Raw genomic sequence first — 72,089 nt, forward strand, 5'->3', positions numbered from 1 at the left:
ATGTCCTAGAGCCCTGATTTTCCTTTCTGATGTAAACCAGCAGCAAGAAACTCCCCCACAGGACCAACCCAGCAGCATAAGTTCCCCCCATAGCAGATCCAGGGAAGAAACCCCAGAGCCCAACCATGTGAGCAGCCCGTGCAGCATCAATGGGGCCATAGTGCTTCCACCAGCCCCAGACTCAACCCACAGCTTCAACCATTCATCCCCTACTCCCCAAAGAGCTTTTTCCAGCCCTGAGAAACATTTTTACCTTTGCTTACACCTTACCCCGTCATGACGGCTGCAGAGTCTCTTCCCAAGTCCCACAGACTGAAAGTAACAGGGACACCAGTGTGGTCAGTGCTGAAGCTGCAGCAGATGGTGGTGTTGTGGCTGGTGGGTGCTGCCTCGGCAGTGCTGTGCAGGATCCAGCAGCTTTTGAAGAGACCCCCATAAAAGGGGCAAGCTTCTACCCAGCTCCAGCTCTGTCACCTGGTTGACCAGCAGGAAGAGCTCTCTGCATCACACAGGAGCACCTGACGCTTGAGCAGCATATTTTGAGCATGTACAGTGTTGCCCCCGTGTGCCGCTACACGCTCAGGATGGAAGGAGATTTAAGAGATAAACTCCAAAAGACAGGAAAGAAAGTACATGGGTGGCTCTTCACTGAGGTCCCCAGTCCTTCTCCTTTGGAGATAACTGCTTAGTGTGGCATTCAAGCAAAGTGTTTCCTTCTATTTACTTAATTCCCTATTAAAAGCGATGTACCCAGCCCGTCCCTGGGTGGGAGCTGGCCCCAGCCCAGTGAGCAGGAGCAGCCCCTTGCGAGCCCTCTCATACACACCCAGCCTGTCCGGGGCTCTCCCAGTGAGGTGTATAATCAGTTTAGCGTGTCTTAGCTAATCTTGGCATGGAGGATTTCACTGATTTCAGTACTAAATAGCAGGTGTGCATCACAGCTCAGACAACACAAGCAAAGCCAATAAAAGCAATGCAAAATGCCTACTGTCCTCCATATAATCTAAGATGTAAAACAGTGCAGCCTGTTTCAGGCAATTATTTCATAACACGTAAAATCTCATATTACTGAAGGAAGAGGTGAGGGGCAGGTGGATTACTTGGAAAAGCACTTGCACTTTGCCTGTGGGACTCCAGACCAAGCAGAGCCTTCAGTTTTCAGTGACAAGAAGCCTCCAAGCATAAGGAGAATAATTCATGTTACGGGAATGCATTCACGAGGTGTGAGATTATCTAATCAGGAAAGGGCAGAGCTAAAACATGCGGGAGATCAGAAGAGTTTTAAATCCCTGCCATAAATGCAACACAAAGGCAATTATCTGAGGGTGGTGCGGAAAGTCCTGCTCCAGCCAGAACCCACCCAACAGCATCACCTCCATGTGCAACCGGCACAAACATCAAGCCTGACTGGAGAAGAGAGCCCCAGACTGGCTGGGGAGAGAGCTGGGAGGCAGCTGCCCAGCCTTCTCAGGGGCCTGTAGGAGCAGAGGTCCAAGCAACACCTCTACTTGAAGAGGAAAGGGAGTGTAAAGCTCTCTGCCATGCTGCAAAGGACCTCCAGGTTGTATGTGCATGCAGTTGTATACAAAGGACCTGCCATCACTCAACCAGACCCTTCCGAAAATTTAAGACACAAAGCGATGTATTATTTGGCAGTGCTGGGTTAATGGTGGGACTTTATGATCTTAAAGGTCTTTTCCAACCTAAATGATTCTATGATTCTTTGTGAGCCCAGATGCATGCTTTAAAATGCATTTCTACGATTTCAGCAAGCTGATTAACTTGCTAAGGGGTCTCATTGGCAGTGTCCGTCTTCCACCACTGTTGCCCAGACTGCCAGAGATGGCACTGAGAAGGGTAAGCACTAACAAGGACCGACTTCCACCAAGGCAAAGACCTACAGGTCTCTTTAGCCTGGTGAGGGCACAGCAGAGGACAAGGGTGACAGATGTGGCAGAGCGGAGGACATGCAGTCTCTGGTGCAGAGAAGAGGAATAGGAAACAGGGGTTCATTGTGTCCAAAAATACAAGAACTCTGGAGCACGATTATGAACTTTTGGGTAATGGTTTCAAAACAAATAAAAGGAAACAGTTCAAAAGGAATGGATAGGCAAACTGTGGAAATTACTGGCACAGGATAATGCTGATCTGAAAAGCATTATAAGGTTTACAATGTAATTCTACAAATTTCTGGAAGTAAAATTCATGCTGGCCTGTTAAATACAATGACCCTAATTTTGGCTCCAGAAGCTCTGACCTGTACATGGCTGGAGGCTGATGGGTGCTGCAGAAAAACACTGTTAACAGGCTTGCTGTGTTCCTGCCCTCTCCTGCAGTGCTAGATGGTCCTTTGCAGAGAATTAGCACAGACTTTTTTTTTTTTTTTTTAATGTAAATGTAGACTAACTTCAATATTTTCCATTCATAGACTGCTAGAACTGGGAGCTAACTTCTCCTCTGGGAACTTTGTGGTCTCCCTGGATCTGAATATCTGCAATCTCCAGGAAAAAGGGGAATTGGACCAAGAGTGGAAAGGAAAATCTGCATTTATAAACGTATCACATGCTACACCTGATTGAAGAGACGACTGGAAGAAATGTTGACGATATAAGTACAACCAGACAGCTACAGAGTACCAAAGGCAGGTAAGCATGTCGAGATGCAGCCACATCTGTAGCGTATGAACAGATCAAAGTGTAGGGCTGGGTTTGGATAAAGCTTTCTTGGCTCCCTGATGTTATGGAAGATGCAGGTCATCACAGGTCCTTTCTAGGGTGAAATCCTACTGGTAATGGCTTTTGGTTGTGCAAAAGGTCCAGGCAGCCCCTGTGGTGCACCGTGCAAGCACACTGCTGGGGGGCTGGGGAAGATGCTTCTTGTGGACACAGATGCCAGGGGAGACTCCCCTTAACTCTGCTGCCATTGCTCAAAGTAGCTCTTTGCAAAGCCAAGACAGAGTCCTGGGAGGACACAAGGGGTTGATGGGCCATGCCCATCCAATATAATAAAAAAATAAATATAAAAATAATAAATATTTTTTAAAAAATAGCCCAAAGCTATTCTCATGTAAAATGCGGCATCAAGGCACAGGCAGGAAGCAGTGCATGAAAAATGCTGACAGTGTGAAAAACAGCACAGGGCTCCAAGTCGGGGCAGATTTTGGACAGACTCTGCAGAACCAAAGTCCCAGCACATGTTCATCTGCTGGGTGAAGTAAGTGACTCACAGCTGATCCAACAACCCAGCAGAGCCAGAGTTCCCCACTGCCTCATCCCTCCTTGGGCTTTGCTAAGGTGCAACCACTGGTTAATGAGTTTTTCCCTCTGCTGCTTGTGTCTAGGTGGATGGTCTATCAAATAAGGAAGCAAGTTTGAGGTGCTTGTTTAAGAAGCCAGGTGAAAATAACATATTAACAAAACCTACTTTACACTTCCAAACTTCAATGCAGGATCCATGAACAGAAGGAAATATCCATTGTCTGGGCCATTTCTGATACTCACTGTCACTATCATGCCTGCCTAGAGAACATGGACATTGTAGCCTCCTCTTTCATTGTATTATGCAAGAATTCACCACCGGTTCGACGGTTTGAGGTTAAGTGATGGATCTTCAGAAGGACAGACTTGAAATAAGAGAAGAGTTTTGTATCTAGAACACAGGACAGGGACTGAGGTGGTCAGACACCTCTTCTGGCTCTGCCCACTCTCCATAGCTGATTGTGTGTAAAGTGTCCAAGTCTCTTCATCTCTCTGTGCCCAAGATCATTATCTATAGGAAAGCAGTAATATATCCTCCTACCTGTGTAGGTCCTGTGATTTCAGACAGGGACTATGCTCAGTAGAGGACCTTCAGACCTGCTATCATGCTATGAAACCCCAGAATGAAGAGAACAGAACATCTGTCGACGCTAAGATTCAACAGTTTCAGCCATCAACATTAGGCTAGACTGCGCTAATTGTATTGTCATAGGGCGAGAAGCTTGCCAGAGGTGTCCAGGCACTGCACTCCAAACGACAAGGGCCTCCATCTTCCTTTGCTGGCTTCGTAGCAAAGCCTCTGTGTTTGTCCCAGAATAGCAATGTACAAACCTCGGTGCGTCTCTTCCAAACCAATCTGCATTTTTAGAAACTAATTTGCAAAGCCTCGGACCCTGTGGCTACAGGCAAAGCCTGGCTGTCTGAGCAGCCCTCCTCCCTCCTCAATTACGGCATCTCCAGGACAGCAGCTCTTCTCAAAACGATGCTGTAAGCTTTGACTTGGGGGTGAATTTTCACCTGGGAGAAGAAAGTCCTGCCAGAAGACTCTTGGGATCCTACAAGCCAAGAGAGGGGTTGGGGATAGGATCAGGGTAACCACAGGTCTCTGGGAGGAGCTCCTGACACACAGCAGAGCCTGGGACCCCCATTTTCCAGCACACCTTACCCCATGCCCTCACCAGTGCTCCAGCAATAATGTTACAGTGTAACAGCCAGTGGCCCACACCAGCAACCATGGTAAACATTTCAGTTGGAGCCACAAGAGGTTAGTAAACCCTGCTGAGATATTCTCCTTGTTTCCTATATCCATAAGTCACAACAGACTTCAGCATGACAATACTTTTTAAGGTATCAAAAGTCACAGCCTTCCTGCGGTAAGCACAAAGATGAAATCGCATCACAGTGAGCCTCAGAGCATCTACCATCCAACTCACGCTTCTCGGGGTGCTGGACCGTGGGCCACAGCTGCCAGGAGGGCACCTAGATGGTGGGGAGGTGGCTGCACACTCACCTTCAACCCGTTCTTTTTTTATTCACAGCTTGGACTGAATAAGAGAGGGATTAAACTGATATGCCTTATCTCAGACCTTTCAGGGATTTCTGTACCAGCCACCACAAATGAAGTGTTCGCTTGCTCTGAAATAAGCAACATTTGCAAATGATACGTTCCACAGTCAAAGGAATTACTGTACTTACAAAGCAGATATATTTGTCATACCTTTAAGCAAATCTTAGCACTGGCTACCTGAGCCTAAACCACCACTTCAGCTCTTTGCTGCATGAGCAAGGTAGTTTCTGGTACAGACAAGGCAGCAAGAAACAGAATCGGCACGTCCATGTCCACGGCAAGCAGTGCTCAGACAGACAGGACCGGTTATCACACTAATTCCAGGGCGCAGGATTAAACCGCATGACTGTTGCGACAAATGCACAAAACAATGGCCAGAAATGCTACATGGAATTCCTGGGTCTCTCCACACCAGCGTTTAACTCGCGGCTTCCCAGAAACAACCCCTCTCTCCCTTGCCAGGGCGGTGAAGAGAGCTCTGATAATCACCAGCAAAACCCAGAGCAAACTGAAGGGCTGGGAAAAAAACGCCACTGGTTATCAGCTGGAAACAAGAAAAGGGCCTGATTCTGGTTTCCCTGACGCTTTTTGTTGCATTTACCTATTTTTAAACAATTTATCAGATTGAGAACATTGCTAAATGCCTCTCTGATCTCAGGAGGCCATACAGCAGCCCGCCACCCACACAGGACAGAGGGATGTACGCACACGGGGAGGGAAACCCTTAGCCCCTGTACTCTGTTGTTAAATACAAAAGTTTAGATGTGCTGCACTGAGTAAATTGCTTAATGCATCCATGAATATTTTGTAATATAAATCACTTCTACTGTCAGCTGGTTTATATCCACAGTTTAGATTCTTAAAAAATTTACAAAATTGAAATACTCTTGTTTTTTTTGAAAAAAAGTTAGTTTTTTCCTACAGTTTCTGAGCAGAACACCCCATGTAGGACCTCACCAACCCACAGCCCAGCAGCAGGGCAGGAAAACCAAAGCAAAGGAAAATCTCCCAAAGGCCACGTACGCATCAGAACAACCTCTCCCCTCGCAGCACCCGTGGAAAAGCAAGTGCCTCTGCCTCCACGGGGCTGAAGCTTCGGTTTCGTCATTTAAACGCAATGCAAAAATAAGCACCAAAATAAACAGATCCATAAAGCAGCAGGAACGCAGCAAAGCGGCTGGAGACTTCTACAAACGAGAATGATCTAAATCCAAGAGGCGTTTGCGCACATGCTGCTTAGCTTTGCAACACCCTCACCGACAAACGGGGAAGCAAACTTGGGAGAAGCCCCTTTCTTTTAACTTTTTTTCTTTTAGAAAGGGAAAGAAAAAAAAAAAAAAAAAAAAAAAGCACCGTGATTTTTTTCCAGGCACCCTCTCCCACAGTGGCTACCCCATGGCCCCCGAGAGCCAGGGATGCCGTGGGGCCCGGAGACCTCCTTTCGCCACAGCCGGGGTTATCGGTGGCGGGGCAGATCGGCAGAGATGTGTGTAATTGCCCTGTCAGGCAGCTGAAAGGCGCTCGCCTTTAGCTGATGCCACTTCAAAATGAAATTCTTTCTTTGGCATGGCTATGTCTGATATGCAGGCATCAAAGGGGAGGCAGCAGGTCGCCGATGCCCCGGGCCACACATTTCCCTTCTAAAGGCAGGAATGAGAGTGTCAGCTCAGGGCCGAGGGGCCCCGGAGACACGGCAGCAATAACCCCAGCCCCCTACACGCACGCCGGGGCTCCCCAGCAATGGAGTGATCCCCCTCAAAAGTTTTCCACGACCCTGTTATAGGCCCTGTGCATCCCTGCGAGCACCCACAGAGAGCCTTGGGTCACTGGGTCCCCGTGGCAAGCACCCATCGCTGCCTTGTGGGGTGCCGGGAGGCTGCGGGGACCCCGCAGCACCCAGCCAGGCAGGCACAGAGCCACCCGATGGCTCTCCAGCAGCGGAGGGGACACCGTGGCCTGTTCCCATACACCCGTACCTGGTGGGATGGAGGGGTGGAAAAGCCTCGCTAGCACAACATAGGCTGAGGGCTGCTTTTTTTTTGTTTGTTTGTTTCAGGGAGAAACACAGGGCCATGCTTGCCTCCCCCCACAGCTCCCTTCTCTCTCCACCTGCACTCCTTAAGGAGCTAAGGCTTTTAGCGAGCTTTCCACTCCAGTTTTTACTGGTTTTAACTAAGCTACCCCTTTTGGAGGGTTGGAAAGCTTCAACCATTAAAGGAAAGAAAAAAAGGGGAAAAAAAAGCACCATGCAGCCTCGCCCTGCTCCCTTCCCTTCCCACTCCCGTGATCGCTGAGGGCAGGAGCCCCTCACACACACCCCACCGTGCTGCCCAGCCTAGGGCACAGCTCCCTATTTTCCAAGCCAAACACAGCCCATCCGATGTGTTTGAGCTGGGGGTTTCAGGTCCTAGACACCTCCAACTGTACCTGCTCAGCTCTGATCACCTTCCTGCTCGGAAGCAATTTGGAAAGGACACAGCACAGGTAGCTATTAGCTAACACATATTTAACTGCTCCAGATATCTTTTTTTTTTTTTTTTTTGGCATTGTAATGGGGCGATTTGATCTTCAAAGGACCCGTGCAAACCTTTGAAGCTTCCCAAAGAAGCCAATCTCCAGTGGGGAGGGGAGGATGGGGAGGGGGGGGGGAAATGTTAATAGTTTTAAAACCTGGGCAATCCTGAAGATGGAGGAAGGGTATGAAACCCAGTGGGTTTTAGCATAAAGCCCTCAGGTAAATCTTCACCTTCTTTTCAAATGCATGTTTGGTGGGTTGCTTTGCAAAGACTTGGGCCAGGTTAGCAAGGTCGGCTCTATTCCCAGCAGCCAGGAGCAGCAGCTCTTAATCTCCAGGGACCCTCATCTCCCATGTGGTGCAGCCCCAGCACAGGGGGATCCGCGGTACCTTGGCAAGAAATAGAAAGACTAAAATTTGCAAAGCCTTTAAGGGGTAAAAGAGGAGGGTGGGGGGAAGCGGGGGCAAGGGGAAGAAGATGAGAAGGAGAGAAGATACATTCCCTGCTGCACACCCAGCCAGCACAGCCTCAGCAGCACCCTGAGAGGCGAGACACAAAATGCGTTTACCTTTAAAATAATGACTCATTTTATTTTTTCTTTTAATATGTAGTTATAAATATATTTTGTCAAAATATATGATCATTATTGTCAAAAACATTTGCACATAAAGTCATAAATAAGGTCAAGGTGAACGTTTAGTTTAGAGAAGAGTCCAGCTATAGCAAGCAGTTCTGGGGTGGGACGGAAGGGAGAGAGAAGGGGAGGAGAGGGCGGCGGGGAAGGGGGTCAGCGGCACCCGCACCCCTCCACCACCATCTCCTGGTAGTTTTTCAGGACCACCTTGTCATACTCATCCAGGTAGAGCATGGAGATGGCGCTCAGCTCCGTGGGCACACAGCAGGCCTTGGGGATGCTGGAGTTCACGGAGTTCACCAGCGTCTGCACGATGGCATGGTTCGTGGAGTTGAGGTGGTCAGCCAGAGGGAAAGGGCAGTCCCCGTGGCAGTAAAACGCCTGATACCCCGGGGGTGCCACGATCCAGTCGTTCCAGCCCACATCGCTGAAATCCACATAGAGGGCATGGCGGCGGCAGTTTTTTTTGTTCTTGCGGGAACGCTGGTGCTTGGGGCTCCGGCGGGCTCTGCGGGTCAGCGCGTGGCCTCGCCCGTCATGCCCAAAAGTGACCAGGAGCGGCCTGAGCTGAGCCCAGTCCCCACGCCCTTGAGGTAAAGATCGGCTAATCCTGACGTGTTTGCCCTGATGAGTCTGTGCATGGTGGAGGTGGGTCACCTCGATCACCAGCCCATGGTTCGGTTGCTTGTCCTTGGTCCACCGGATCACAGCTGGGCTCACATCAAAGGTCTCCCAGCGTGTCACGTTGTGGTGCACCAGACGTGTGTCCAACAGGCGCGTAATGGCCTGAGCGCGCTCCGACAGCGGCTTCATCACTTCATAAATGTTTATCCGATGGAAGCCCCTCTCCCACGCCGCGCTCGGCTCCTCCACCTGCTCCCGGTACAGCCGCAGCTCCGCCGAGGAGATCACCTCGTTTTCCGGCACGCTGCTGAGGTTAAAGACGAAGCGGATCCGGGGCGCCTCGCTGGGACCCGGGACAGTCTCCAGGTGCTCTGGAGGGGAGCAGGGCGGGGGGGAAAGCAGTACAAAGAGCAAACAAGAACACATCAGCCTCAGGGCAGCCAGCCACAGCCCCCGGCGCAGCCACAGCACCCACGCTTCACCTGCCTGGCAGCCACCGGCACCTCTCCGCTCCCCTGCGCATCCTTCCCAGCTGGACCCGGAGTGGGTCCTGCCCCAGTGCAGCTCCCTCACCCTCCGCATGCCTGTGCCTGGACTGTCACCCCTTCCCTGCTCGCCTCCCCTTTTGGGGAGGCGTTTCCCCTCTCGCTCCCCCTGCCCCCCCCAGTCTCTCCAAAATCATCTCCCCAGTGAGATGCGGCGCCACGGAGCACAGAGGTGCCTTGTTATGGGGCGCAGGGGGCAGGGGGAGAAAGAGAAGCAAATGCCAACGCAGTAATGATGCGGCTGGATTAATAATTCAGATTTACTTTGGAAAAGAAACATCCGCTAGGAAACATTTGGATCAGATTACAAGGGCCTATTGAATAAACCTTATAAACACACAGCTGTAAGTATTAAATTCGAGTAGGGGCTTTTTCGGATATTTTTTTTTTTCCTTAAGAGCAAAACCAGGCAGCAATCGCTTTGATAGTTCAAAAGAAACCAGGGGCGAGATCCCGCCCTCACTTTACTCCCGCATCTGATCCAGAGCCATTAAATCCACACGAGCCCAGGGAGTGACCCCGAGCCAGAGGCACCGAAGGAAACTCGCTGTTGTCAACAGAAGGGAAAGCACCTCAAAATGTGGTCAAGCTCGGGTTAAGCACAGGATGCTGGAAAAAACAGAGAGCAGCGCCTGTCACCCACACGCAGTGGGCTTGGGGGGTGGGGGGGCGGGCAGTTTTCCTCCCATAAATTTTGGGCCGGGCACATCCTGCTTCTAAATGCATTTGTGAGCTTCCAAACGCAAGGAAATCCCGCTCGCTACCAGGGCTGGGAATTTACCTCCTCCCATCACTGACCTTCATGGTGGAAACTCCTCACGGTGTTTGCCCGGCTGGTCGATCGCTCAGGGTACTGCAGGCTAATCTCCTGGAGGCTTTCCTCCTCTTCTCCAGACTGGAGCCGATAGAGATCCAGCATGTAACTAGGAATGACGGCTGACTTGCTGGGCTGAGGCCGCCTTCGCAGCCCAAACATCTGCAGCAGAGTTGTTTCGAAACCCCGCAAGAGTTCATGGCTTTGGGCAGAGCGGCGTCCGGATCCGGCTTGTCCCTGCAGCTCCGCGACCTTCTTCCTGCCGGGCTCGGGTATCAGGCTAGCATGGTTAGTACCTCCTAGCAGGACTTGGCATAGTAGGATGACCATCAGCATTCGGTTACCAGGAATCATGGTGTCTCTGGAGTGTAAAAAACGCGACAACCAACAAGGAAAGTCAGGGTGAGAAGCAACCCCCCCTCCTCCGAGTAAACATAAAAATAAGAATAATAAGAATAATAATAAATGGCAGAGCGACATCAGAAGGAGCCCCGAGCGGCAGCGGGCGCGCCCCGGCGGGCAGGGACTAGCCCGGCAGCCCCCACGGGCCGGCGGCTCCCCGGCGCATCCCGGCCCCGCTCGCCCCGCCGGACCGGACCCGACCCAGCCGAGCCGGGCCGAAGCGGCGGCGGGGCCCCGGCGCCCGGCGGGGAAGGGGAAGGGGAGTCCGGCTCGGCGGGCGGAGGAGCCGCGGGTTCGCGTCCTGCCGCCGGACCCCGGGAGGGGAGGAACGGGGCCAGGAACAAAATAAAGTTGAAAAAACTAAAGCCGAGACCCGTACGGGAAACTAAAAGTAAAGAGCGAAGCCGAGGAAGAAGAGGGCTGTACTCACTGACAGCAAGCAAGGCATATCAGCACAGTCCATGATTCTGGAGAGCCAGCCCGGACCCAGCGCGCCGAAAGCCTCGGGGCAGCGGCTGCCGAGCGCCTCCCGCGATCGCCGCCCGGGCGCAGTGCGGCCGCCGCCGCCGCCGGCCCCGGTTTTCTCCCGGCCCCGCAGTCACGTGGAGCCGCGCACCCCGCCAGCCCGGCCCGGCCCGGCCCGCCGCCCCCGGCCCGCCCCTGCCCGGCCCGGCCCGGCCCCGCGGGGGACGGCCCGGCCCGCCCCGCCGCCCGCGCCAGCTCCGGCCCGCGGCGCCCGCCGCCCCGGGGAGCGGTGGGGGGCGGCCGGCGGAGGGGCTGCGCCCGGGGGCCGGCACCCCGCCGGTGTGGGGGCCGAGGCGCGGCGGGGCGGCGGGCGGGGGCGAGCGCGGTCCCTGGGGGGGGCCCGACCCCCCTCCCCGCTCAGGTGCATCCCCGGGGGCCGGCACAGCCCACGGTGCGGGTCCCCCCCGCCCCTCGCTCCCAACGCCGGCCGGGGACCCGCGGCGTGGGTGCCCCCGGGGCGGCCGTGCCCCAAGCCGAGCGGGCCGGGCCGGGCAGCAGCGCGGGGTCGGGGGACCCGGCCAGAGGCCGGCTGGGGAAGGGAGGCTCGGGAGGGGGAGCTGGGGGAGCGCCTCTCCCCCGACGAGAGGGGAGGGAGCGCAGGGAATGAGAAGCAGCTGCCCGGGGAGAGGGACGGCGGCGGAGACCCGGGTCCTCCCCTGCTCACACCCCCCGCCCGCCGGGCCCCGGGGGACGCGCAGCCGCGGACCCCTGGGCGCTCCCGGGGGCTGGGAGCCCGTCGGCAGGCCCGCGGTCACCCCTGCGCCCTCCCCCGAATTCCCACCCGCCCTCCGGACCCGCTCAGCGTCCTCCCAGCTTCCCTCCGCGGCTGCCAGAGCCCCGCTCCCCGCCGGCCCGGCTTCCCGGACCCCACCGCCAGGCGCCTTCCCCAGCCGGCACGGCCACAGCTGGCTGCCCCAGGGGGGAACAAGCTGGGGGCTCCTGGAGGAGGGCTGCTCCCTGCCCCACAGTCCAACCCCAGCTTGGCCCTGGCCCGGCTTTGGGGCTGGGACCAAGAGCCAGGCTTCCCGAGGCTTGAGGCTGCTCCCGGGGGGGCTTTGGGGTCAGACTGGTCTGTCGCTAGCTCACATCAACTAGACGCGCTGGGGGTGATGTGCGAACAAGGTGTGGAGAAGGCAGCTCCTGGGAAAGACCCCCTAACGAAGAGAAGAGCGATGGATGCCACAGGGTAGACTGAGCGACCCCAAAATAAATGAAGAGACTCGACCCGGGCATTAAAATATTGTCCCTTTGCCCTGCCAGGGTATCCCTTTGTGTTGGGCAAACTGGCATCCATGGAGAGAAAAGTTAATTTGGGAGACCAAAAGACGTGGTCATGGAGTGGCCGTGTGAGCTTCTGAAGATGCAGTCGTGGAGTGGCCGTGTGAGCTCCTAAGTTCATCAATTAACCACCAACAAAAGCCAGCACAGAAACGGTGACTGCAGACCGGCACATTCCCACAAACCACCAGGCCACCATGCCCCAGCGTCCAGCGAGCCTGCGGCACCACAGTGGCTTCCTTACAGCACTGCCCCCAAAGTCACACACAAGCAGATACCACCTCTTTTAATATTGCACTTTTTTTTTTTTTTTTTTTTCAGCTCAGACCTGACCCATGCATTAGAAAATCCCGGGGATGTCACTGAAAGGACACGCACAGATAAAAGGCAGTGCTGACACTGTAATATCTCTGAGTTATTCCTATACCACTCTGAGTTTAAAAGAAACATCTGTTAGCAAGGTATTTGGACTATGAATCCATCAAAATTTGTGAAATATTGCTATCGCCATTTCAAATGTATCACACTGTGTGTTATTCTTAACAAGGAAAAACAATTTTTAGAGTAGCTGCTGTGCAACTTTTTTAAGTTAAATAACATTTTCATTGAAAATACTCCAGTGTATAAACAAAGTTTACGCAAGGGCCTGTATAGCACTGCTCTTAAAACAGACCTCTGGATTTGGAAAAGCAACTCGCTCCCTCTTTGTGGGAGCAGCAGCAATACGTTTCACTCTTTGTCTAAAGGTCTCACTTGGATTTTGCTAGGATCGGCGAGAGGTCGTGTTTGAAATGTTTGTCACTGAGGAATTCGGTCCCACGGCATCCAGCGCCTGCTCTCGTGAGCCATTCCCGTTAAACCCAGATCCAAAAAGTTGCTTATGTAATGCTGGTTAACCATGCCTCTGTGCAAGGAGGTGGCCAGCTGGGGACAGAAAGCCAGCGGAGAGCACTGTGGTTTAGGCTCTTGTAGGAGGCCATAGTGTATTTGAGTAGCTTATTGGTTACTAAGAAGTGTTAGTCATGGGGAAAGCTGTAGTATTTATTCCGTAAAATGTAAATACATAAACCAAACCACCAAGGAATAACCATGGATGGAAATAGTGTAGCATTTACTGAGGGAGCTGAAATGCATTTCTACAGAAGCTGTGCTTCCTCAGGCCCATGGAGAGTAATTCACCTTGAACGTAGCTTCTGCTCAAGCCCATGGAGTTACACATAGGCTGAATTCGGTCCAGGCACACTAAACAACCGAGCGTGTTATATATTCCAACCAAAAAAGTGAATGCCAAAATGGAGCTAAAAATACAAATGTGGAAGGTTTGAAAAGCAAACACTGCTTAGTTCAGCACTAGATACAACATCGTGCATTTTAAAGATCCAGCACATGAAAAACAGAGAACATTATGTCTATGCTCGGCACAAGACCCACCTCCCCCTGCATCACATCTCGCATGGGTGAGGGGGGGATTGGTGCGGTCCTTGCCTGTGATCCATTCCCAGCTGTATTTGGGGCTCTGCTGCCAGCTTTTTTTCTGCCCTGACTTCTATGAAAAACCTCCTGGAAATCTCTGCACCTGGACAGCAAGATCGTTGACCTCCTCTGGAAGTAAGCACCAGGTCACTGGGGATGTCACCCTGCAAAGAATGGCCAGGCAGAGAGGAGATTCATGGATGTACAGACCTTGGCTGTGACAGAAGACTTGCTTTGTTGGTGGCAGCAAGAAGCCCAGGAGCTGGCAGGTCTCCTAGGGTCCGAGTACTCCGCTCTGCTTGCAGAGGTCGCTAGCAGAGAGGCAATTATTTGCTCTCTTTTATTTCAACCCAGTAATCGTGGATTTGCCCAGATGTGTTCCTGATAAAGTCCCAGCCACTAACATTTGACCCATCTCCAGGTTTCGTGTGCTCAGGCCCTACCAGCAAGCACTGCAGGTCAACGTTCAGCACCTCTAGAAATTAGGCCAGCTCTGTTTACAAGGCAAACTTTTCCCCTAATGGCAGCGTTGCAGGAGATGCCTCTGGACTTGGGCAGAGAGGGACCTTCCCAAACCAGTTCTTGCACCCTATGTTATTTTTAGAGCAGCTGCACCTTTTGGGCTCCAAAGTTTGCAAACAACCTGCCTTGGGAAAAAAACTCGTCTCACCAGATTTGTGCTTGAGCAGAAACAAGTCTAAAACCATAAATAAATAAATAAAGTCATATGTCAGAGTCGTTTTAATGACATGAATTACAGGAGGAGATGCCCATAAGTGTGCTAAGATCAATTCCCTCCTACCCCTTCCTTTCAACTGCCTAAGCTTGTCAATTAAAACAAAGGGAACTGAACAAACAACTCCAAGGGATTACATTTTTCCAAAGTAGCTCTTCACTAAAGAGCCGGACTGCAACCGGTCAAAACAAGTGCTGCTGCTTGAATGGTGAAAGGAGCGTTTTTAACAACTACCCGGAGATTTTCATGATTCCTCTGAACACTTCAGAGCTGGCCTGTTCTACCAGAATTTTCTACCTTCTCTTGAATAAAGAAATTCATACTCCTCCTGAAACATAGGATGGGGCCCAGCTTGGACTTCATTTCTGCTTTGCATTAAAGTGTCTCTGCTGAGGTGTCAGGGCCACGTCTAGAATCACTCCTGAGCTAAGAGGAGAATCAGGTTCAGGATTGCTGTCTTATTCCAAACAGGTTTTTTTTACAAATACATACAAAACCACTGTGTGCGCACATTAATAAATGCGGTTATAAAAAGGTAGTCTTTGGCCATCAGGTATGCAGCAGTTGAAACAATAGGATCATCTGCTTTTTTCTATTTTTTAGTTTTTAAGGATATTTTTTATTGTTTTGCAAGTGCTATTAAAAGGTTGACTGGCCCACACCAGGAGAATCTTTAGTTGCTTTTACTTGAGTCGTTCACTTTGTCACTTTTCAAAGATCCCCAAGACTTTTCAAAGATTTCTTTTCTTTCAAAGATCCCCCAGATCCCCTGAAAGATCCCCCAAGAGCAAGCCAGGAATGTCACCCCTTTCTTTCCATATGTACATTGTCCGTCTTCTGCTGTTCTCTGCTGCTGTGTTCTCTGTGCAAGTTCTCTGCTGCTAAATATTGTTCCTTAAGAGATGTCTACGCAGTGCATCAAAATTAGGAGGTCTGGGTCTTAGGGAAGTGCTTCAGCAACACAACTCATAAAATAAAGGTAGAACCCTTTTAATGGTCTGTTATTAAAATTCTCCTGAACTGTGTTAGAAACACCTCTCTAAGCCATCTGTTGTAAAATCATCTACACATCGATTGGTTTCCTTGATCAATGTTACAAGAAGAATACGCACTGATCTTATGCAGCTTCTGGAAAGATGTTGCCTTTAGCACGCATTTGCTTTTGCACCATATTACCCCCCACTCAATCAAATCCTCAGCCCTGAGAAGCAAGAAGGAGCTCCAGAAGATGAAGAATGCATTCCTCCTGCTCTGAAATTGTAGCTGGTACTAATAAAGACCATCATTTTTCCAACAAACACCATGCAGCCATATGGCTATCTAAGATAAGCACATTCAGTTTGGATCTGTTGAGTCATGGATACTTTTTGAGAATACCACAAGCACTGGCAGCTCCCTTACCGTACATACCACTTCAGTCTGTCTCCGGCACTGATATGCGGCTTTGTCTGAGTTCAGCTGTGATCCTGATATTTCAAATGCTTTGCTCTTCCTCTCTTGTCTAGCAACACTGCCAAAATCTACCATTCCACACAGCCATATAGCACCTCTGGGGTGCCAACGTTTGTCCTTTAACTGCATCTTGAGATCTGCTAGCATCACGAGCTTTAATGATTTCAAACACTAGCACAAGGTGTAAATAAGCAGGGCAGGAGAAGTGCTACAAAAATAGTTCACGTCAGCTCTATTTGATTTTTAGCAATAGCAAAAGAACTTTACTGGTAGGCATTATCACATGTGGTGGGAAATGTCAGCACATCGATGAATTTCGAGTTTCTTAATGTGAACATCCTCACCTGAAAGCAGAGATGAAGGGTCCTGCTAGGGATTCCCTGTCGGGAAGCACAGACATGCCCTGTGGCCTCCATCACCAGCAATAATAACCTCCATCACTGGTGGGGCTCATTTGTACCAGTTGCCCGGTGACAAAGTGAATGCTCACAAATAATCATCAGACCAAGGATCATTCTTAGAAAGTTCTCACTTGAATAACCTTGCACCACGAATGTGTTTGAACAGAGCACAGGCCTCCCACAGACACAGGACAAGAAAAAGATGGTTTCTGAGGGAAAGGCTCCTTCTCCACACATACACAGAGGAGGCTGCAGGTTGCATGGGCTTGCAGGTATTCCCTGTCAAGCTACTCTCCTACTTCTGACTCAGTGTCATATGTACTTTTATAAACATGTATGTGCATGTAGATGTGTGTACACAGAGACACACACGTATTCATTACATTCAGCTAAAACATACTAAGAGCAGCAAGGTGCTAACCAAGGCAGGACCTCGACGAAACAATCCATGTTAGCGCAGTGGCTTTGTCCAGACAACCCAGTTCACCGCAAAAACACCTACAGGTTTAATCCTTATGAAAGGGGTAATGCCATGTGCAGTAGAAGGAAGGAGCTAAAAGAGCCTGCAGTCCTTCCTGACAAACCTTTTGGCAGGACCTACTTCACCACAGTGCAGCCAGGCTCTCTGTTTTATTATTGATAAAGCAAGCTAACGGGTGAGGTGTTGGCTGAGTTTACTTTCAAGGTAGAGACCTTCTTACTTACTGTTACCTGCTCTGCTCCATTCTAGGGCAACAAAAATTGCTTGTAAGCAGAGTCAACGCCCACCTCCTCTCCCACACAGCTACTACCTAAAAGCACCTGAGCAGAGACACAGTTTGTGTCAACAGCAGTGAAATCTGATTTCATTTTTGGCTGTTTTATACATAAGCAATTACCTGTTTTCCCCCTTCACTGCTTCTATCATGCACAGACACTGACTCAGCGCCTAAAGAAAGCCTTTAGCTACCTGGGAAGTTCAAAGGCGATAGATTTGGTGGAGTACTACATGTACAGGGATGCCTAAAGGAAGGTTGGCCTAATGATGAAGGAGTTGATTTGGACTTCAGAAGGTCAGCTTTGTGCTTCTGTGACACTGGCTGAATCACCAGGAACCTACCTGATCTAAGTGGCTAAGTATATGCTTAACAGTGAGGAGTAATTAAAAAAAAATGGGGAAAGGAGGCAATTAGAATTAAAGGCATGTCAGAGCCTTCATTCTGGAAGAACAAGAGCATTTTGCACCCTTCTCAGAAATAAAGTAAAAATAAACATTAGTTCTAAACAGGTCCTCAAACTGCAACCCAGCAAACAAAAGGCTTTCAAACCATTTCGGTGGGGTTCCAGCCCCTGGGGACATATCGGAGGAGTAACACCACACAGAGACTCTGTAGGATCTCCAATTTGCAGCACAAGAAACGAAAGCTGGGCTGCCCCATGCATGGTGGAGAGACACCCAGTGATTCACGCCTCATCTACAGCAGAAAGACCTGCGCTGACTCTCCCTCCTGTCACACTCACTTCAGAAGAAGAGCAAAAGGGAATCCTTGCAGTGGCACACTGCAAAAACTACAGAAGCAAAATCTCCTCCATAAGGAAGAAGTGAAACTGAATATGCCTGGAAACTAGGAATTAAACACATTGTATTCAGAGGTGGGTTTCCAGCATTTTCCAGAAATAGTCGTCAGGGCTTTAGATTACTGGCTGGCAGCCACATGGCCCGTGAACTGAAGGGAGGCCAATTTCTTGACCTGCAGGCTTCAATGCAAAGACAGTCTGTACTCTCTGATACCTTATCCAAACGATGTGGGCAAACCAGCGTTGTACGTGTGTACCGTGCGTGTCTGATCCCACAGGCAAACTAGGCTTTCTATTAAAGGCCGTTTGCAGGATCTACTTATTTTATTTTTGAAAATATTAGTCACCAAACAGTTTACAGAGGAATAAAACTGAGGAACTGGCTCATAAAAGAGGAATATCTAAAAATCAGTTTGAAGAAGAAAAAAAAATGAAATGTCAAAAAGGGAGCTAGTCTGAAGTCATCTTCTGTCTCACTCTCTCTTAGGTATGAAGGGACCTTAGAAGTGAGGGACTTCTCACCCACACAGAGGTCCACCTGGGCAGAAGGGCTTACAGAGCCAGCCCCCAGAGGATAAGCAGGAAGATAGAACAGGAGAGAAAACTGATATGGGAAAGAATTGAAAACCAAGAAGGCAAATTCAGTCTGGGCAAAGGGCCAAGGCAAGGCCAAGTGCAATTCTAGAAAACGGGACCAAAGCCAAAGGCACCAAGGTGTCACGACAGGCTAGCACTGGTCTGCAAAGACAACCCAGAATGACGCAACTGGCAGGTGCACAGCATCACCCAGACATGACAAGAAATAGGCTTCAAACTAGATTTTTGAACAAAAGGCTCAGGATGAAGGGTGTGAACCAGCAGTTTCTACTTGTACAGGATCTGGGGTTAGTGTAACACTGGTGTCTCCCAGTACCAGCCTCCTTGGGCACACTGGTGTTCCACTTTGAGTCACGGAAAGCAGGACAAAGTTGCAGCAGTTTCCTGAGGACCTCTTTGTTCCCCTGGTTGCACCGTGAATTGCTGCTTGTTCCATCTCTGTCCTGCTGATTCTGCTGCCTTTTCCCACCCTCTGTACACATACCTGATAAGGCAACAAGACTCAGAATCAGGTATGCAAATGCTACCACACCCCAATTCCAAGAAATATTGCAAAGAGCAAATGTGCAATGTCATTTGTAAAAGCTGCATCAGCTTATAAACATTCCTCACAAAGACCCAGCACTGAGCTGCCAAAAACACGGTCATCTGTCCTGCCTCCAGAGGCCCTCAGCAAGTCACTGCATCTCCAGTCACTCTTTCCCCACATGACAGTTACGTGCAGAGGCAAAGTGGGGCAGCAGCTCCTTCACTTCAGACCAGGCTGAGCACAGCAAGGACAGAGGGGTTAGCGCTTAAGGGGATGAGTATGTAATGGATTAAGACAGGTTTGAAGAGGGGAGAACAAACTGAGAAGGCCAAAGAGGCCTTAGAGTCAATGAGTATTGACTTGAGTCAGGGATGGTAGAGACAAACTCCAGATTCAAAGCACAAAATAACAACCACCCAAGGTGAGCCTGACAGAATCTCTCTCAGTGTCTCTCAGAGACAGAATCTCTATCATGGTGCCATGAGGATAGCTTGGACTTGCAAAGCTGTCATGTGGTTCCTTTCGCTCTCTTGGGACCACTGGCAGCCACCAGCACAGTCACCATTCCCTTTTCAGAGGTTCCCCAGCTGGCAAGCCATCAAGAGCCTAAGATGAGACCACCACAGAGGAGATGCCTTGAAATGGATGGCACAACTGGATCACTGCCATCATGTTTTTGGCTAGGTAGAGGTACTTGAAGTAGGTGCCTGAATGTATTTACAGAGAATGGCTACGACTTGGGGGCTAAGCGATAGTCATCAGAGAGTTGGAGACCTAACTGGTGTACCTGTGTCTGCAGGGGGTGCACAGCTCTGCTTTCTCAGAGGTAGCACCCAATCCACTGTCAACCCTTTTCAGGATACAGAGAATTTATCTCAGCTAGCATCATCTGTTCCCTGCCCACACAGGATCACCCTTGCCCTCCTGGGCAAAAATTCCTTTCATTCAAACCAGCAAAACTCGAAGTCCAGTCTGGAAAAAAACCCAAACCAACCCAAACCCAAACCAAGCCAAAAAACACAGCAAGTGGACAAAAGGCACTTTTAAAATAAAGAATAAAAGGCTGTGCTCAGTTCTGTTGCTTGATGCATGGAAATGCTGTGTTCAGACTTTTCAAACTCTTCCCAGCAACAGAGCTCCCAAAGCACCTTGTCTCTACAGAGCAGGCAGCTCCATGTCGCCCATGGCAGAGGGCACACACAGTGATCTGACTCGCGTTACTAAGAAGGATCAGATGATAGGTGAAGATCCATGATGCTGAGCAGCAGGCGCAGCTGGTCAGCAGCTCACAGGTCAAAGTCTTTTCCTCTGTCTGAAAATCCTCCTGCACCTTTCTTTTCCAAAGTAAGCAGAGGCCCTTCATTCTCCAAAGACTTTTGCTGCTACCAAGCTTTATGTACTTACACATCTCTGAATGAGCAAGATGTTTTAGCACAAGGGAATTGGAACAGTATGTTTCAGCTCACATAATTTTTTTATATTCAATTATTTTGTAAAACTGTTCGTTTTACTGCCCATGATAGGTGAATAGTAAATCCTGCCAAAAAAACCCTGCCCTACATCTCTGGGTCTTAGGAAATGTAGATTTGTCACCCTTCACTCTCTTTGTATGTTGTTAGATTTTCTCCCTGTAATTTTATGCTGCTTGGATCTAAGTGGTCCCAGGAAAGGGGAATTGGCTTCCTCTGCAAAAAGCCTGGTGTTTATTTGCCATTTAGCTCACCTGACTTGTTTAAAGTGTTATCAGAATGCATCCACCTACTTTCTTTTCTTCATTTTCACTTGATATCCAAGATTTGCTTGAACTGAGAATGTCTAAAGCCTCAGGCATGATCCTGGGTGTTCTCAAGACTTAAATGCTACTGCTTAAAGAGTTAAAGATCTAGATGGCTGCACTAAGAGGATGATAAACTAATCACTCAGTCACTGCTTGTGAGCCTGGTGTCATTTACTGAAACATGGAATGCATTTAACAATGTAAAAGAAACTCCATGCAGTGCAAAAGCCAAAGATGATTGTTAGATTGTCAAGGTTTACTTTGGAGAAAGTCCTCAGTCTAATTACCTACATTTAAGCAACAGAAGTATTTTCCACTGTTTAAGAAGTCAACATTTTCCTTTCAAGCCAATGGGGTTTTTTTTTAACTGATTCAGGACTGCAGATTCTGTTCAGAGGACTACAAAAATTTAAGACAGGGAGCTGGTTGAAGAAATAAATCTTCTAGGGAACAAGTAAGAAATGTTTCCTATAATCAGAATACAAGAAAAGTTATAAATAATAATTACAGTACTAGTACTGCACATTTACCTATTGATTTGTGTCTTCCAGCTCTGTGAAATGGCTTGAAAGAAAAGGACAGCTCTTGGCACTCAACAGAAATACATATTTAAAAGCCAGGCTGTTTTGGTGTTCTAGGAAGGAAGTGCTTCAAATAATTTTCCCTGCAATCTCTGAACCACGAAGTAAAAGAATTTGGTGAATATTGGCATTTTTTCTCTAGCCTTAAAATGAGATCTCAATTAAACACCAAGATTCCAAAAATGAATAAAACATCAAAGGAATTTTGTGGGGCTCACCCAGTAAGCATCCAAGCTCTAAATAATACCACTTTATTATCTTTTACTCTATTAAACTTAGAACTGTACAACTCCATTGTGCTAAGCAGTTGGTACAGGACCCTTTCCCAGCGTACCCAAATCCCAGAGCTACCGTCAGTGGATACCACCAGAAGTTTTTTATTGATGGGGAAGTAAGGCACAGGGTGACAGAGCGCATTTCTCCAGAGCACAATGAAGGTGTGACCATAGCTCATCTTTGTAGATCAGTGTCACTTTGACCCAGCAAACACAGGCAATAACAGACAATGCAGCAACATGGGTTTAGCACATACAAACAGCTTAACAATTCTCCAGAGACTCTGGATGGGTACTCTGATGTGGCTGTAGCACATCCTTGCCAGGGCAGTGTCAATTTGACCTAGTAAATACAGGTATTAATAGAAGAGGAAGCAATATCAGCTTAGCAAGTGTTAGCTGCTTACCAGTTCCCCAGAGACTCTAGATGGGTACTCTGCCTGCTAGCTTGGACAAAGCCTGTCCTGTGGCTCTGTGCCGCGACCCAAATGACTTCCAAGGAGGAGGCAGAAACACATACATTCTAATGACACCTACCTTCATGACAAGCCTGGCAAGATGGCACATGATCGTTTTCCCTGCTGGCTGCTGGCTCATGGCTCAGGTGGTTCTCCTGATGTTGGTTAGGGCAGTCTCTGCAGAAGCAAGGCAAGATTCAGCCTAAAACTGTACGATCAAAATCCAGGGGTATGGGTGGAAATTCAGCTGGTCAAATGGAGAAAACTCCAACATCGTCTCATCCTGAAACGAACATCGAAAGTAGATCAAATTGCTCTCAAACAGTGGCTATTTTCCTGCACGCCTAAAAGGAGAATCTAAATGAGTAACTCAGGTGTTGCTGTATATGCTGTACAGATCTAAAGAGAAAAGATGAATGCATTCAAAGGAACCTGCTGTTCCTGTTGTGTAAAGCTTTCCCTCTGCAAAGAGGCAACATTTATGCTAGGAACTGTGTCACACTTCCCCACTGCACTTCGTGAAAGAAAGACAGCAAATGCTTAAGATCAGTGGAACCAAGAAATGGTTCTGCTGGTAAGAACCAGGAAACTTTTGAAATACACTCACAACTCTACAGACCACAATTGCTACTGCAGAGCAAACCATTTCTACCTCATCTATATGTGCGTGTATTTTAAGAGTTGAAGAACTGCCGCTCTTGTACTTCTCAGCAGCTAATAAAAATCCTTGTTAGCAACATCTGGATACAAGATAAGGGGACCTTGCAAAGAAACATGAGGTATTCAACAAGTTTCTGCAGTGGGTTCATCATCAGTCCTCTGAAGACTTTGCTCCAAAGTCTGCTGAGGTGTTAGGGTGTTTTTCTGTTGACTTCATTGGGCTCTGAACCAAAACGTAAAGCCTCCCTGCTGTGTTTTGGACATTTATTTGTGTTTGATCTGTAATAAGATCTTTCATTTCTCTTATTCCTGTAAAAACAAAGCCACAGTACAAGAAAGCAACTAAGCACATGCTTATCTTTAGGCATAACCCTAAACCCATTCCCTTAAAGTCCTTAAATCCTAGGGACTCCTGGGAGAGAAAAGCACATGCTTAAAATTAAACACATGCTTGGGGTCTTTGCTAATTAGTGATGATGACCCTGTGTCTTACAGGGCCCTAAGCACATCCTGGAGCATCTGGGGTTTTAGGGTCCATGAGGGAGAAATTTCCAAAGTGTAACTCTTAGTATCATATGTAATTTGGAAGCCCGTCATTAATGGCTGTAGGACTGATTCTGTTACAAAACCATTTACAATTAGTTAAGGGAAGTAGAGTTTCTCAGATATTTGTAAAAATAAGAATGTCTAAAACCAGAGCCTTTTCTTGCTATTATTACCACACAGTCCCATCATGACGACTGACCAGATCAAAGTAAAACCACTTTTTGGAATGCATGTGTTTACTGGCTTCTCCAGAGCAAATGTGTCTCGTTTCAGCCAAAATATTGTCCCTGGCCTCCTTTGCTTTGCTTAGAGGAAGCACTCGTGCATCCTCTAGAGTCTGGCTCTTGGAAGATAAGCGAGCCTTTACCATTGGGTCAAACAGCAAAAGGAAGACCATTCCCAGTAATGTGCACAGAGCAAAAAAAGCATTTTTCTTCACCACACCTTGTTTATTTTGGACCTCTGCTAAATTGTTAGAACTCTCAACTATCTTGATCACAGACAAAGCCTGAAACTTAACATGCCTGACAGGTCAAATCAGTGTTGTCTCTGGTGACAGAATATTTGGGAAGTTTCTTTGCAAAACAGTCCTTTCAATAGTTTTGCCTGTCTTTGCTTGCACTTTCTACGATTACTTCACGTTCACATAGGTACCACACGCCAGCCAACATGAAACCTCTCGCCTTTTCAGCATCTCCTGTTGCAAGGACTGAAACTTGTCCTGTGGCTTCTACACTCCATCTCTTTTTCTTTTGATGTATCTTCCTGAACTCTTGTTTCAAGGTGCACCAGTGCATTCCAAGATGCTCTTCACCCTTGAGCTCTCTACAAAATTTTATGCTGATCCATGTTTATAGGTTCCTTGTTCTGCAGGCTGAACGAGGCCATGTTTCTGTGTCCATTAATGAGGAATCTGGATCAGATGTTAGCATACAACATTTCTCTCGAGTTAGCCAAAGCACACAGTTGGGTGCTCCTGCTGGCTTTACTATTTATACAGGATGTGGAAAGACAGGTGATATCTGAACCCAGCATAAAGCCTTCAGAAGAATATTTTTTTAAAAGAAAAGTGATTGTTTGGATGCTTTACATCATGTGGCTGCAGTGTCTTTGATCTGAAACTAGATTTACCACAGCTCCGCACTTACCTTTGCGTGACAGGGAAGTTGCAAGTCAATGCATCAACTGTCTGAACCACCAAGAACAAAAGGATGCTGCAGGCTGTGCTTGCCTAGAAGCGTTGTCAGTATAGTCATCCACAATCCAGGATCTAGAAAAACACCTAAAATAGCTTCAGCCCAGCCCATGCTGTTTTGAGGATGGAAAGGAGGATAGGAAACTTCTCTTGGGTCCTTCTGCAGCCCCCAGTTTTTAAGCTGTCAGTGGTGATCTCCTTAACTCCATGATTCTTCAGTGCTAAAGACCCAGTTCATAGCGACTCTACAGGAGAGACCAAACTTTTGTAAGAAGCATTAGACCCACTTTCTTTGAATCCCAAAATAGCAGACCCAAAGCAAAAGGACCCAGGGTGTCTATCTAACAATAATCCATTTTCAGCCACTGGCTCTGAACTATGAAGCTCTCTCCTAAATCAGCTATTGTACAACTGTAATGTCCTGATTACAGAAGCACATAATTACTGAGTTTGGAAAAGACCTCTGGAGGTCATCTAGTCCAACCCCTTGCTCAAAGCAGAGTCAGCTAAAGCAGGTTGCTCAGGACCTGCCAGATCAATATCTCGACGCAACATTTCCATGCATGCTTTGTCTGGGATAGCTAATCTGTCTTTGCTCAGTTTCATGATCCAATCAGTGCTTAAGACTATGTAGAGAACTAAGCTGAGCCATTTGGTAATGAGTGGGATATTATACAGAGGCTAATACTCTATGGCGCTGATGAAGCAGAGAATGGCTAGACTTCTGGGCTCTGGTAGATGGCTGCACTGATGGATGGCTGAACCTAGGAGCAGCAAGAGTCTTCTCCTTGTCGAAAAAATCACCCTTATAAAGAGAAATGGTGGCAATCCTTGGAGCATTCTTTTCTCCAAAATAGATTTTCAGATGGACTACAGCCTTGGATAGCATATTTTTTTGCAGCTGAAACAGTTGTACTGGTATTTCCAATGCTCTCTGGGCAGCTCATGTCATAAAGAAGAATATTACAACCAAAACAGAAGGTAAGTACTCATTAGCATCTTCTGCGTTAAATCTCTGGTGACATTAAATGTCCAAGAGTTATGATTTACTTTTCAACTCTCTTTTGAGGATGGCCTGCATTACCTGTTGAAGAGAAAGGGTTGATGTCACTGCAGGCAAGTTGATTTTAGAAGTTTGCATGAAGGACATGCCATATGATTAAAAATTACCTCCCTCTGGTACCTTGCTCAATGCTTTCTCAAAGATCACTTTGCATACAGCCTGTGGAAATGAAACACTGTCTTCCTCCTGGTAGCAGATATGTAAAAGACTTTCGCAAGGAAATTTGGGGAAAGAAAATTCTGTTCAATACACTTTCTAAACCCAAAGAAGAATGGAAGGCTGTACTCTCAACAGAGACCTCAGAAAATTCACTTCTTTCACCACCAGACTCCTGTTCCCAATGCTAACCCTAACCTCTGTTTCCTTTCCTTTCTACACAAGATTGATTCACAGAACTTGATTTAAAGGATGTTTATTTCCATAACAAAAATGATCAGGGGTCTAGAAAACATGACCTATGAGGAAAGATTGAAAGAATTGTGTTTGTTTAGTCTAGAGAAGAAAAGACTGAGGGGGAGACATGATAACAGCCTTCAACTATGTAAAAGGTTGTTGCAGATAGGAAGGTAATAAATTGTTCTCCATGTCCACTGGGTATAAGACAAGAAATAATGGGTTTAAATTGCAGCAAGGAGGATTTAGGTCAAACATTAGACATGTTTCCTAAGAGGAAGGACAGGTGAGCACTGGAGTAAATTAGTCAAGGAACTACAGACTCTCTGTCACTATTGAGGCAAAGATTTGCCAGGAACACCTCAGACGTGGCAAATCTTGCTTTGGGGTAGAGGGACAGATGATCTCTCAAGGTCCTCTCTGCCCCTTTTCCTACTAGTATATACTACCTGTCAAAATTATCACAAGTATCTTTGTTCCATAGTAGGGAAAGAAAAAATCTTTCTTGAATGCTCCCAGAGATTTTTAATGCTGGTTTTATCTATAGTGGCAGTGCATTTGAAGGCATTCACATTTATTTCTATTTAGACAATTAATTAAAGGACGATTTTACAGACCTAACCCCCTGCACATGTTTCCTTTTATGGTTCATGCTATAAAATGACACGTCTGCACTCATTCAAAAGCTTTCCTCCAGATAAGGGATGCGGGACTCCCAGCCAAGTAGATTCTGTCCTATCTGGAAGTGATGCCTGCAGCCCCAGCCAGCGTGGAGATCATCTGACTGAGGGGGCTTCCTCCACCTCAGATCCTTGGGTCTCGTAGCCACGACCAATCACCCCCCATGCACTGCTCAAAATGGTCCCTCTCCTCCTGAGTGGGGCAACTCAATCCCACAGCACGTGTAGGGTTTGGATTTTGAACCCCAGCTCTGCCAGTACCAGTTGTGCCAACCCATCCGGTTCACCTCCAACGCAAAGGACAATGGAATTGCTTTTTAAAAAATGCATCATGACTTCCCACAATTGCAAGCAATCCTTTGCCGTAAAAAGCCATTTGCCCCCTCAATCATCATGTGCAATATTCAATATACGGAAACAAGGGGATGCTTCTCCACATGCTCACTGGTTCAAGACAATGATCCTCTCAGACACACAGCCAGAGGAGTGAAAAAAACACCTCTCTGACCAGTGAAGAAAATAAAAATATAACAATTCAGTAATGAAAGAAATCTCCATTTTACGGCCTCAAGCAAACCAGGATTGCTTCACAACCTAATAGAACAGGAAAAGGTTAAAAATCATGCTCCAGAGCAGAAGACATTCATTCATTTTCTTCCATCTTCCCTCCATTTCGTCTTTCAGAGACAGGGGTTGAGGCTGTGCACAGCAATGGAAACATTTTCTTTTGGCACCAGACTTTAAGGAAGTGAAATGGTTCTAGATCCACTTGTGACTTTTTTTTGTCATTTGGAGAACAAAATTAGCCAACCTGAGGCAATATTTTCTGCCATTTACACCTTAAGAAGGCTTTTGTGATTTAGTTTCTTCATTATTTTATTTATTTTTAAATGGCATTAAAATTAACTTACCTGTGGAATTCTGGGTTGCTTTCTTACTTGAGGACAGCTATAACAATTCAGTCTAATGAAGTTTTCAGTCAGCTATTCCATTCAGCAGAAAACACAGTTTTAGAGTGGTCACACCTAAAGGTTTACTTGCATCAAGTCCAGGGACAGTTTACCCTCCATAGAAAGGAAAATAAAATCACAAAGAAGCAAGAATATTTGGGCAAATCTTTTTTAAATGTTCTGATTTTTCATCTGAAATGAATTTTTGAAACTGTTAGCACAACTGCATTTTTTTTTAATATTTTATGCATACATACATATGCAACCCACCAAAAATAAGTGGTATGGTACCAAGAGTTTTTTTTAAAAGAACTTCCTTTATCCATAAGTTCATGCTATTAAGCATGTGAAGACATCAATGGCACACAACAATTGACAAAAGGGGTTCTTTCTTCAGGTTTCCAGCTCAGCTTCCTATAAAAAGCAGTGAATCCTACAGGTCTTGCTAGACTGGGCTGCTCTGATAACAGGGTTTGTCTCCCTCTCCTGGTGTTATTTTAGCTTTTAGTGTCTTGAATGCCTGAAAAATATTAATATTTTCTAAATATTTGAGAAATCCAGGAGATACTCCTCACTCAGTTCTCTTATTCCTAATTTTTATTACTGAGACCAAGTACGGGCTCTAAGGCTGGATACAATTAAGTAAAATCACATTGATATATTGATGCTGATTAGGAATTGAGTTTTTTTCTGCTCACACTGGTTTAAGACTCTTTTTCTGCTATTGGTTAACCTCCTTCTTGAATCCAACCTACCAGGGAGGCTAACAGATTTATACCCAGGGTATAACCACTGCATCATCATCACCTAAGCCACATAACAACCGAACAGCCACGTACTCTGTGTGTGCGCACATATCTGTTTAAACCAGAGCCCACTGAACGAGGACCTGAACTCAAGTTCATCTCCACGTTTTCCCGCTCTGTAAGTGGCATGGCTGAACTCTGCTCTCAGTTTAAGCATGAAAGGATAACACCCTGCCTGTGGAACCTGCAGTCCTGACTAGGTAGTACAAATGGCAAAATAAAAACCAGATAGGAAATGCCAATTGGTTTAGGATCCTGAAGCTGGACAGCTACGGTGGGTGGTCCTAGCAAATGCAGAGGAACCAAGTCTCATAGCCATGAAGCACTGGCATTCAAGCTTGAGACTTGCTCCTTTGACTTTGGACTGACAACATTGTCATGAATAATCCCATTAGATAGGACTACTTCCCTCCACTGATGACAAAGTGTGACAAGTGCAGGGACGGATACCTCTTGTTCTTCCATCTAAAGCTATGAAAGGCAAATCTCATCCTACATTCCTGAGATTCTAATTGCACCCTATGGGCTTGTACCCTCAGATTACCGCAAAATTCTGTTTAGCTGGTGAGGGACCTATCCTGGAGTCTCGCACGTCAAGGCACAAACATTTACAGTGATCTGGCAGCACATCTAGAAGAAGGGAAGCTGATACACAGTGCCGTGTATACATCACATGGTAGGATTCATCTTACCTAACTCTATCTACCTGAAAGGGAAGCATCAGGTCTGAGCTAGTCATATTAGCTCCCTGAATAGTCAACAGAGATACGCGTTTCCAGAGGGCAACTTATTCCATGACTTTAAGAGACACCTGTCCTTGGCAAGATAAATCCAACCCAAAGAAAACATTATCACCTACGTTTTTCACTTCAAAATAAAAGATCACTGTCAGCCTTCCCACCTGGAAAACAGCGGATCAGATCTGTACTCGTCATTCATGTGATGAACAAGTGAGGCTCTGGAGAAGGCAGAAGCCCTGAGTTACTTCAGCTGAAAAACTAGTCATTTGCCTATGTCAGAACAGCTACCAATGGTCCCCTGGCCTGATCCTACAAAAGCTTTGCATTAATTTAAATACCTTTGCCAACGATATTTAGGGAAAACTAATCTAAGCAAAGCTTTGATGGATCAAATCTATTGCTTTCAGTGTGAAAACAGAATCCTCCTTGGAGCAGCTCCAGCTAAATCTCCTCTCTGGGAAATGAAAAGTTACAGTTGCACACTAAAGAAAGCGATCACTAGGATGTTCATTTCCTGGGTACAGGAAATAGGTTTCTGTGTGCAGTATTCTTGCTTAAAAGAAGTCTCCTTGTAACTTGTTTCACCAGTGATTCTAAAGATATGACTATTTAAGTCATGTGTCGGATCCTAACATAGGCTGCATTTACTATTACATTTAAATGCACTCATGCACATAAAAGCAGCCATCAGAGTACCATTACATCAAGAATATACTATTACATCAAGATTTATTTATCTGAATTCCCCATAATTAGGTCATAACATATGATTAAGCAGTTGCTAACTGTGTCGTAAGGAAAGCTACAAAGGGAACAAAATATTTAAAACAGTAATAACATACCTATCCTGCTTTGCTATTTATGCACAGTTAAACACATAAAAACAAAGGAGCAACTCTTAATTACAAGGACAATTTATTTCTCTGACCTTCTTATTGGGACACATGCCAAACCCACTGGGGGTTGGTTTGTTGGTTGATTTGGTTGATTTTGCAGCAAAAATGTTCAAGCCCATTGTTGGAGACGCTGCAGTTGTCTGCCTGGAGAAAGCAGAGCATTTCACAGTGCTAATTTACAGCCTTCACAACTGGTCAAGGGCAGCAATGAAGTATACAAATTACAGTTAAAAATAGACATGGCTTTACGGAATCTCATTCCGGTGACTTCTAAAGGTGCAGGGCCAGGAACACATACGTCTCATTCCACGCTGTCTGTAAGTCCATTTTCATCTTTTTACTTTTCCCCTTGGATCCTGAGCTCAACTTCAGTTTTGAACTTACATAGGAAGGCAGGAGGTTAAACCAAACTGCTAACTGTGTCTCTTCAAAACTGACATTTAATACAGGGTATAAATCACTGTGGGAGCCTGTTATTCCTTCAGGAATGCAATTACATAGGGTCAAATAAAACATGAAAGAACCCAACAAGTTTTAAAATGTAGTATGTTCTCAAAAGCAGGCAAGAAGGAATGCAAAGCAGTCCAAATATGCTAACATCCACATGTTGTCCTGTATGAGGGGGATTAGAAGGAAAGGTTTCTGTTCTTTAATGATTATGTTGTTAAGCATAGGTATGCATGCAGGTTCAGGGCTCTTGCTGAATACCAGTCCATTCAGGGAGCTTTGGGCAGATTACTGTATTTATTTAAAGCAGGTGTCTTTTATGTATCTCATTATTTTGATTGCCACTGTAGCCCTATTTAAGATACCACGGCCACTTAGCGCACAAATGGGATATGCAAAATGGACATTTACCTTTTCCTTCAAGGCTCTGGGCCCAGAACTCAATCCCCGTTCATCTGGACCGTAGAGAGGGACTTTGTCAAGAGAGAGAGCACAGCAGAGCAAAATCATCTCTCTGAGAAGCAGACATCTGCCACCCCCTCATCTAGGCCACCTCAGTCTCAGTCTCATTGGTCAGCTTTTGAAACAAGGATGGAGAACAACAGGCAAATACAGAAATAAAACTTCATGAAGCCTCTTGAAATCTGAACAAAAGACAGATTAAGCAGGTTCAGCACCTCCTATACAATCCCTCACTGTCACCATTCACATTTCGCTCACATTTCTCTGAGCACAGAAAACCCTTCTGCTTTCGTATTTTAGCAATGTATTTAAATGGCCTAGAAGGAAAAGTCTACAGATTCTAGCAAATTTTTGAGGTCAACTTTTGCCACCCTCAATTTCACTACTCTGTATTTTACACCTTGAATAGTTAAACTACGCAAACTTTAAAGTTTCTTAATTGACAATCTGGGATTTATTGAGGGTAACTATTTTATCCAAAAGTAATTTTTTTCAGCTAAATTGGATTTTTAAATTAAAAATTAAAGGCTTCATGGAAAAATAAAATTTTAAGCATCTTAATTTGAAAGTTTTTACAAACGTTTCCTTTTCTCTTTGTAAAAGAGTAACTCTTCCCCCAGAGCCAGTGATGTTTAGAAGATACATACAAGAAAGAGTACTTTGCTTTTTGAAAGCCTTAAACTTTTTCACTTGCTTTAATCTTGCTTTTAAAAGCTTTGCTTTTCACATTTAGAAATAAAACTTTCACTTGTTAAACCTCTCCCTAAGAAAGTAACACAAATAATACTTTACTTACTAAAAGTTTTCCAGAAAAAAAGAAGTCAAAAAGAAATATATGAAATAACTCATTTTGCATTTTTGTCTTTTTTAAATCAGGCAGAAAAAGTGGGAAAATCTTAACAAATCGGGGAAAAGTAGGTGTTTCCTCCAGATCTTTTAAAAATTACATTTATACAGCAAATCTCCTAATGGGGAAATTACAAGTGGGGATTTTTTGTACAAACCCCCCATAGCTCTAGCTAGCAGACTCACTGATTTCACCTCCACTAAGACTGCCAGAATAAAACCTTAGATTTCTCTCACTTGTTTTATAGCAACCCACTGCATTACAGTTACATGGGTCACCGGTCTTGCCAACACATACATATATTCTCAGAATGAAGCCTATGAATAAGCTTTAGCAGAACAAAACCTTTGTTAAAGGCAGAGGTAGCACTACTGTCTATTATAAAGATTATTAAATACTTCCTATTGTAAGACTAGTTTAGTTGCTTAAAATGTTGCCGTGCTCCAGCCATAGGGGTGAAATAACTCATGCTGATCATGGGCCTCAGGCTTGGTTTATTTGTGGGGAGGATTTTTTGATTATTTTTTTTTAATATATCAGCCAGAACAACTCACTTGTTTCAGAGAAGAAAGTTTGAAGAACAAACGCTGCTCAAGGGTTTTCTCAAACAATCCCTAAGCCCTTAAGTTTGAAATGTTCTAGTGCCCTAATTCTTTGCAACAAGGGCTTAAAAATTGCTAGTCGCCAGAGAAAGAATAGACCTTTCACTCATCACATGAAAATGTCCTCAAATGCAACCGTATCACAAGCATTTGTAAGACTGCTGCTTGCACTTATGTACAAATTGAATGGTGTGAGTGCCCAGAACCAGGGGTCTACAGCACCACTTCCCAGGCAGGGAGAAGATTTGCAAAGAGTAACTCTGGAAAACAAAGAGAGAGCTTAAAAAGTGAATAGCAAAATTTGAATTTCACTTCCAATCTGAAACTACCTTCCACTCTTAGAGAACTCCCCTTTTCTGGTATTGTTTGGGAAAAAAATTACAGTGAGGATAAGTACACCCTCACAGAAAGCATGCACAAAAGCTGAGGACATGCTGGTTTTGTTAGTTCAGAGCCATTGCTGGCAGAAGTGCAGGGTTCGTGACCTGAAGCAGCAAGTGATACTCCAACCCTGATGCCTGTGACTGCCACTCTGCCACACTTTCACATGAAATTAACCTGGAAGATGCTAATAACCTGGCAAAAGTTTAGATGTTTTTCATCCTTTCTAGAAAGTCACCATTCCTTCACCTGAGAAGGTTATCTCCTTCAGATCTAGTTTCTTGAGCTTTTGTCTGCTGAAAAAACCTAAACCAATATACAAAGCTACAACAACTGAGGATAACATTCCTGCACGCCTGTGGTAACTCCAGCGTATTCACACTGTGTACAGACTCCTCTGTTTGCCTGCAGAAGGGCTGCCCTGGATCTCAGCTATTCTGTATGCCCATTTGTGACAAAGAGCCCCTCCTTTCACAACAAATCCCACCTTATCATCCAGAGAAGTCTGATGTAGATGTAGATTATTTCAGCCACTCTTTCAAATTAACATCTGTTTGTCTTCCATAGGCAGTATATCCTGGAAAGGTAACAGACTGTTCATATACTCAACTTGAAATATATGAAAACCCCAGATATTAAACCCCCTTTTTAGCAGGAAAGTGAAAGGCTTCCTTCTCTAAACGTGGAGCTAATGGAACTGTGTTATACCCATTTTATGTATAGCTGAACCTGTTCCAGCAAAAACTCCACACACAAGCTTAGTGCCAGTGGACATGCTGCGGAGGTGCTGCCTGACTGCAGAAAACCCCATACTGAAGGCATGCCTGTACAGTCAAGATAGAACTCAAACGCTGCGTGTATGCAAAGTTAAAGTTCCATCTTTTTAGCTGCATTTGGTATATCCCAGAATACAGAGTATGCCGTGGTCCCTCAAGGAGAAATATATAAGTCACTCACCCAAGTAAAAGTTAAATACTGAATGTGCTTGAGTTGGGAGGAAACAATGTCAATCCAGCTCTGAATACTGAAAGAAGCAGCATATGGAACTGCACATCTGGCGATAAGATTTATTATATTGAAACTGATACCTTAGGGAAGGGAAAATGCATTGCCTTTACTTAAGGAGAAAAAAATATCTTGATCACTCATAGGCTCATAACACCAGTATAAGTATTATACAAAGTTTCAGAAGAAACAGTGGGTAAAGAACAGACAGCTGCGGCAAAATTTGACATAGGGGATGAACCTCAGTCTGGGGGTATAACAATGTTAGGCTTTTGTACCAGGCTACTCTATCCAAATATTAGGTAAACTGTTGATATGTTGCCACACAAAATTACTAGTTAAACTGGAGAAGACAGGGATAAGACAAGTGTTGCAAGGAGGATAATAAATTGAGCACATTGTACTGACAGAACAACTGAACTGAAGGGAGGTTACTGGAGGAATTCTCAATATCAGCCATGGGATGACTGCATTTAACACTTCCTCTACCAGTGCTGCTGCAAAATGCAGAATTATTTCTAACCAAATTGCCTGAGGCACAGAGTTAAAAGATACCATCGATACTAGGAAGACTGGAATATCATACCTGAGGAAATTATATACAAACCACAAGGTCTCTCAGGGACTAATACAACATCCCGCTACCGTCACTGGCATTGTGTAGGGCACTGGTGATTCCTCCTGAACACTTCTCTGCTCATTCATATTTGAATGAGATTAATTCAAGCTAGGCTAAGAGTGGAGAACAGATGAAAAGGCTGGGCAGAATACAGGAGGACTAACTAGGCACAGGTCAGCTACAGCAGCCTTTTGATGAAATCAGGTGGATCAAAGACTTGGAGGAGTCACCTCAGGGGGCAACATCATGACAGTAGTGGGATGGAGTAAATGAAAGGTCAACACTGGCAAGCATGGCCAGAAATAAGGAGGGAAAGATTTCTAGGGATTGTGGTAGCTGGGTTCATAAACAAGATCCCAAGAGGAGCATGAAAAGTCTGAAGCTACACCTTCATTAAGTTAAAAACAGTTCTAAAATGAGGCTGCTTGCTGTCATTTATGGGGAGTTCAGCTAGCCAAAGGGAGAGAGAAATAATCTCAAAAACCTGATAAAAACAACACTAAATATGGGTTATTCAGCAGGAGGAGGAGAGTGCTGAAAGAAGGAACACAACCGAGCAAGCACTTACGAGCTGAATATCTGTGCTCTCTGCTGATAATGTTGTGGCTCAAACTCTATTGCCCATTTCTTAAACACCTTCAGTGAGCACACATTTTAGAGTAAAAGTCAGATGCAAAAGGCACTAAGTGTTAGATAGAATTTCCACCCCTTAGAAAGAAGCCAGCATTGAACTAGAACTGCCTCAGAAATCAGCAAATGTATGAATTACTAGGCACTGTTATCTTAAGCTTTTAAATAAGGTTCTGATTTGGAAAATCCAGGTCAGATTTGGGGTTTCAGAGTAAATCATATACCATGTGCATTGGCAGTTACGGTGTATGCCATAAACACAGTGTCTAAGCTCTAGTGGCAGATCCTCAGGATCATATCCAGTTCTGCCTCATCCCACTGGTGAAACTGGATTTTGACTAAGTATTGTGCTACAGACCCTCATTCCACTACACACACACACACGCGCGCGCGCGCATCCAGGCAGGCAGTCTCATAAACTTTAACTACATGCAGAAATTCCCATATTGCCTCTGGGATATGATCCAACACATGAAGGGGTGCACTGGTGGATGATCAGTACCTGCCAGGTACAAAGTCTTCTCTTTTCTCCCTGGGTTGAGGTCTGTGATGAACTGTCCTAATGCCTTTGCAATAAAACTCATCAAATTCCACCAGTATAAAGTAACGAGCTGTAGCCCTTCTACCAACCTACATCTGCTATTTAAAGCAGGCCAAGAAAACAACCAACGATGTCAACTCTTCATTCTGTTCCTCAGATCATCAACTCTCTGAAAATAACAAAATCTGAAAGGCATATGGACCTTCTCATAAAAACAACAAACATACAAACAAACCCTCAGATGAGTTTCCTGAGTCAGCAGGATCTGTCTGCTAATTATTACCGTACAGAGGGCCCAACTATCCTCTAGCCAGAAATTACCCAAGAAAAAAGCTGAGTTATTCCCCCCAAGCGGGGCTGTTTGGGCAGGCTGAACTCCTCCACTTCTAGGGGTAACACAGGGGATTTAGCTCCCCAAATCAGCACAGCCACAAGACCTAGAAAGATAGCAGGGTACTTGTGGTGGTTGGTGGGAGCTGCTTTTACCCACCTTCCTGCCCGTGCCTCTCACACATAGACAGCATGGGTTCCGCAGAGAGAGAGAACCCCTCTTTGGCTCAGGAGCCCTTGAGGAGATGTTTTGACCTGCACAGAGAGAAATATGGGTAGATTAATGGTATTGGGTCTGGAACAATGCAGGCTGGGAAAAAAAGGAGGGAGAAATGTCTTTAGGCACAGATGGTTTTGACCCTGAAGTGCTCTGTCCCCTACCAACCCCTTCTGCTAACCTTGGAGCCTCCATGGAAATATGTCCATGGGGCATGGGATAAAGGAGATGGTAACAACACAAGGCTACAGCATCCTACGCAAACATGACCTGGTCTCTCCTTTTTGCAAAGGGCAGAGGGGAATGATGTGAACCAACAGGGCAATTACCTTCAGCAGATGGCCCCCCCGTGCAGCCCCCACGCCTCAGCCCAGAGCTGCTTCCAACCTTCTCTTCCAGGGAGAGGATAGAGCTCACCTCCCCACCCAGAAAAAAAGTAGCATCTGTGGGAGAAAGACATATGTCTGGCCTCTACCGTGAACCCTGCGCCTGGCAGGAGAAAGCAATGCCGATTCCAGCCCCAGCTTTTCATTCCTGTTGTAACAGTCATAAACGCCTGCTGAAACCTAAGAAGAACAAGACTGTAATCCTAATAAAACAACATTCTGGAACCCTGAAAACTAGATGGAGGCTTCTCAGGCCAACTTTAAAATTATATTCGCTTTTCCAAAAGCTGCGCTTTCTGTGTGCCGGCTGGATAAATGCTGTCGGGCTGACCCCAGGAAGCACTGTGATGTGGTATTTCAGCAGGGAAAGCGCAGAAGGCAGTCCCTGCAGCACAGCAGTCATTCTGTCCCCAAAATACAGAGAGATGGGATTCCCATGGCTAGGCTCTCAAGGTCCCCTCCTAAAAGCAAGCTGGGATTCTTTGTCTCCGAAGCCAGCCTTCTTTTCCAGGTGCCCTGAAAGGCTGACTGAGTAGAGCAGGCACAGACTGTGCTTGTTTGAATGCAAAGGCTGGTGCGAAGGCACAGCTTTCCACGCTGAAATCTTCCACTCCCTATTTGGACTGTTGTGTTGAACAGAAGCCAGAAGACTTCCCCTTGTGCACCAGCCACCCCTAAGGTGCAGAGCAGGAAGAAAGGGGGTTCAGCTTTCCCTCCTCTCCATCATGCAGAGGGAAGCACTCTAGGGAGATGCTGAATAGCTGTGCTCACTAGCTGGCATTGTGTCTCTAGGAAGGCACCCCATCAGCTAGTGCTTCTCTGTTGTCCTTAAAATGCGGAAAAGGCTGACCAGCAATGAGCCTGAGGGTGGCAAATCCTCAGCAACTGTAAATTTGCATCCTTCCCCTGGCGTCATATGTCGAGCTGGAGCTGCACCAGTGAAGGAGCAGCTCCCTGGAACGTCTGTGTGTTGAACTGTGCTGGCCCTTTTAGAAAGAAAAGCCTTCCGTTGCCAGCTCCTGTGATTTTACTGCAGATCTTCCCTGATGTTGCAGGAGACCCAAGCTCCTGATGTGCCACTCTATCTAGCACTTTCACTTTAAGAAACAAACTCAGTGGTCCTTATGGTCTTAAAGAAAACACTCTTCAGGAGATGGCCTAAACACATGCTAAAGGCTAGAAGTAGCATTCACAGCGACCAGCTATAAAGAACCCAACAACTGACTGGGAAAGTGCGTTGTGTAATGACAAGTGTTGGTTTCTTGGTGGTGGAAAGCACTTGACAGCCATCTAATCATCTCTACAGTAATGACACCGTAGCAATTACATGAGTCAGTCCCTGCAGGGATTAACACATTTGAATTGCAAATGCCCACAGGGCACTAGTAATAATTATCTGGTAAACAGCATTTTCTATCATCATGTTGTCTTAGAAGCATCAATTAATTAACTCTAGTAATTCGCCAGTGAAGTAGGAAACATTTTTTCAGGTGGTGGCTAGGGAAGCTTTGAAGGTGCACAGAGGCTCCATATGCCAACCCCAGGCCAGTGAGACTATCAGGGTCAGGGCTGGCTTCTTAACAGCTCAGCATTTAGGCAAAGGGCAAGCTTTCCTGAGTGACCCCATTCCCACCAAGACACCACAAAAAGTGGCCAAATTTCCAGAAGAGCTCAGCATGCCCATGTGCACCATTCTCTGAAAAACAACACATCTGTCCTGGTGGAAAACAAGGAGCTGAAAATCTGCTCCCAGGCCAGAGTGCTGGGCTCTTGAAACGATGCTCTGAAAGGCTAATCTTGGTGCCAACACCGAGGGCCTCTTTAGCTTTGGGTGAATCATTTAACACCCACATAAACATATACAGATACACAGCTCCTCCCCACACCACAAGCCGTTACCTACTCATTACATTAAAATCACTCTAGACTTCCTTACTTGGCCCTGACTGTGGCTGCTGAATTCTTAGAAATCTGGCTCCGAGCTATTTTGGATTGGCCCTGCAGAGCACAGAAGGAAAGACAAACCTCAGCTCATGTGTGCACTTAGCACCGCACATAACGGGGCAGATCCCAACCCATTCACAGGAGCCTCAAACATGGAAGAAAAAAGATCTGCCTGTATTAATGCACTGTTTCTGGTTTATTTTGAGTCTTCACCAAGTGGAGCCTTTAATCTCTGCTGAGAGGAACTTTTGTGAAGGGAGTCTTAAAGATTTGGAAAGAAATCAACAGACGTAGGCAACATCACAGAACAAAATAATAGCACGTGGACTCTACAATCTTAAAGGTATTTTCCAATCTAAATTATTCTATGATTCTTTGTATTATAGCTGGCCATAGAAGAGTGAACATTTCTGAGTGTGATAAGTAGAGGAGATTCAGCTATTGGTGCTTTTCACACACTACATTTTTCCCACTTTAGCCAATATAGGCATCTCCCCTGTGCTTCTTTCTCAAGATCTCTTCTGCAATGGAATATAAGCTGTATAAGTCACATTTTGCTTTCCAATTAGCCAAGCAGAACATTGCATGATATTTCAGTCCACAGAGAAGGAAGGGAGAGTGAGCACTTTACACTTAAATAACTAAAAGCTTCTAGTGTGAAACAAAGGCAAACTTCACTAACCTTTAGTTTTCCCCACTTCTTAACTGCACACCGATCCAATGAAATCAAATGAGATAATCCCAGCCTGGTGCAGCCTGGAAGCAGAGGTGAAAACCTCCCAGAGATCACGCAATCAGAATAGAGCTCGGACATTGTCAACTTCCCTCTCAACTATTTCCAAATAAAACACTTTTGTTGCTTGGCTGCTCCTGCCAAATGAGCTAACAATAAAAGAAGGAACTTGCAAAGCTTCTATTCACAGGGAAAAAAAAAAAAAAAAAGAAAAAAAAAGGGAAAAAGAAATTAAGGATCTTAAGGAAAAAAACAAAAGAAAAAAAAACCCAAGAAACTATAGGCCAGATCCTCTGGCTGGAGTAAATCAGCACAAGCCCAGCTCTGTTGCTTTACCCCAGGCAAATTGTGGGCCTGGTGCTATTCTGCATTTCACAGGGGTAGGGGGTGGTCTCCACTGGAAGATTGCGACACTGCAGGATACTTTTCCATATTAAAAAGGCGCTTTTTAGCGTTTTGTCTGTTGCCAGGTTTTGGGTTTATTGAGGACTCATTTGGCAGAGCCATCCTGGAAGAACAATACAGATGTTTTATGGAGAAATAAACTGGGACTTGGGCTGGATTCTTTCAGTGCTGGATTCCACCTAATTTGGAGGGAGGAATGGCTCTTTTAATGAAGGGTGCAATCAAAACCTGTATGGAAAGCCAATATGCCCTGGGCAAAGGGAGCAGTAGATATATTGCCCTTCTCGGCTTCAGCAGGCCAGTAATTTCTGGTCTCTTTAGCACTGCAAATTTCTCCCTTCTCACATACCTCTTCAGCAAGGGAATCAGAGTGCCACACTTCGTCACAGCTTCCCCTCCATATACGCAGCCGAGTCTCTTGGAAGGAAGTGGTGTCCTCCCAACAATGAAGAGTCTTTACAGATTAGATATGCCACATCTGTATAAGGAGCTGATCCTGTGAAGACAGGTCGTCGTGAGCTCTCCTTCAGCAGGGACCCACAGTCATCTTCCTAATTAGCAGCACTTTTCAAATGGTAGCGCCTGGAGCACCTAGAGATGATGTAGGACCTTCACTCATAATTGTAAGGGAAGTGTTGAAAAACTTTGACTCTCCACTTACAGACAGCTATGGCTGACCAGGTATGGCTCACTTCCCTGCAAGGAAGGCAATGCCAGGTGACTGAAACATCCAGGTTTATCATTTATTGTCAACTACTTCTTTTCACCCAGTCTCTCTGCCACGAATTGTGCCTAATAAAAACATCCAACTTGATTCACCACCTAATCCACGTTGTTTAGTCTCCAGTCCATACACACAGAAAGGAACATGGTGCAGTGTGCCTGTTAAACCATGGCAATCATCTACAGAAGAAAGTGTTAGCCCACTTCTACAGCAATGCTCAGTACTCACTGTACTTCAGGTCGGATCAAGCAAGAGGACAGCTGTAGGCCAAAAAGCCTTCTTTACCTTTTCTTTTACTTCTTCCTTGCTTCACATAATGCAAAATTTGCCTTTTGCATCAACCATGCCTTCAGATCTTTTTGTGGAGCTGAACACTTTGGTTAGCAAAGCAAAGGAACAGGGACTTGAGTGTTAACCTGACTTGCTTCCCCTAGGGTTACTAGAAGTGGCCAGATGTGCTGGGCTATGCTGTAGAAATGTCCACAGTGGAGGACTCCAAAAGTGAAACACTGGAACAGACTTTACACAAGCTCCTAACCTCAGCATTGAAGGAAACTGCAAGGTAACCAGAAAATAACATAAAGCCGAAGCAGCTCCAAGTAGCTGATAGTTTACAAGTCAAGGGGTCGGCTGGCGGAAGGAAAAGTTTTCAGGAATTGCTTTGGGCCAGCATCTAGCAAGGTAGATTAGGCTGGCCCTGATCCAGCAATGCCCTTAAGCACATGCTTAACTTTATCCCTGAAACAGCCACTGAGATCAATGGAAGGATCAGCACCCCCACATCTCACAGACATTCAAGTGCCTGCTGATTCAAGGGTGCTTTGTAAGACTGAGTCAGTGCAGTGAAATGAGCCCACACCTTTCCAGCTGGAGGTTTCTATTTCCAGCACCTGCTCAGGCTGTGTGGGGTCAGTGCATCAGGCTACATGCAGGGACAGAAATCTCCTGTTCTGAAACCATTTCTAACATCTTCTAATTTATTTTCCTCTCTTTTGAAGTCAACAGCCAACTTTCCAAAAGCACCTGTGAAATTTACTCCTGTAGGAGTGGCTGGAGACATTCCTGCTAGCTCTTCCAGAGCCTGGATTTCACTGACACGTCTCTCAGTTTCTCTTTCAGTTTGTTTTTTGAACAGTATATGGGGGGGGCGGTTGACCTGTCTTGGGAAATTCAGTTCAGAGGACAGACAGACAGGTTTGTTTAAGCTGGAGTTTCTCAGCTCTGGTGCAGAAACAGCTACATTTAAGGCAAGAATGGAAGGTCCCTTTAAGCCCCATGGAAAGTTTGTTCAGGAGTACAAGGGATGCAATCAAAGACAAGGAGTTGGTTTCGCCTAGCAGTCGAAAATAACAATACTGATATTTATTTGTTATTGCTACTCCAGACCTAAATACTTCATTTTTAGCCACCAATGACAAGATTAACAACTCTACTCCCTGATCATTGCTGGGTTAATATATTTCATTTCCTATTTATCTGATTAACACAGTGATAGCCAGTTATACGCTGTGCACTATGCAATTTTTGGCCAGGCCTTCCTCTGTGGGCCTTCCTCTGTGGTCTCTGTTTGCATTTGCATTAACCTGGGAGTATTAATCAGGTCATGTAGACACCCAGGAACATAAACCAACTCAAACACCCAAAAGATACACACCACACTCAGAATCAACACACAGAAACCACAGGATCGAGTGCAGTGTCCATTAACTGAACCAGATTAATCACTTACACACTAAGGGAGTCCAAACATAAAACATCTGATTCCCACCAACCTCTAGCTATACAAATCTGAGTAAATACCAAAGCACCCTAAGACATGACTGGTTTGCTGCCCCTATCAAATAGGATGTTAGCACCTGGAAAACAAGGTCCCGTCCAGGTAAGGAAATTATCAGCCACAAAAAGGCTTCTGATATGGCCAATGGTCTAAATCAAGCTGAAAGCTATGTCATTCAAGGCTCAGGACTCCCCAGGAAACAGCCTCCAAAGTCCATACCCTCTAAGCCCAGGTATTATAATCCTTTCTACAAACATGCCAAACTTGTTTTTATAAGGTCTTATTTGTCCCCAGCTCCTACTGGAAGGCTGTTTCAGAGCCTCTGTGCTCTGCATAGTCACAAACTTCCCTTTTATTTCAGCCTAATGTACTCAGGCCAAATTGTACCCATTTAGCCTTGTGTCCTTTAACTTACATAGCTTATTTTCCTCTCTGATGTTGACCACCCTGATATACAGATGTACAGCCATCACTCCTTAGCTTTCATTTGTCTAGGTTAAAAACTTAGTTCTTTCATTCTTCTCACAAATGACAAGCTCTGCTCTTTCATTCTTCTCTCGAAGGACAAGCTCTCCATCCTCCCAGCATCTTCACCATCCTTTTCTGTTTGCAGCCCAGGTCAAACTCATACCTTAAGAATGTGGGGACAACAGTTGTCCATGGGATGCCACATGAGGCTTCATCAGTTCCACAGAAGCAGCATACCTACCTTCTCCTAGGAGAAACACCTCCCAGGATATATTTCAAGTTGTGCATACCTTTTTCAGAGCCCCTCCTGTGACTTCGCTACCCACACATGTTTCTTCTCCTTTGTCATCTACAGCTGACAAGTCTCTAGTTTATAGTGGAAATTCTTATTACTCCCTAAACTCATGACTTTGCATTTTGCACTACTGGATTTCATCTCATTTCTATTACTCCAGTCTTCAAGGTCATCCAGTTCTTTCTGTATGGCACGCCTCCCAAGTTTGTGTCATCAGCAGACTTCAGCAACATGCTGTGTTTTGTGCCAAGGTCATTCATGAAAATATTAAATGAGATCCGTCCCCAAGATGAATCCTTGAAGAACTCCGCTCATATACCCAGCCAGATACTTTCCCTTTTAATACTACTTGGTGCTATCACTCAGTCAGTTCTTCAAGTGTCTTAACAGTGTTCATTCTAATCTCCAATTTACATGATAAACATGCAAATGGCACAACGTCAAATGATTTACTGATGTCCAGATAGGTAAGACCCATTGCATTCCTTTTGGCTAGAAAGCCCAGCTATCCAATCCAAGAAAGCTGCCAGGTTTGGCGTAACTTCTCCCTGGACTCACACAAATTATACAGGATTCCACCTCGCTCTGTCTGACTGTGATTTCTCTTGACATCTACTTCCCTCAGGAACCACAGGTCTGCTGGCCTTAGTGGAGACACCCCCCCTGTACGTGCCCTCTTGCCAGCTGGCCCATGGCTGTGGAGCTCATTTCCTATAGCAGCAGAATGACCATGAACCTCAGTGCTACTGGTATGAAAGGAAAATAAAACCCAAATGAAGCCTCACCCTTACAGAGAAAGACTGAATTCTCCCAGACCAATGCTCCCAAGTAAACCAGCTCATAGTGAGCCAGTTTTCATATGACAACTAAGACATGATGGTTCAGGTTGCTGGTAGGCAAGACCTTACACCTGCCCAACCTACTGTGTAGTGCCAGGTTTCCAGGAAACATTATGCTAGTGTGCATTAAAATTAACACTGTTAAATTAACGTTGTTAAAGCATGAAGCCAGCACCACTAATGAAAGAGGTGTTGGCTGAGTTACTGTAATTTTGCCTAATGTAATAACACTGTTACAAAGAGGCATGTGGTTTGATGCTTACGCACATGGATGGCTTTATGTTTCAGCATTTTATTATTGATAAAATCCACCAACTGCAGTACAAACTTGTGCCTATTTTTGTCTCATGTTAAGCAGGGAGGAAAAGAAAATTATATCAATCCAAAGGGAATAAAAGTTATGTTACTTTCCTTTGATAACACTGGGAAATAAGCAGCTTGCCATTTGGGATTCATTGGTATTCACTGTAATAAACACACTTCCTGATGTATATATGTGATTATAACGAGCACTGTACAAAAATGACACTGTAATTTAGGAATAAGACAAACACAAGTGATGCAGTTCAAAGCTCCGCTGCACTCGCTGAATTTTTGTTTGGTTTTCTGTTTTGTTTTTAATTGACTCTCCATGCCCACAAAAGCCAGGATAGCCTCAAGGGTTGCCCCAGCTGAAAAGCATCTGCAGTGATCCCCGCTGACCTTTCTTTCTGATAGCACCCCGCCTGCCTTTTAATGGAGGCCTGAACCAAGTCAGAGGTGAAACAGATAAATGACTGAAGATCCAAATGTTTTCTCAACAGGCAAGTTCCCACATGCTCAATTTTCTTTTCCTCCATGAAGAACAAGAAGGGAAAAAATTGCAAGTGATTAGCTAATGAACATCTGTTTTGCTTTATTTGTGCTTCCTTACAGCTGGGGGTTGCATTTACTAATTTTTATTTCCTACTAAAAACAAAAAAGGAACTTTTTTTTCCAAAGCCTGTAGAGGAATATGTTCCTCACAAGTGTGGCCATTCTTTCCACCACTGTGATTACCTGGCCCACATGCCACGTCCTGTGTGGTTACCTTCTGTCCTAAACTTTTCATGTGGTTTGACATGTCTTTAATTTAGACAATCAGACCACGTCTAACCTGAAACAAAAACACTCTTTGGAGATCCTGAGCCCTTTTTGAATTCTACAGATGTCAACCCAGTGGGATACGATGTCAAACTGTTAATTATATGTGTAAACAGGGTCAATGGTAATTACATACTAAACATAAATATTATCTGATGTAAATATAGACTGATTGTACTCTTGCACTACTGACTGCTAAAAATAGCTGATTTAAGGCCCATCTCTGCACTGATTACAGATTTGGGCAACACCATTGATTCACGTTGACTTGTGCATGCTCACTTCAGCTCCTGGATTCATCTCTCTACTGTTTATTTTCAGGGGGTTTCACAGAACTGAACATTTGACCTTGCACAGGAATAATCAGAGATTATATTTACGAACAAGCACCTCAGCAGAAAACAACAATTCAGAGATCCACTCCCCCTCCACCTCAGAGAAATCCACTTTTTCAAGAGGGCTTAAGCACCCACCTGAACTTCCCCAGCCCTTTCAGAGCATTTCAAGCAGGTTCCCAAAATCTTTTGCCACTTTGGGGAATCACAAGCCTTTTTTTTGCATGGTCAATTCATTCCAGAGGCAACTATGGCTCCTTCATTGTTTACTGTTACCCAGCACTGAACCAGGGGTTAAGGAAATAAATTGCTAGCCATAAAACCTTTAAAAACATGTTTTCGTTTCTTACTCCCCTCCCACAGATTTACCTTCCACTTACTTCTCAATGAGTTGCTCGCTCCAGTCTGCTTTCAGTGCACTCACAAAGGCCCTCAACTCTTGACGGTACATTTTTATTCAATAGACTAAACTCCAAAATTATTGAAATGGACTTTTATGACAAATCTTGGAGCTAGATCCAGAGCAAAGCTGCAGCAGTGTAAATCTGGAGGGACACTCATGTGACACTTGTAACTGATATCATACTCTGCCCCATTTTATCACCCCCATCTTTCTTTATCGTCAAGACTATCCAACCAACTTGTTCTCTAGAGAAGGATCATAAACCCACAGGTAATTGCAGGATGGCCACACAGACAGTAAAAAGAAAAAGCCTGCAGATAGGTAGTTCAAAGAGAGATTTCTCAAAAAACACCAAACCACTGAAAGGAGCCAAGCTGTGTCTCATTTGCGGATGTGCTGAGCATCTATAAGTTTATTTAAAATCAGCAATAGCTGCAATATGCAACACCTATCAAAATCAGACATTTACCCACAACTGTGGCTTTTGAAAGACATGATTTACTTCAGAACTGAAGAAGAAATAACAAGGCTTTTAGACAGACTAATAAATGTATGGTCCAGATACTTTTCCAGTAGCATATTTATTGTCCAAGGCCTCCAGTCAGCAGCACACTTAATTTTAAGCACATGCTTAAGTGTTTTACTGAACAAAGCTGAAATGTGGACCTACCAGGCAGCTCAAGAAAAGTACTTTCACATTAGTCATCCTTCATGATCAATGATAGCAACTGAGCTTTTTAACATTACATGCACAACCCAAGCGTAGAAGCAGCTTTTCTCTTTGCAACTGTAATCTAGCAGAGAAGACAGCAACCTTGGAGAGTAGGAAAGGCTTGTCTTACTTCTTAGGCTGCCCCATATGACCACTAGATGATCCACCATGGAGCCCTGGAAAGGCTTCATCCAGTGTTGCAGGGTGCAGGCAGCTGGTGCACAGCTTTCAGAACAGGTGGTGGTGCTGACTTGCAGAAAGGTGAAGGAGGCAGAATTAGGCAAAGCTACAACTACCACATTGTTAAGCAAAATAATTTTATGCACCTGAGAGTGTTAATACACAACTGACAAGGTTAGAGGTTCACCAAAGTCTGAATATCGCTTAGCATCCAACCTACCCCCAGTTATTTAGTTTGGGAGACAATGGAAAGATCCAGGATGACCACATACATTACAGATGTGTAAAATCCTCCTTATTTAGTGAATGCACTATGTTAATATTTTGCTCCAAGGATTGTGTCCAGAAAAGGGACTGTTGTTACCTCTGCAATCTTTAAAAGAGAAAAGTAATAATCATATGTTGTTCTATAAAGTCTGTGGTATTGAATGAAACCTGCGTCAGTCAGAAGACTGCAAAGCTTATTTAAGAGACAATTTCAGAGAAATAAAATGTTGACAGAAGATATCAATTTCCTGCAAGATTCAGCAACTGTGATTAGTCACAGCTCCTCAAGCAGGACATGAGGCAGGCAGGAGTGAGTATTCATTTGCTGAGGACAAGAGTTTGCACAAAGGTGGGTGACTACTGGCATAAGTAGTCCCACAGACCTGTCATTACCCTGACCTTGCTGGGGTCACTTATACAAGAAATTGCTTGACCTGATGTGTCTGGAGATCCCCAGGCCGACCTCCAGAGTCTGTAAGCTGCCTCTCTTCACTGAGGTGTGCACATAACAGAAAGAGGAGCTATGTGAGCTCTGGGCCTCATGAAGGCTGGGTCCCTTTAGATTTATGCTTTCTGGATGACTGTTTAACTCAATTGTGCTTGCAAATGTGGGCTTCCCCTGTATAAGATGCCAGAGAATCCTCACGGGAGAGGGGGTTGCTCCAGCTGAAAGAAAATCATCATCCACTGTGCATCATACTAAACACTAGAGAATCCACATTAAATTATCTCTTTAATTGAAGGGTAGATCCTCAAGTACCCAGTCACGTTACGCTGTGTTCTAACCTTTTCCTGTTTTCCTGCTCTCTTCCATCTCCTGACGTCTAATAAGAATTGAGCTTAGCTTTCCCTGTGCTAGGAGGAGTAATTAGGTCTCTCCAATACCTGGCTATATATTTGCATAAATCTTGTTAAAAGTGAGTATTTTTGAGGCTCAGATTCAGGTAAAATCAGGCTATGGGTAGAGAGTGATGGTGGCAAAAAGCAGGGACTGGGACCCACAGGGACCGAAACCATCATACGAGCATGACTGCATAAACCTTTCTTTCCCCTTAGGAAATGGGGCTAAAAAGAGTGACCAAAAATGCAGGTGTACGTAACTCTTGTCACATTGCAGACTCTTGCTCATTTAATACAAGACTCTGTGACGCACCTGGCACATGGTAGGGCTTGGAGGACATGGCTGTGACAAAGTTCATGCCAGGATCCATTCATATGCACTGAGGAAACAGTTCTTACGTTCACAAATTTTAGTCTGAATAAACTAGACAGGCAGAAAGTACAGGTAAGGGTTCAGATCCACAGAGATGTTGAGATGCTTCATTCTCAACAGGAATCAAGCTACAAAGTATTCTTTGCAGATTTGGGCTTAAACAACTTGTCCAGTGTTGTTCTGGAAAACTGAGAGAACCCAGCACTTGCACATGTTGGTTCAGAGCCTTAACTGCAAGAGCAGATCTTTTTTTCTGAGCAAGTCACATCCAGCATACCAGAACTGCAGAAATCATAAGAATTCTCCAGCAGTAGTGTGGACTTCTGCAGAGTAAATCTGAGCCTTCTGACAATTTTCTGTTAACTTTTAGAGACCCTGCAGGAGCAGCCTGCGAGTCCCAAAAGAGCCACCAGCTCTGAAGCACCGTTCTCTATGCTCCAGAGCCCATTTCCAGCTGCCTCTGGTCTGCCCCGGTTTTGAAAGCCACACAAGACATGCAGGCAGCCCAGTGTGCATGGCAGGCACCGGGCCCAAACACTTCTGCCTGAACTGATTTTCGAGCCCTCCTCCCAGAGGTGAGCGGCAATCACAGGAAATAAATTCCCCAGGACCAGTGATGTGTGTGCAACTATGGGATGGGGAAGTCAAGCTTTTCCAGTCTAACTGGGAGCTCCAGAGCAAGAGGCTTACATGCTGCCCTGGTCCTCCCTTTCTTTGTGGAACTAAGCTGAAGGGTTTGTAGTCCTCCACAGCTGCCATAAGAGGCAAGGAGAAAGTTGGTAGTTTTAGTAGACGCTTAAAATGTCATCCACCAACGCCTGCATCCAGTTTAAATCCATGCAGAACAAGAACAGCACAAACAAGCACAGGTTTAATAAGGTGATTGACTAGATAATGCAGGAGAGGAGGAGTTATTATGAAAGGCAACACGAGACCTGGATTTTCATTTGTCATATAGCTGAAGCTCCTCTCCCTCCTCCCCAATACGTGTAAACCAGGACTCCACTGCAGTGGTGCTGTAAAACACGGGATTAAAAAACAGTTGTTTCCCTCAAAAACCTCAAAGCCTAAGCAGTTTTTCTCTACCAAAGAACACTGCAGTCCATAGAAGCCTCTATTTTCCTCAGCTGCACTGAGGAAATCCTGACCCTGTCTGATTTTCCAGGTCACTTTTCTGCATCGCCCACACGCCTCAAGCACATGGAGAAGGGACTGAGACTCACAGGGCTCTACAGACATCACCTCACAGCACCAAGGAGATGGGTGCTGTCCGTGGGGAGTCAATGAAATCCCAAGGGCACAGAGGTTTCCAAGGCAAAGTATGTAAAAATCTTCCTGCTGGTTCTGATGGCTTGTGGATCAGAGCCTTACGGCCCTATCCCATGCCTCAGCTCCCAGATGGCAGGGCCCAGGAGCGATCCCAGAACTCCCAGTCCCCTTTAATGCCTGCGAAACTTAAAGATTTGCAGAGTTTACTTGCAAAGCCTTTTAGAAGCAGAGATGAGTAAACAAGAGTGAAAAGTTAAACAAAGGAAATACATTTATGCTTGTACTGTTTTCAAGTTTATGCAAACAATCCATTTCTAAAGCTGTCATTGACACTCCTGGCACGTTCTCATTCCCCAGCTCAGATTCATGTTGGAAACTGAAATCACAAGCATTTCTGAGATCCTTTGGGCAAAATACCTCTCTCAGCTCCACCAGCTGAAAATCAGTGAAGTTCACTGCAGCCACAGAGCCATGGCAACATTCTTGCGCACTGACTGATTCCGGAAGAAGAGGGAGCAGTGTGTGAACTTCTCTGGCCACACTGGCTATGGAAGAAATTGGTATCAAGTTAGCCAAATGAATTATGAAGATCATTTGAAGAAATGAGAGCAGGAAATCATCAAGCAGAGCAGGAATTAGAAAATACTACTTTCTAGCTGGTCAGGCAGTAAGTGGATCTGGCATAGATGTAACCTTTTGCTCATGACTTGACCCAGGGGAAGGAGACACAGACAACCTGCTCTCCACTGGCACAGCTCACAAAGCTCCACATAGGAAGGGAGAGCACTCTGCTAGACCCAGGCGCTGCTGTGAGAGTCAGTGCAGTGTGTTCGTTCCTCTGGTAGCTGTTCGGGGGCATTTTCCTGCTCACGTTAATTCATAATTCCTCTGGACATTGGATTCTGCAAACTGCACATCATCAAGTACAGGAGGGTATGGACGGATGGGGTTCCCATTTGGAAAGATAAGGTCATCCCCCCAGCAGCCCTGAGAGGGCTTTGCTTCTGCCTTTTAACGGCAGGATTGGCAGGGAATGGGGCCAGGGGAGCAGCGATGGCCTGACTCCTCCCCAGCCTCCCCATGCAGCCTTACACAGCAAATGCGAAGCAGTCCCTCTGCCAGTTTTCACAGCAAAAATAAAGGGTCATTTTCTGCACTGGCTTCCAGGGTTAAAATCTACTGAGGTCAGCAAAACCACAGTTTCCCAAACTATGTCTCCAAAAGTGGCATGGGTTTATTTCAAAGTGAAAGCAGGCACATTCATGACAGGCAGCACAAGCTCTGCTTCAGCTAGAAGACAGCACAGCACGGTTGCCAGTCAGACACCTCCTTACCCTTTTTCCACCCCTCCATTCAGCTGCACGAGACAGCACGTTTAACAGCTGATCCATCTGGAGGAGAGCCTACAAAGTTAATTTCTAGCTTTGAGATGGTTACTGGTAATTGTAGGTAATTTCAAATATAATTGCAATTGAGTTGAAAAAGCTCTGTTTGCAATGTTTATGCTCATCACTCTAATTTAAGACCTAGAATGCTGGATATGCTGCTCTTCAATACACACCCATTTTTCATCTTCCTGATTTTACCACTAGCGATCATAAAAACAGCCCCAGCAAACCACAGTCTGCAATGCAAGACAAATGTTTGAAAAGTTGCATATAAAGTTTCAAGCAAAGCTGCTTGAAGGTTAACGACGGAACATGTTAATGATTATCAAATAGACAAGGAAAGCCACAAAGCGCTTCAAATACAGAAATGCAAGAGCCCCTCAAAATAAATGGTGGCTAACCTTGTTTAGAATAATACTTCTCTTCAAAGAAATGGAACTGTTGCATGTCACAAATATGTCCACATGTCGTTTTAATACAGGAATAATTACCCACGGCATGTTTGTTAGTGGAAAAAGCAAAGGTCTCCTATTACTTACACATAATAAAACCTGTATTGTTTACCGTGAATGAGTTATATGAGACTGGTAATAAATAAGTGTTGTAACAAACTTTGGTGCCCAGGCCTACAAACTGTTCTTAATATCTGCAGTTTGGTAGCACCTAGAGGCCCCTGGTAAAATCTGCAATGCGGAGCCTGCTGTAGCACTAGAAATTACCCCTGTTCTGAAACACATAAAAGATGATATAGGTAGAGTAAAAAGATTCAAATCCCTGAGCGGGGTGACTCAAAGCATGCAAGTATTTCCAGAAAGCACATCAGAGACAGACACACTGCAGGTGGCCCCTCTGCTCACCCCATGACGTGCCCTATGTGTGCAGCCATGTGGGTGGAAAGCAGGCAAGGGACAGAGCAAAACCAAAGGTTGAGCTTTCAGTACTGAACAGATATTACCAAAGAGGCTGCAATATGCAAAGCTAGTCGTATGTGCAACTGCTCAGACTGGGGACTCTAACATGACCACTTTAAAAGGTAGGCTACACTGCTGAAGTTAAAATCAACAGCTGTGTGCTGCCTTCTATACATGTGAAATATCTTATTTTTAAAAGATATATTTGGCTTTCTACAGCAGACAAAACTTTTGTAGTTTTAAGCTCTTTAGTGGCTAAAGTCACATCTGCCAAATCTATGCATGTATCAGAGTATCTCTATCCATATCTCCATCCATAGATAATCTCTGTGAACACATGCCTGCTTGAATAAAAAAACCAAATCAAAAACCTTAGCTTGCTGTATTCTTGACTCAACAAACCAAGACAGTTACAGGAACTATTTAAAGCTCGAACTACTCAGGAAATTATTTGCTTTCCTACGAAAAATTTAGAGGAAAAAAAACAAACAAAAAAATCCTTTTCCTCAACATTTTCTTACTTTTTGTTTTAAAATGGAAAAGCGTCTTTTCTTAAACTGTTTTTGTTGGGGTTTTGCAGCCATTGAACCATTTCAAAACTGTTGCAACAGAAAATTACCTGGCCACCTCTACTGAGAGCATCAATTCTACAAAGATTTGAGTACTTGCTTATTTTAATGCAACCCACAAAGGTAAGCCTCTTTGCAGAACTAGGTCTGAAATGCTGTACTTAAAAAACTATATGTAACATATCTGAAGCAAACACAAAAACCTTGTTTTAGTAATGAAATGGCCTTATTTTAACTTCTCAGTAAGTTGCTTTATATCGAGAAGGCTGCAGCTGTGGGATTACTGGTAGACGCTACACACCATTTGTATCTGTGCACCACTTGACCCAAGACAGATGTCACTCCAGGCAGCGTTAGCTGCTCTTTCATTCAGCCCAAGAAATGCAAGCCCTTTTTCCTACTTATTTCTGTTTCTTCCCTTGAAGAATAAGGAGTTTAGGACAATTTAAGACCATCACCTTAGCCTCTAGCAAAGTCCCAGTTATTTCTTGTTGGGTGGTAAAGTTTACTGAAGATGAGAGGTTTTAAGGAAAAATAAATGAACAAATCAAAAGAGAAAAATTCAAGCAATGAATTTCATGGCAACCTTGCAAGTCAGCAAGGCTCCTCCAGACTTATACAGGAGAAAGTCCAAATGCTCGCTCCAAAATAATGCCCCAATCTCACAGGCATCAAACCCATCCCAGTGAGCAATGCCCTTCCCCAGCCACCTGGCTGGACATTTTAAGACACACAACCCCACCCAACCATCTGGTAAATGTGGAAAAAGGAAAAGCTGAGTGATTTACACTCAGGATTAATGTTGGTGGCCACCAGGACTCTGGATTCATCAGCAGAATGTCCTTCACCACTTCACTGTCAGTGAACTCCAGTTCCTGCTCTACAGGAGTCAGGGGCCAGCAGGCAGCAGCCATACAACAGCACTGAAGCCTCCAGCTCCTGACAATTATTTCCACTCTGTTCTTTCAGACTTGCAAAGTTTTTGCTGTGCTATCTGTGACCATAACATCATATAAGGCTTTACTGAGGAGGCAAAATAATAGCGGGACCTCAGAAACATCGTAATCAAAGGCAGCTGCATGCAAGACGTTACACTCTAGCTCTAATAATAACCATTAATTGTTTGCATGGGTCAAAAAAACAAGCTCTCATGAAAAATCAATATCAATTGAAGCCTAATGAGAGTCTGGTTAAATATAGCAGAGAAATAACAGTAAGGGAGAAAAATTCAGGATCCTGATTCTGAGTGTGTGGAGTAACCCAAACTGATGATGAAACTGAGGCAACGAAGTCTGATCATAACGAGCTCGACTGGTCATGTTTATTAGTTCAGTTCATGGGTCACCTTCATGTTATTTAAAGGTGTCTGGAAAAGCCTGCAGTTTTATTCAAGTTGAAAGGGCACAAGGACCATGAGGTAAATCAGAGTAATTCCCTGGGAGGGCTCAGGAACAGGTTAGCAAGAAAAAATATGGAAAAGGGATTTTTCTTGCCAATATTATGCATAGTGAATGCCCCAGAAATATCCTTTTGTGAACACAGAGTGCAGTGCTTTGAACAGACTGCCTTCAGGTTACTGATTTGTTTTCCTCTTTTATAGTACCTGCTGTCTTCCCATCCAGGCTGAAGGCAATTCTGCATAACCTGTGATCCAAAGAATAATCTCAATCCATCCACAAGGGTCTAAGTAAAGCAGAGAAAAAACAGCTAGAGCTAACCCACCACCTCAGTTCACATCTTTGCCCAGGCTGGCACTGTGTTAACCCACAATGATCAACTTGGTTGCAAAATCGTCCATTTGAAGCTCCCAGCCTGGCGAGCACTCATGAGTACAAAAGAAAGGCAGAAGGGATCAAAGTCAGAAGGATAAAAAGAACCTACTGCAAGGGGTACACCTCTTTGCCTTCTAAGCTACAACAGCGCACTAAAATGCAAGGCAAAAGTATCCCACCCCAGAAACCGCTGCTACTTCTGCCAAAGGCTGGTACACCAGCAAATGTAAGACTGCATTCCTTCTGCTCTGGGTAGCAATTAGATCAGAAAGACAGTCTTGTGTAATGGCCTTTAGCATCCCAACACAGCTGAGGCAGTGGTAGCTCAGGAGCCCCAATGTGCCTTGCTAAGCAGCATCATGCTTTGGTCTGAGGGGGCTGACGGCACCACAATACCACAAGATGGAAAGCAGTCTCCTCTTCATGTGTGTGCAAGTCAGTATCTGTTCGCCACATGCCTGGGAGGAAGACAGCAAAACGTAATCTGGTATCGTGCACCATTTGAGTGAGAAGTTACTCTTCCACAGTGGAAAAGTATGAAACCAGCCAGGGAACTTGTTCTTCTCGTGAAACCTTCCCATTTCAGTTCTGCCATTTGGCCTGTAAAAGAGGGAATGGGTAATGGATGGGTAATCCCCAGGGAGCACCAGCCAAGTTCCCAGACTTATTTTTCAAATGGTTTGCATTTCACTGTGCAAGTTGGAATACCAGAAAAACGACCTTTCTTGGTAGCTGTTCTTCTATTCCTGGAACTTGGCAAAGAGGCACTCAGTGATGCTAGAGATGCTCTAGTGTTCCACAGGCTAACAGGCAATGCAAAACACTTGGAAAAAATGCAGCAAATGCAGGGCCAAGGAAAAAATATTTCTGGCGATGAAGATCAACCCTAACCTTTGTAAAATGCATGTCAACAACAGTATTGCTTATTATTACTAACTATAGTCCTGCTGAGACTTTTGAGCTGAGAACTGGTTCTGATTCATATTTCATCTGTGTTGTTCTGCACCACAAACCTCCATCCTTTTGCCTACAGCTCCAGTGAGGACACTTAACTCGAGCATGTAACAATTAATCCATTGTTTTGCGGGATCCTCTATTCATCTTGAATCACTTGGAAAAAAACCCAAGCTTAATCTCAATACCTTGCACTCAGATTTTGCTATTTATTGTAATTGTAATGCATAAATACACTTGAATTCTAGATTTGATTTTAGTTGATTCCCATATCTGTTAATCCAGATGTGTAGTGGTGTGTACTTTGAGTCACCTGATGTAGGTACTGTTTCTGATTCAGTGACTGAAGCTACATAAACAGAAGGCTCTTTCCAAAACTTCTATGGTTTGATTCTTTCTCTGAAGTCATATTAGTACCTGTATTGGTAAGCATTTCATTTCTGGGCACTGTCTTCTAATAATTCATTCATTTAAAAGACTGAAAATCAAAAAAGTAATGGAATTCTTTGCTAATCACATTAAAGACCTTTGAACATAAGCTTTCTGTCCTAAGGAACCATATTGAAAATGACCTTTAAAAAAAATTATCTGCATTTAGGCTTCAAAATTGACCCCTGCCAGTTAAGGAAAGTGGGTATCTCACTACAGCTCTCTGTGCTGTGTCTCATGATGAGGTCTTTAATTACAGCATCATTCCAGGCCATTTTTACATACCGTATTCACACACAGTGAACAGTGCTGAATGAATGAGTCAGTATTTTGCTCCCCCCTCACTATGCACTATGTCTCTATGCCTCTATGTCTTCTTTTGCAACCCAAACCCTGCTCCGAAGGCAGGAATAATAACTTCTCCCTAGGTTTTTCTAAAGAGCATTTAAATGTAATATATGAGTTCTTGCCCAATACTAATCAATTGCTATTCACCCTGCAAAATGGGAAAGTGGTACATTTCCCATTTTATAGGCAAGGAGCTGAGGCACAGAAAGGAGGTCAAAAGTGCTCGATAATTTTCAGAGCCCAATTTGATATGCCTTGGACATGATTATTCACGGTACTTAGCATTATACACTACTTTATGCATGCAACATACTGCTCTTGTTGAATACAGTGGCTGCTGGTGGTCCTTCTGGTGGAGGCACTTCTGCATATCAGATTTGTAGGATTGTAAATCAGGGACAGAGAAGGTGAGCAGCATACAGTGACTCCCAGGAAATGTCTCGTTGAGGGATGGCCCCACCTAGGAACCCAGAAGCCCCATTTTCCCAGGCAGCATTTCAACACCTTAATTTTGGGACCATCCAGTTCATCAGTCATCACACAATTCCCAGTTGCTGCACCAGCAGAGAAAGGAATCTCACAGACAATAACCACATTACTAGGAGAACGGGAATAGTTCATGCAGACATTTCTCCCATTTACAAAACAAAGCAGTGGTCCAAGGGCAAAATAGCTTGTGGAGATACAATTAAAGGTCTCTATCCCATTGCAGATGTACAGCAGAACTGCATCAAAGGCAGCTTTATGCTGATATTTCCTTCACAGTTTGGAGAGTTGATACAAGGCAAGTTTTGGGTTGACCCTTCAGATTTGCAGTAAAACATGCTCAAATTTCATGACGGGACCGGTTTGTGTATAGTTTATGAGACTGTTCAGAGAGACACAACCCTGAGACCGTTGAGCACCTGGGCTTGTGCCAGCGCCCATTGAGGAAAAGCAAAATGTGTGAGATGATATATTTCTAGCTGAGTCTTAAAAACTTCCAGGGAGGAGGACTTCTCTCCTTTCCCCCTCCATGAGCAGCCTGTTCCAGTGTTGCACTCCCCTCCCAGGAAAAGTTTTCCTTAATGTCCAACATGAACCTCCCCCACTGCAGTCCATGGCCATTGCCCCTTATTGTATTAGCTACCACTACCAAGAGTTTGACCCCATCATCTTTGTAGCTGCCCTTCAAACAGTTGTATTAAATTTCTTCTTACTGTCCTCTTCTCTTGGCCTGAATCCAGAAAAAAGCCAGGACTTTTTGTACCTTCTCTAGGGCCCAGATATACTCTTGGCGCAGAACAGAAGGCCCTGCTTCTTTCAGGGTTAAGGCCAAGCACCTGTAGAATGATCCCAGAGCTCCCATATGAGCTGCAAGCTGAAGTTTCCCATCCATGTAGGCAGCTGGGGAGGGTTATTGACCTCTTTGATACAGACTGGGGACACAGCCAGAGTCGGCATCAACAGAGGAAAATTCACATCAGTGTTTTCTTTGAGAGCAGAAAAGGCAAACATAGTCTCTGATGTGTAACTTCAGTGCACTTCTGTGCCATAAGGTCTTTCAGGCTTTAGCACACATGAAGAGTGATGGAGGCACACAGAGTGGGTTCCCCAGCCCACGAGTGAGCAGACGCTATCTTCACCATCCATAACCACTGAGAAACTAAAAATGACCAAGAAAGCTGCTTTCTCCAGGTACCGTTACTTTCTGGGAAACATAACAAGAGGCATCCAGCCAGGCAGGGAGGGAGTTTAGACCAGGTACAATAAGAGAAAAGGCTGAGCTGGCCGTGGCAGTTAACCTCTGACAGACAGTCTGTAATATACCTGACACAGAAAACAAACCAGGTGGTGCCACTGCTCAGAAAGCAGCGGGGGGACTGGAAGGGGAGAAGGGGGAGAGAGGGAAAACATGAGCAGGGGAAAGCTGAGAGGGCAGGAATCGTTAACCCCTGATAGCAAGTATAAAGTATTTTACTCCCCATCTCATTCATTAGACCGCGTCAACTCCAGAAGGACTATATCCATTCCCGCACATAAATCTAGCAAGTTTCTCTTTTAAAAAGGCCAGACACTGACTTTGCCATGGCAATCCAGCTGTCTGGCCGGCTGCCTGCCCTGCAAACAGGACCACAAAAGCTCAGCTTTCTAAGACGAGGGCAGCGCTCTCCCAGGGGCTCCCTGAGCCCTCTGGCTCAGCACTGCCACTTGCCTGCTGCCTCCCTGCAACCCAGGGAAGCGGGGCATCCCCAGAGAACTGCATGGTCCTGCCGCTCCAGCTGGCAAAGCCAGCCCATAGGCAGGAGCACCTCTCTTCCCCACCCAGCAGAGAGCTCAGGGAGGCAAAGGCATTCAGCAAGCTCTGTAGCATAAGCAGAGCAATAATTCACAGAAGCTCAGAAAAGCTCCAGAGCACCTTTTGGACAGCTAATTTAATCGATTGCCCAACATCAGGGCTCCAGCATACATCTGATCATAGGAGACATGATGCAGGGAAAAATGGAGTTCTTATTCTAACAACCCTAAGGAACGGATCTTATTTGTAACCCATGCTTAAATCAGGGTACAATGTTGAGAGAAAGGAATTATGTTGAATAACTTGCATCTGCTGCTGGTTTGGAGATCTTATCTCTGGGTTCCCAACTCAAGGGGATCATAATCACCAACACAGAGGGCCCCCATCCTGTCACATTTTTAAAAGTTGCTCAAATCATCAACGGCCCCAGCAAAGCTTTGGGAAATACAGGAAACAGTTCTGTCCTCAAAATCTAACCTGAACTTTGATTAAAAAGCTAACGATTCCAATAAAAGAACAAGGACACAAAATCAAGCTATTTTTAACACATCTGTCTATGGTTAAAGAACATTGTTTTTCTGTGTGAGAACTTAGTAACATCAGGAAAATTGGATAGTCTTCCTCAAGCTGAGGTATTACAGGGCATCTTGTGTACCTTGGCATTGTGTGGCTTTCCAGGACACTATTTTAACACTTCACAAATCAGACTTTATGGGCATTCTTCTATCACAAATCCATTGCAAAGCAAACACAAAAATTACAAGTTACATATAGCCAGGTAAACTGCACAGATCACCAGTGAGCAGAGCATTTTTAAAATGTTTAAACCATAAAGCATGTTTGGTGTTTTATGATGGCAACATTTCTTTTATGGCCTGATCCAGTCCTCTTTGAAGTCAAATGGAGTCTTTCCATTGACATCAGAGGGTGTGGGATTTGTCTCACAGCAACTTATACCAATGAGAACAACATTTTGCTCTGAAGTCATTACTTTCTGCCATGGATGTTTTGAAAACAGCTTGTCACCTGACAATACACCCTGAAGGTACTGACAGTCCATGTGTTTTCATTATTTAAAAATTAGACTCGGTAACGGGCTCAGATGTTTAGGGAAGGTAATATTTTTCTTAAGTACGCCTACTATAAAGTAAATTAGCAAAATCTTCTTCAAGCTGTAACTAAAACATAAGGGCACAGCTGCCTTGGAGGAGTACAAGGGCACCCAGTGTAAACTCTACTGATATCATCACCATCAGAAGGTCATAAAATTGATTGATTATAAATGCAGTCCTCATTTGTTTACAGCTTGCATTTTTGGGTCCTGGGTAATTAGCACATTAGCTATCTCTCAAAGTGAGCGCTTACAGGTGCTGCTGCAAGATAGCCAAAGAGGAAAACTGCACAAGGGGACCCTAATTTTCCTTAAACGATTGCAGGATGGATGCATTAGGATGGAGGGGAGAAATGTCATTTATGTAAGTGTTTAGCTACTTGATCACACCTACCCAGGAGCCAAGGGCATAAGAGGGCATCAAATTGACCAGTTAATTTCCTTCAAAGGTAAGGTAGCACCCAAAAAATGAGAGACATGTCAGCAATGTGAGGGAGATATCCTCTTTGTGAAGCCTGCAGCTGCATAAGTCTGCAAGTCTTTTAAGTTTCTTTTCCCTCTGCACAAGCCAACAAAGGAAGATAAAGATCACCCTATTTGTGGTAACTGGTACTTAGTTCCTTTTAGTTACACTTAAAATAAACTCTCTTTTAGTTCTCCAAAGGTTTCAGCCTTCAGACACACCACTACTGAGCTGTAAGCCAACCACCTTCCTCTCAGCCCGTCTTGGCTCCAAGTTCACGACTACTCTCCATGCAGAACATTAAACTTTAAAGTCACGTTTTATTTGTACAGCTGGATGCATCAGGTTTACACTTACTGTCTAATTAGCCAACTAAACCACTTTTGAAAGGGTTTTAATGCTTTACCCCCAGTGAGATCTCTGTAGTGAGTGTGTTGAAATGCTAATGGGACAAAGAATTCCTTTTTGTAGGAATCTGCAGTATTTGGGATACAACTTATGATCCAAATCTTCAGCTGCTATGGCTTTGTTGGAGTGAGTCAGGCTATTCCCAACTGCAAACGCTGAAGGACTCCTGAAATTTAACAGAATACTAGAGAAGCCATTCACTAAAGTTCTTGTTTTAAGGTGGTTTAAAACTACAGCTAATTTCCAGCTTTTTGCTGTCTTCCATGAAAATTTTTTAGAAATGCCTCCCAAGGTTGGAACAAGGTAACAGCGAAAAGATTCAACAGCCCGTTAACTACTGAAGCAACTACTGAAGCATGAAGTATATACCCTGGCATTGACACAATTTTACAGATATTTTTTTTTTCCAAATATTTCTGCTGGCATTACTTGCCACACAAGTAATTTACCAACATTTTTTCATCCATGAAACATGAGTGGCAAGTGAGTAAAAGGTTAGGTTGCTGGCATATCCTGAGTGCTACTATTATCTGTTCATTAGAAAAGAGATCTTGCTTTACATTTTGGGGATATTTCTGTTAATGTTAACAGTGTTCTTAGATGGAAATATTTTTGAAAACTGCCTCATCTTTTGTATTTGTATAAGTTATAGGTCAGGGGAGACCTTACTGCTCTCTACAACTACTTGAAAGGAGGTTACAACCCACGACAGGTGGGGGCCAGTCTCTTCTCCCAGGTAACAAGCGACAGGACAAGACGAAACGGCCTCAAGTTGCACCAAGGGAGGTTTCGATTGCGTATTAGGAAATATTTCTTCACCAAAAGGGTTGTCAGGCACGGGCACAGGCTGCCCAGGGAGGCAGTGGAGTCACCATCCCTGGAAGTGTTTAAAAACATATAGATGTGGTGTTTAGGGACACAGTTTAGCGGTGGACTTGGCAGTGCTGGGTTAACAGTTGGCTTTGATGATCTTAAAAGTCTTTTCCAACCTAAATGATTCTATGATTCTATAATTCTAAGTGCCTCTAAACACTACTACAACATGGTGGTAAATAATGCTAATAACCGTTAATTATGTGCCTTATTTAATTCCTGTTTCCAAGTGCCATGAATATAAAGTGCTAAATGATAGCAAATTAGCCTTAAAGGTGTTAATAGGAAGTTGCTTAGTGCTGATGGACGTTTTTTGCCATTCTGACGGGAGGAAAACTTCTCCATTAAGATTCCTCTCCAGCCAAATCCACAGGTCACCCATTTGCTTTTTTAGACACTCAACACCACGTACCCAGAGACCCATTTCCAGTGCAAGGCAAAAACATTTTAGTTGCTTTACCTCTCAGGTTTGTTCCATTTACAGTTGGACTTGATGATCTTAAAAGTCTTTCCTAACCTAAATAATTCTATGATTTGGATGACTGAAGGTCCCACACGTGGGTGGGGGCAATCCCAAGCACAGATACAGGCTGGGCAGAGAAAGGATCGAGAGCAGCCCTGAGGAAGGCTCGGGGGTGTTGGTGGACGAGGAGCTCAGCATGGCCCAGCCCGGAAAGCCAACCGTACCCTGCGCTGCATCACCAGCGGCGTGGCCAGCGGGTCGAGGGAGGGGATTCTGCCCCTCTGCTCCGCTCTGGTGAGACCCCTCTGCAATGCTCTGAGTCCAGTCTGGGGCTCCCAGCATCAGGGGGACACGGACCTGCTGGAGCGAGTCCAGAGGAGGCCACGGAGATGCTCAGAGGGCTGGAGCCCCTCTGCTGTGGAGACAGGCTGAGGGAGTTGGGGCTGTTCAGCCTGGAGAAGAGAAGGCTGCGGGGAGACCTGACAGCACCTGCCAGTACCCAAAGGGGCCGACAGGGAAGCTGGGGAGGGGCTTTTTACAGGGGCATAGAGTGGCAGGACAAGGGGGAATGGCTTTACATTGAAAAAGGGCAGATTTAGGTTAGACAGTAGGAAGAAATTCTTTACTGTGAGGGCGGCGAGGTGCTGGCACAGGCTGCCCAGAGCGGCTGTGGATGCCCCATCCCTGGGAGTGCTCAGGGCCAGGCTGGATGGGGCTGGGAGCAACCTGGGCTGGTGGGAGATGTCCCTGCCCATGGCAGTTGGGCTGGAACTGGATGATCTTTAAGGTCCCTTCCAACCCAAATCATTCTGTGATTCTATGATTGCTTATACAGTTGCTTGACTTATTGCTAACCTTACACCCATCAGTATACACAGCAGCCAGCCCCTGATATCGATTCATTTCAAATCTGCTTGGAGTTCAAGGAAGCACGATTTCCCCATAATGTTTATCCAAAGACAAATGTGGCAACTTCAAAAGTAACAACTGTACAGGTGCAGAATACTACACAGTGCCCACTTGGTCTGAAGAATTTACTGTTACACAGCGTTTCTACTTTGGGCATGATGCCTCCTTATACAACTGTCTCATGACTGAAGCACAGAAGAGAAGAACAAGCAAATGATTCAGTTTCCTAACATTTGAAATTGTTAGGATTTTTATACTCAAGCCAGTTGCACTGCTAAGCCCATAAACACAACTTCAGTGGAAAATCTGATGTATTTGATCAGATGGTGACCATGTAATGGTGATGATCCAGCAACATTAGCACAGCATTTTTCTAGCTGGAAGTGATGTTCTTTATTGAACCAACTGATACAAAGAAGGGTAAAAATTGTCAAGACAAAGAGCTTTTTTTTCTAAAGTTGTCCATTTTCCCCAGCTGCATCATTTGTGCCAACATTGGAAATGGGTCTCTGGGTACGTGGTGTTGAGTGTCTAAAAAAGCAAATGGGTGACCTGTGGGTTTGGCTGGAGAGGAATCTTAATGGAGAAGTTTTCCTCCCGTCAGAATGGCAAAAAACATCCATCAGCACTAAGCAACTTCCTATTAACACCTTTAAGGCTAATTTGCTATCATTTAGCACTTTATATTCATGGCACTTGGAAACAGGAATTAAATAAGGCACATAATTAACAGTTATTAGCATTATTTACCCCATGTTGTAGTAGTGTTTAGAGGCACTTAGAATTATAGAATCATAGAATCATTTAGGTTGGAAAAAACTTTTAAGATCATCAAAGCCAACTGTTAACCCAGCACTGCCAAGTCCACCGCTAAACTGTGTCCCTAAACACCACATCTATATGTTTTTAAACACTTCCAGGGATGGTGATTCCACTGCCTCCCTGGGCAGCCTGTGCTCGTGCCTGACAACCCTTTTGGTGAAGAAATATTTCCTAATCACACAAGTTTTGCTTCACATTTGATCTTTGCAAGCACTAAGTGAAACAGGACATAAGAAAGGGAAAAACTTATCTTTGCAAAAAACGAGACCATACCTGCATTTTACCCCAGAATTTTCTCGGGCTATTATGAAATGTTTTGCTACCATTCCCCATCATTTATTTTTTCTTTATACTGCTGCCTTGATGCACTTTTGAGGCTGGATGATCACTTAATGTAAGTTGTCACCTCTGCTCTGAAGTCACTGAATTGAGTTGGTTTATAGCAGTTAAGGATCTAGTCCCTGACAGCTCGACTTTGGCAAAGAAAGGGCTGAACTGTGTTTTGCAAACAAGCAATCCAGTGAACTTCATTCTTTTTCTCTGTTCATGAACCAACATTGGTTTGGTAAGAGATATTTGTTATTCAAGTACTTGTTGGACAGCTTGGATCAACAATGGCTCATTCCAGAAACAGTTCATTTCAATTTCTTGCTGCTCATGGGGTGAGAACTGTCACCTAAATCAGATGGAGCTGATTCTAATCTTTGAGGGGATGAGTAAGCCTTTTAAAAATAGGAGAACAAAGGCTGATGAAAAATAAATATTCTTGTTCACATGTAAATAGAAGCACACTTATAAAGAACAACCAATTCCGAAACTAGCATGCAAATAAAATTCTGTCCAGGCTTACACAGAGAGTTATCAAGGACCTCAACAGACTCAGTCTGGCAAGCCCAGCTGGAGTACAGAGTATCAAGCATTGAAGGGACTGTTATAGCCACTCTAATTAAACTTCTGTCCTGATGGCAATGGGATTTAAACCTCTAATTCTTGCACTGACCCCACTAAACTGTGGCTGAATTAGAGTATCCTCCCTGCAAGGCTATTAAGGCTTTCAGTGATGAAGCATTCACAGCAACCCTTAGTAAAATGCAGCAATGTTTAGTTACTCAGTGTTGCTATTTGCTTACATCTTCCTGTTCAGAAATGTTCATCCTCAGGTTCCCACCTATCAGTTCATGTTATTCCTTTCCCTGCTAGATTAAGAAACACTGCTGATATCTTTTTGTGATGGACTAACTGCAGCAAAGTGCACTCTTCACTTCCTCTTCCAACATTTACAGTGACTGTCACACATTACTTAACCAGCAGTTTTCTCTAAACTTTGGATAGTTGAGGTGAGCTTCAGGGAAAAAAAATCAAATGAAGGTTGAACTTCCTATGAATTTCTTGGAGAGCATCAGGACGAAAAGTGTCCCTACACTGTACAGTGGTGTGTGCAGGGTTTTCTTACATAAGTGTGTAGGCACATGTAGAAAAACAAGGGATTTTACAAAGCTCGGCCACTTTCACTGTCTTATTAAAATGGCAATTCAGATCCCACAGCCTCACTTACTACTATGTATTGCTTCTCTGCTTACACCACTCTCAGGACAGTCTCTTTGGCTTAAGTATCTGAACGGCGAGCCAAGCCAAACTGATTTGAGAACATTTTATGAAAATGTTAATATTGCTTTGTTACATTACCAGGCAGATGTGAAGTCTATCCCACTTGAATTTCAACATCATGGTGTTGGTGCGTCAGTGCATATGGCCCCATGGAGCCTTATGGTGCTTCTCATAAGACTGCGTTGTTAGAGTAAAGTTATTGTAAATATGAGTTTCTACATGCCATCACTTGCAACTCTCACCTCATCATAAGCCACATGAAGGAACAAAAAAAAAATACTAAAAGAAGAAACTAAAATTGAGCTGGAATCAATTTCACTAAAATAAATATCTTTGTGAAAACACCTGTACAAGCTATACTGTTACTACATCATCCAAGAATGAAGATATACTTCTTCAAGTTCCAGATTTTTTCTGTGGATTTTTCTGAACCAATCATGACACTACATCTTCACCACACTTCCTCTTTGAAAGGAGCACTAGGATAATTCAAAAGTGGAAATCAAAGTTTCATAAATGGCTTATCAGATGCAGAGACTAAATTGTATCTCCAGATAATCACAGGAAGCTCAATGTCCCCTTTGAATTCCATGGCAGGTACCTACTTTATCAGAAATAGCAGAAATGATCAAGTCAGCTTCTTGTTAGCAACTGAAACCAGGATCTACACCTACAGAGGACCTTTCAGCTGGTATAAATCAGATTATCTGCACAGATACCAAAGGGCCACACCAATTTATAGCACTGGAGAATCTGTCCTGCAGAGATTTAGAGAGCCCCTGCAGAGCTCTCACGCAGAACAGCAGTGGTGTATAATATACAGATTTCAGAAAGCCATCTGGGAATTCCCCACTGTGCCCCTCAGCCACGAGGGTTACCCTGTCTTGGCTTAATTTAGCCAGTTGTGGTCTCCTTCGTGCAGGGAGAGGACATCCTTCTAAATACATTAGTGACTCACCCCCAGTCATAACCTACTATTGTTAAGAAAATTTGTTGTTTATGTCTGGGAAAGCCAAAAAAGTTTTGCTAAGTGCTTCCTTTGGTAACATCTTATACATTTTAATGTCACAGCTGCTGCCAAGCCACGGACCATAATGTCTCTGTAATGATGTACAGCTAGCTAAGCACATCCAAATCACAAGTGTGCCCTTGAACTGTCCCAAAGGAGCTGCTGCCTCATCATCCCTCCTGCAGGCATAGCAGCCCTCTGCATGTGCCCCCACAACTGATCCATATGCATCTAGCATTTGATAAACACATTCTAGCAAGTGGCAGGACCAAGCTCTTCTCAGAAGAAAACTCAGTAAAACCAAGAGGCTCTGGCAGCGGTAATTCCCAAGCATGTTCTTCCTATACTTTCTTTTTTTTTTTTTAATACAACTGAAAATAAAGGCATCAATCTACCGCTGTAGAAGGGAGAGCATCCAACCTTGCTTGTGGGTGAGGAAAACTTCACTGAGATCTGCTCCCCTTAGTGCTGCTGTTTTGCACTTCAGTATGGCCACCATAAACTATCTTAATCATCTCAAAATTAATCCCCCTGTGTAAGGTTCACAATGCAAACAAAACATTGCTTTGTTTGCCAAATTGCCCACTAGATCTGCATCAGCGTCGAGACTGTTTTTCTGTGCCAGTGCCCCAAGGGCATTCATAGACCTTAATGGCCCTGACTAGGCTCCCCTCCACACCCCTGCCCACTGGGACCTAGGCCATCAGTCCCAGTCTGAGTTAAATCTGCAGGGTTCAAGCCATGCTAACCAGAAACTAGCCTGTATTTATTCCTCATGCCACTGACCTGAGCATCACAGCAAGCGCGACACTTGTAGCAGGCAGCTGGAAGAAGGTGATCAGAAGATAGTACTCAGGTGGTAACTCAGTTCATCCCTCCTTCCGAGAGCACTAGATCTCAGGGAGGAGAAAATCACGTACGGAGCTTTTAGACCATGGCGTTTTCCACACAGGTATTAAAAACAGTCCTAGTAAACTTACTTTACGTTAAAAGAGTTAAAACACAGATTAGTTTAGGGGATGTATCTCCCAGAAATGCCTTCTATCACTACCCCAACTTTCCCCAGAAAGCTCTCTGCTCATAGAAAATCATACATGTCAAACTGCTTCTTGCAACAATCTGACTTCAGTAACTTCAGAAAGGCAATCAAAATTATAGAAATATAAGCACAGGCAGCGTTTCCCAGACTCACACATGCACTATTCACAATTTGTTTTGACATTAGGGTCAAGTTTCTCAGAAGTAATCATCGATGCTTCAGGTTTCCATTTTACATTGCCCAGTGTTGGGCCTGACTTTCAAAGAACAAAGAACTTCCTGAAAATCAGTTCCTGACATTATCAGCGAGTTGTTAATTAGGGATGCAGGTGCCTACATAAGGCATCTAATTTGAACATTTTTGCTTACACACTCTGAGCTATTGACTTCCTCCTTGCTGATCAGCTGCATAACGCAGGCAGAGAGCAGAGCGAGAGCAGAGCGAACCTGAAAATCACCCAGTAGTTAAAAGTAGTTTCCAGAATGAAAATAAAACTTAGGAAATTATTTTCTGGCAACTGCAATGAAAGTGTGCCTGCTACTGATGCAGACAAGATTTATTTTATTTTTTTGATGGGCAAGATGAGTTCTGAAAGAGCAACTCCTATTAAAATTGCACTGGCATTTAAGTGACGTTTTGGCAAAACACCATGGAAACATTTGGTCACATCCTCTCAACCCTTAATTTATTCCTTAAATGTGCTTTTTAATATGTCACAGTTGTTAAATTTGTAACAATAATTCCCTTGAGACTAAACAACAGTGCTTGGTATGTGAAAAATGAACAATACATTTACATCAGCAAACCAAAAGGAAATTTTAAATAAACGTATAATTGAGGACAAATAGTCTGAATGTTACCGTTATGAAATTTGACCATTCTGTAGGCTGATTTTAGCAGCAGGATGTCCTAAATAAACTCAACTAATACATATGCTGTCATACTCTCTTTCAGTTGTGACATAACTATCCAGATTCACTTCTTCCAATGGCTTTATTGCTGTTAGTCAAGCATTGCTGTATGGAAAGGTAACTAAGCACTTAAAATAATTTTAAAACTTTCATTTCTCAAAACGACCAGCAAAATCCTAGAAACAAATCTTTTAATGTATTGGCATTTTCAGCTGGTTTTGATGGGAGGGAAGAGGAGTTGAGCTTTGTGTACAAAAAGACTCATATAAATTCCTGCTAAATCTAGTGTGGAATTTGACTGCAAAAACATTGGGTAAATCAATGCCCTAGGAGCAAGGGGCTGGTCTGGGTAGGGAGAACACAAAGCTGGTGTGTTCCCTGGTATAACTGCCTTCATGTGCTCTGCAATCAAAGCTTCTGTTCTTGCTGCCCTAACTTTGCTTGTGTGGGACTAACATCACATTATATAAATCTTCAGGACAAGTAATTAACAACTTATTTTATTTGTTGTGCAAAGCATTGAGGACATTTCTAGGTCTCTGTGTAAATGCTAAAACTACTATTAACTCGTGTATTTCCCAGCCAATATAAACAGCTTTCAGTACGTCTGCATGTCCCACCAGGGCTCAGAGCTGTAGTCCTACTCATTTTAATGGGATTTCTCCTCTCATAACAGAGCACTCACTGTGTGCTATGGTGGCAGCAGGACTGTTCAGAATAAGAACCGATCCATTTGCTTTTTCCTTTAAAAATAAAATCAACGCATTTTGGATTCTGGTTTCTAGGACAGAAATCCCATAGTGCTTTTAGCCTTGAGCATTTACTCAGACCTCCTTTTGGCTTCAGTACGAGTGCAAACAGCAGTACAATTTAGCAGACACATCAGTGCACTGGGATTCAGAAGTTCAGCAATCAGCTCTGCTGCTAACCATTGCCACCTGCTTTACCTCTCAGTGCTCTTGCTCCTCTCCCACTCTGTGTCTGCCTTGTCTATTTGAACTGCACGCTCCTTAATGCAAATACCATCTTCCTGTAGCAGTGTTGAGTGCCCAGCACCGGAGCCATGACTTCTTTTGGGACTATCAAACATTTGTATTATAGAAAATAAGAACACAGAGACAGCCCTTCCCTCTTGGCTTTACTAATAAACATGGGTATTTCAGCCATGATGTATCAGTCCTCTGCTCTCCATCTTTGTTATCTCTAATTACTTATCTGCTAATGTTGTTCCCTTCTGAAAAGCATAAACCTTCCCCGTCTCCTTAACCCATTGCTCTGTGTTGTTCACCGAGACTATGTTCAGAGGATGTTAGTACAGTTGCAAATTCAATCATTCCACACTATTAGAAAACGCACAGGTCAAGGCTGCCCATGCCTTAAGTCCTTGGAGTGCAGGCACTGATGTACATGCCTTCTTTCTATGCTCAACCCATATTTTTTTTCTCTGCTGGCCTTAGGTGTGCACTACTGTGGACAGCAGCAGTGGAAAGGAATTCAGATACGGTGGGATGGTGTGTCCTTAGCTCCAGATCTCATTCCAGAAAAAAGGACATGGGTCTGTCTACTGTTGTCCCAAAGTCTGACTCCCTTCAAACTGAATTTATTTGAGAACCACCTGTAGCTTTCATGCTAGCACTGGGCTCCTCTCAGAGTCAACTCACTTGAGTTCCCACTTTCACTTCCATCTCACCTCTCCTCCTTACAACACTTTCTCCCTTTTCACCTGGCCAGCTAGTCCCCACTTTTCGTCCTTTTTATGTCTCCCCACCATACAGTGCTTCTCTACCCCTGCTTCCTCCTCTCCTTCTCTGTCATCACAGACAATTGTTTCTGTCCCATACATTCCTGATTTTATTATCCCCACCCAATTTCCCATCTCAGGCTCCTTCTGTCCTTTCCCAGCCAAGTAGCTCTATCCCATTACTCATACCCACTTTCAGTTTCCTTTGACTTATTAGTCCCCATCTCTCTGTGAGTCCTGTTCAGTTTCTTCATACTGCTTCTTCAGACATAACCTTGGAAGACTGCTTGCTTCCATCTTCCCTTTCCCTCATCTGAGTGCTAGCCCTGGTCCCCTCTGTATTTAAGTCATAGATTCCTCCTCTACATTTTCTGGCGTTTGATGACACAGGAAAGAAGAGCAGAGGTGGAACAAGCTCGAAAGCCAACCTGGATCTCCCTCCCAGGGCAGCAGTTACATTCAGGGCAGGCAAACCCCTTAAGGATTTCAGCTAAATCTCCACTAAGCCAACTGAGTTTTTTTCAGTCTTGTGATTTTCCAAGGTGCAGGCAGGTTTTTGTTAGTATAGCAAAAAAATGTAACCTCCCTGGAAGCAACAGGAAAAATACACTATGAAGAAATGATGTAAGTAAAGCCTTTTGCTGTTCTTCTGAATGGAATTCTTCTATTCAGTCACCAAAAGAGTACCTGCTGCTTCTGGGCAGATATTTTTAAGGCACTTGATTCATTAATTGCACTTCACCTGATAAGTTTCTGGGCCAGTACCAAAAATAACTGTATTCTCCACTCAGACATATTTTGAATGGTGTCATATGATGATGGGGGGAAGGGGAGAACATGCAATCATGTAACCTTCAAAGCTCACAGTTCTCATTAACCTACACTAAATGCCAAAGTCTTTCTAGCTGAATCTGGCAAAGTTTTCAAGAGGGTTTCAGACTAGGACTCCTACAGAAAAAAAACATTTAACGTTTGCCCACATCAACTCTGCTGGCCACATATATCATGAACATGTTTTTGATCTATTTCTGTGAACACAATAAAAAGCAGTTATGTCCTCAACCAAAGCAACATCTTTCATGACTGGATGGACTTTCAATATTCCAGAAACACACAGCACTCTATAGCCTAATCATGTTGCACCTCACTTCCCCTGACAGAAAGACAGCAGCACCTTTTCCCTCTACCTGTTCTCAAGACTGTGGATCACATCTCTAGGAAACAAAGCATCAAAAGAAATCCAGCTGCAACTGCCCAGCCCAACAGCTATGCAGGTAGCAAATTCCCCCAGGAGTCAGTCAGACAATGCTACTGCTCATTAGGGCTGGGTGGAACAGGAGAAATGGGAATAGACATTTCCCTTCATTCATCAAACTGGAACAAGACTGAGAGTTCAGAAAAAAACAAGCACTTGCCAGAGTCAATGACTGGGGAGAAATCAGGAGAAAGAGAGACTTTGATCATTAAAACTGCAAAGAATGAAGGTTAAAAAGAAGTTGTTATATAAAGGGGATTCTTTCGTTACGGGAATTTTTGATCCAATTCAAAGCTAAGGATGTGTACCCATTTTAAACGGAAAATCCTTTAGCTTTGGTATGAATTTATCTAGCCTGCCAGACAAATTGCTCATATCAAACTGTCATTTGGATGTTCAGCCATTGAAAACACAGTTAAAGCATGTCCCTTAATTAGAAATCCCGTGGAAATGAAAACAATCCTCTCTGGCATCTAGTTACCCTGCATGGTAAGTTGGACTTATCATCTGGCACAGCCCCCTTCCTGTTTGCGTGGGTGGACCGAGGCAGACAAGGAATTCTGCTCCCCTTCCAACAGCCCTCAGAGACAAGCAACCTCCCATGCCAAGGTTTCGTCTCCCACAAGTGTCTCGCTGCAAATAGGTCTGGTAGACACAATGAGCTTCTCGGATTAGAGGTGAATGGGATAGGCGTCATCTGCCCAGCTGGGACCAAGAGAAGCTTAGCACGACATTTTAATGGATAAACATATTTACAATCTGTTTCATTTCACTAGATAGGTGTCTCTCTGATCAGGCTGCATTCATTTTCCAGAAATATGTCTTCAGTCATTTGCTAGTAAAAACAATACAACTCAGTAATTACCCTCTGCTGCTGGAAATTACCTGAATTACCACCAGGTAATTCAGCGGTGGTATCAGTCCTTCCAACCCTATCCATTTCATTGCTGGTCTGGTGTTATTAAATATTTTGTTCAAAGCTCCATGTCCCAGCAGTTTGTTATTATATAAGAATGTCAGGCTCATTAAATATTAAAACAGGTCTCAGATCCTCACAGTTGTGAAGAAGTTCTTAAAAGATTAATCCTACAGGTTCAAAAGCAAAACGGGTATTTTAGCAGGGAGGACAGTTAGCCACTGCAACAATTACCTTTGGGACACGTTAAGTCCTATTTCATTTGAAGCCTTTAAGTCAAGATGGCATAACACATCTTCTTGTAGGCAGTAGACAGTCTGACACACGAGCTTTTGAACTCTATGCAAGAATCACACAGTGAAATTCTCTGGCTCCTATTTCACTGATCAGATTAGAGAAGCACAACCACTCCCAGGGACCTTAGCCTATTAACTGATGGGAAGAGAACCCAAAGCACTGGGTGACAAATTCACAAGCTTTGAACATTATACACTGGCAATGTTGATACACTGCATTCACTTTCTTTGAAAACCTGCTTTGTTTATGGCCCCTTTTTACAGGACATCTCCCATATTATAGGAAATAGATCCTCAGCTGTCAGCCAGCATAGCCAGTTGATTTGAGATGAACTACCTCAGGATTTTACCAAAAGTAGATCTAGCAATTTTCCTCTCCTTCAGGAAGAGCTCCTGAAGTGGTTAACCAGAACCATGCATGTTTGCAAGAAAGCCTCACCCCTCAGATTTCCCAGGTTTTACAGAGGTTACAGACTAGCTCCACAGAGGCTTGATAAGAATTTCCTCTTACACCACAAAAGGACCTGAGGAGACTA

General features: G+C 44.7%; 1 protein-coding gene across 3 annotated transcripts; it reads right to left on the bottom strand.

Annotated features, from left to right (window-relative positions):
• Positions 1-5,609: 5,609 nt before the first annotated feature.
• On the bottom strand, positions 5,610-37,677 carry BMP4 (bone morphogenetic protein 4). Of its 3 annotated transcripts, none has more exons than XM_080394416.1 (3): positions 22,078-37,677; positions 9,942-10,318; positions 5,610-8,969 (listed from the first exon to the last, which is right to left on the bottom strand). In XM_080394416.1, exons 2-3 carry the CDS (start codon positions 10,309-10,311, stop codon positions 8,128-8,130), a joined length of 1,212 nt encoding a protein of 403 aa, XP_080250542.1. In that variant the 5' UTR covers positions 10,312-10,318; positions 22,078-37,677; the 3' UTR covers positions 5,610-8,127. The 3 variants fall into 3 exon arrangements, with proteins under 3 accessions (XP_080250542.1, XP_080250540.1, XP_080250541.1); XM_080394414.1 differs by lacking the exon at positions 22,078-37,677 and adding an exon at positions 10,794-13,789; XM_080394415.1 differs by lacking the exon at positions 22,078-37,677 and adding an exon at positions 10,790-13,785.
• Between the last annotated feature and the right edge of the window lie 34,412 nt (positions 37,678-72,089).

Source organism: Falco punctatus, assembly GCF_963210335.1.
Source record: "Falco punctatus genome assembly, chromosome: 7".
NCBI lineage: Eukaryota > Metazoa > Chordata > Aves > Falconiformes > Falconidae > Falco > Falco punctatus.

What these genes read in the sequence shown, in the direction of transcription:
- BMP4 (XM_080394414.1), bottom strand. Translation starts at nt 10,822, where the DNA reads ATGGACTGTGCTGATATGCCTTGCTTGCT. An exon ending in GCTGATATGCCTTGCTTGCT is followed by an intron (nt 10,319 to 10,793) that starts GTCAGTGAGTAC and finishes TTTACACTCCAG; the next exon opens with AGACACCATGATTCCTGGTA. An exon ending in GAGGAGTTTCCACCATGAAG is followed by an intron (nt 8,970 to 9,941) that starts GTCAGTGATGGG and finishes GCTCCCCTCCAG; the next exon opens with AGCACCTGGAGACTGTCCCG.